We start from the raw sequence: 71,674 nt of genomic DNA, 5'->3' as shown, positions 1-71,674 counted from the left end.
ACAGCCAGGACGAGGGAGAACAGGACTGCTTTGCAGAGGTTCAGTCGTCCCCACCTCCTTCACCCTTTCTCTCTGCGATTCTGGCTGCTTTCCAGCCTGTGGCCTACGAGGATGAGGAGGAAGCCTGGCGCTGCCATGTCAATCAGATGCTGTCTGAGACAGATGGCTCCTGTGCAGTTTACACTTTTCATGTGTTCTCCAGGCTGTTTCAGGTCAGTTCCCCCCAGGATACTCCGTCATTCTGTCAGTGGGCTTGTCAGATTCATCTAGTAGAACGTTCATCTCATGCAAATCCAGGCTGCCTGTTCTAAAGTGACCGACTATTGCAAATGTATTTTCAGAGCTTGGGCATTATGCTAGTTGCATACTAAGATTGTGACTGGGAGATGCTTCATATTGCTGAGCAAGCACTTACAATTGCTGATGAATAAATGCATGTTATTACTGCTGCCCTGGCATCTTTATAGCTGATGCTCTTTGTAAATATAGCAACTATCTCTGCCTTGGTTTATCCACTGTGGGGAAAATATGGGCAGAAGCATATTTATAGGGGATGCAGACCTGTGCCGCCACCATGGTTGTGGCTTGATGCGCTGAATAAAATACCCCAGGCAGAAGTAGGGTATCCGTTTAGGGTAACAGGTTAGCAGTTAAAATCAATGGGGTAACAGAGATTAGCCAACAAATTGTTGCATTCACCTTTTCTCTTATAAAGGCTGCTTCCTCTATTTAATGCATCCAGTGTACATTGTAAGTTATGAACACAGGGACATGGTGTTTAATATACAGGAGAAGATGTGTCACTCTGTATAATGTGTGAAAAAATATATTATGTGTAATTTATGTAAAGCTCAAGAGTGTGCCCCATAATGCTCGTCCAGGTAGCTCTTCTACCCAGGGTAATGGCTGGGCTCTGTGGAGGTGCGCAGTGTAACAGGGTGAAGGCCGGGTCCTCAGCGCCTGCCATTGGGCAAGAGGTAAGGACAGGGCGTCTTTGCAGTCAGCAACTTCTGCAACACCCCAAGCTGTGCCTCTGAATGATGTGCAAGTTAGGGGGGCGCATTTTATATCACTGACTAACACAAAGCAGAGTGCAAACCGCAAAAAAATAGGCGCATTGAACACTTTGTTTTCCTTAGGAATGCATGCAGTTTTGCAGTAACCCAGCAGCCAATGATGTATCATTTCTGATTATAATGTGTACAGATATTCAAGTACTTGTGCCCCTGTATGGCCAGATTTGTTCAGTGACCTATCTATGCTGCCAGTTCGTGTATAGGCTCTCCTAGCAGATGTCTACACCTGGCACCTTCCTAATAGGTATCTGTCTGGGCACCTAAAAAAACTCATTGGGTCCTTATTGCAGCCTGCTATGATCTGTTGGCACGGGAGCCAAACTATCAGACGTTCCTGATTTGGCCCAGACTGTATGTGGCCATATCAGGAAAAAGCTGCATATTTGTCAACCTTGCCAAACAAGTTGATCTTATAGAGTATGGCCAGCTTTAGGGTAAGGACACACAGGGAGATTTTTCAGCTGCGGCTAAATCTGGGCTACCACAGGTGTCAAATCTCCACTGAATGCTTTCCCACTGGCAATAAAGTGAATTGGCAGTGGGAAAGCATACACAGCACTGGAGTTTCCTACACAGGACTATTCCGGGAGTCTTTCCCACCGCTGATCACTATAGCCACTGCATTCAGACTTAACAGCGGCCAACAAATCTCCCCCATCACCCTTAAGGTGGCCATACAGGGGCAGATTTCAGCTGCCAATTTGGCAGCTTACCTGCCCATGTAGGGGCACCCCTGACTGACCAACTGACCGATATCTGGCCTAATATTGGGCAGATCTTGATCGAGATGGTTTGATTTTCCCATTTTCCCCATTACCTGCCCATGTAGGGGCACCCCTGACTGACCAACTGACCGATATCTGGCCTAATATTGGGCAGATCTTGATCGAGATGGTTTGATTTTCCCATTGGATCGGGTACCACATGGGCTCGTTGATGCTGTCCTTGCTTCTACAGCGCCCATGCCTGCCGTTGTAATTTGATTGTTTGACCCTAGGGCCAAATGATCAAATTAGCCTGATATCACCCACCTTTAGGTGAACATATAGGGAGAAAATCCGCTCATTTGGCCACCTCTCCAATGAAGGGAACCTTACCGTGTATGGCCCCCCTTTAGACTGGAAATCTCTGTATTTAGTGCTTCCATGTCTTCATTCTCTGTATTCCTAAATGAATTCAGTCACTCTGCAAGGGTTGCTATCTTCTTCTATCTACATAATCCCATTGGAAGAACGTGAAACCTACACATTAATGGAATCACCCAGTATGTTTACAACAGTTTAGTACTTACTGAGATCAAGATAAGTAATCAAATGTAAATTTTTCCTTCTGTTTAGATCCAGACATGCACACAGCTGCCGCATAGCAGCATAAATTGGTTTAACTGCAGACTTCATGGCAGCATTAAAAGCAGCACAGTCTGCAGAATGTACCTAATGTTACTTCCTAATGTTCCAGGTGTTTGTGCTTGTAAAAGGCCACAGCACTGCATATGAAAGGAACTTATCTGGATTTTAAAAACAGTCAACAGTCCGTTTGGTATTCTGCAACCAATCTGTTTGGCACCCTCAGTTTGCATTTCTTTTTGCATTCAGTTTGCAAACATGCACTGCTTCTCTGGACTTTCTCCTTAGCAACCACACCCCCTAAACACCAATGGCCACATGCCATGTAAAATCCAAACTGCTTTGACTTGGCATTTCCACCAAAAAGGAATAAACTGCCAGCTGTATTTCTCTATAGAATACACAGTGAGTGCTACACAGCTCAGTGGGGCCTTTTCTGCTTGACTGCCTATGATACTACAACTCCCAGCACCCTCTACTAAACTAACGCATAGTGCTAGGAGTTGTGGCTTATTCCCTGGGCCCTTGTTTGATCAGTTATAAATTCCCTGCATACACTTTTAATAACGTAAGGAATATGCACTTTCAGAGAAACAACAGCCGGATATACATTAGAACAGTGAGGTATTTGTCCTGAGCCCCCAGCTTTCCAGGGGCCCATTAGCAGAAATATATTAATAACATCTTAGAGATATTTAAAGTATATGCATAATGTTGAGCAGGTCACACATGCATCAGTTATCTTATTACTACAGATCTTATCAGTCTTATTTTTGTATGTAGTCTGTATTTTCAGTATATAGACCCATTTATTATACAGTGCCGCTTAATGAGTTGGCACTTACATCTTTAATGCAGCCACCAAGCTGTTTATGAACTACATCCCACTGGCAGCTGAAGGTAAAGGGGATGTTGGAAGTTGTAACTTGGTTGGGTATTCCTATATATGAGTCCTCATCTCGTAGGAAAGAACCGCACTCTCAGGGCTTAAACAGCAAAAAATAAATTTATTGAAGAACAAAACCTGACGTTTCGGCTGTGGCTACAGCCTTTCTCTTCGAGAAATATATAGATATATATAGTTATAAATAACTTTTTTGAAAGTGCACCCAGGCCACCTAAGTTACTCTAATCGTGAGTGCCGGCTTTCCTGTGTTATATATATATATATATATATATAATAGAAAGCGTGCTGCGCACACAGGGGCTTGATACAAAAGAGAAAAAAGTTTTTATTGAAAAAATTCCAATGTTTCGAGCACGACCAGTGCTCTTCCTCAGGGACAAAGCCTCAGCTTTCTTTCACTGACTTGGGGGCAGCACTTTTTTTTAGCTCACTAGCGCACATCCATTTGTATCAATCATATTTAGTGTATGAGACATGGGTGGCACTTCAGTTGGACTCCATGTGCTACCATGAACCTTCAGTATTTATGCTAAGTTCCCTTAGACTGTCTGGGCCCATCTTTGGGCAGCTGTTGAGATGTTAAGCTTAGGGGTTGTCGCAAATTATCCAGCAGAAAATGAGGTTGGCCTGTCATATAAGCTAATGCTACAGGGCTGATTAATTCTGATGCTAATTGCACTGGTTTCTGAGCTGCCATGTATTGTGAATCTGAATTAGTACTTATCTGCCTTGTATCATGATTTTAAAATTCTATATATACTGGATATTGTGAGTGGGTCCCTAAGCTCAGGTAAGTGCCAGCAGCACAGAGCATGGGCAGTGAATTGGCAGAAAAGAAGATGATGGGCTACTGGGGGCACAGATCTTCCCTGCTAAAGGGCTATGATAGCCTTGGGCTGGTACAGAAACCCAGAACAGCATGTACAGCATGTCTAGCCTACTTCTGCAGTTAAGCTTTAGTTCTCCTTTAAACATAACCTGATTGCAGAGAGGATTGTTAATAGGTTTATGGCCAGAGATCAGTTTCCAGTGCCTCACTCATGTGCGTTGTTATAACTATCACCAATTGGGATTTTCTCACCTCAGCACAAACAAATGGAGTAATAATGGGCACAGTGAGGGCTGCTTGATGGTCCTTGTCCTGACTTGGTATTCACGTGGCAAAACTCAAGTTTGCATGTTTGAATGAGTAAAGACCATGGCAGACAAAATTTCCAATAGCATAAGTGTCCCCATATGCTATTGGTCAAACCATATCGAGTGTAGAATATTCTGGCAAATGCTCAGCCAGTGGGGAAATTATTAAATGGGAAGGAAACCTATGAACATAATGTAACTATTTGCAACCTCCACTGATTTTTCTGTAGGTCTTCTTGTCCTTTAAATGTCTCCCTCTATGGATTGCACACATATTCATTTTCGTTTCTGTGCAGTTTGAAATCTCTACCTTTATTGACATGAAGCCGTGTCTGTTCTTTCTATAGACCATTCAGAGGAAGTTTGGGGCACTGACCAACGATTCCGTCAGCTTCCTCGGAGAAAGCCTGCATCGCATTGGTACCAAATTTAAAAGCTCCCTTGAGGTGATGATGGCGTGCTCTCAGTGCCCAACAGTCTTTGTGGATGCAGAAACGGTAAAATTACCATTAGGAAACTGAGAAAATATCATGCCTGATGCACATTTCCCCTTTGTTTCTCGTATCCCAGTAAATGGCTAGTTTTCTCTGTTATATCTGTACTGTTGTATCCCCTTTCTTAGTCCCTCAATTTGACCTGTTTTGTGTTGCAGCTGATGTCCTGTGGCTTATTAGAAACCCTGAAATTTAGTGTACTGGAGCTTCAGGAGCATCTGGATACTTACAATGCCAAGCGGGAGGCTGCTGAGCAGGTACGGGATACCTTAAACTGGGTTTGAACCATTTTCTCAGGGGGCCCTGGGAATGACTTTTATTTAGTTTAGATTCAATTATGCACTTTTATTGTTGACTGTGGGAAGAAATGTCACCATTTAGAGGTCCCCATACTGTTTAGTGTGACCTTCCAAAATCTGGGCTGGGTTATTATGCAATCAGTACATTATCATTATCCCAAAGACACTGGCTTTAATTGTTCTCAAACTAATACAACTTAAAGCTGGGGGTCCCCCTTAACTTGTGGTATGTTATAGAATGGACAATTCTGGGCAAATTTTCAATTGGCCTTCTTTATTTTTTTTTTCCATAGTTTTTTAATTATTTGCCCTGACCCTGGCAGCCAAAAAAAATATTGCTCTGGGAGGCTATAGTTTTATTGTTATTTTTTTATATTATGTTTCTGTTCAGGCCCTCTCCTGTTCATGTTCCATTTTCTCATACAAACCACTCCCTGGTTGCTAAGGTAATTTGGACCCTAGCAACCAGACAGCTGCTAAAACGCCAATCTGAAGTGCTTCTAAACAAAAAATTTAAATAATTAAAAAAACTACAAATAAAAAATGATGACCAATTGCAAACTGTCTCAGAATATTACTCTCTATATCATACTAAAAGTTAACTCAAAGGTGAACAACCTTTGTAAACTCTGTACTCAGTGGAATGTTTTGCAAGCTGATTAGAGGTTTGAAGTAGGGGGCTAGGATAACTGGAGCCAACTTTGTCCAACATTTGTCCCCCTGCTTTCTGAGGATTCATTGGGAGCTGTAGTTCCACAGCACCTGATAGGACATAGTTTGTACATTATGAGACTAAATGTGAAAAGATATCTGTTATACGTAAAATAGTATGTGACCTGTACTGCTTGCAATGGACATTTGTGATGAAGGGCCCCTCTATGGGGCTTGTAGGAGCAGCAACACATACACATTCTGCCTACCCTGAGGCTGTGGATGCACAGAACATTACAGTAACTGACTGGCTTAGTCCCCAGTGTCACCACTCAATTTAAGTGGAAGGGAGGGTTAGGTTAGAACTGGCAAATGTGTTCCATATTACAGAATGCCCCCTAGGGTGCTTTTATATAGAATTCTTTGTTCTCGATTTCTACGTAACAGTTTTATACAGAGACCATCCCTTTCCATTTAGCCAATGAGCAATTGATATATGAGCCTTCTGTTTCCCATGGCTCCCTTGGGGCAGTGCAGGGCCCTTCCTTTCTCTGATACTGCCATTTGAATACAGTAATGTCTGTCAGTTGTGTAGCTCCCCAGCTTGTCTAACGGCAGTGCTCCGAGTGAGAAGAAAAAGTTATTTAAAACCAATATTTCCCATCTTGCCTGCATTATCAGTGCCGGAGAATTAAATGGCAAAAGCGGCAGTACTGTGTTGGTACGGAGGTAGTTAAGTCTGATTGGATTGCTGGCAGGCACACTGCGCAGCAGGAAACCGTATGGGAATGATATCTGAGAGGTAAAGGCTATAGGGCTGCATAGCGTCTGCCTTTACTTCTGCACTCTATTTATTCATTAGCAGCCGCTGTCAAGGCAGAGAAGAAAATGAAGCCCACGTCACTAATTGAATCTGGCACTGTATTCCTTGGAGACGTCACCCTCCCTCTGTAATGCAGACCTCCCTAGTTAATTCACTAAGTAAGTGGCCTTTATTAAATTGGCCCGATGAGGAAAACACATTCCTCTTATTCTCATTTGCTGTGTAGCTTCAAGGTTAGCTAGAGGCCATACAAATTACTTCTGGCCAACGACTCTATGAATAGCTACACCGGCCCGTCATTAAAGCTTTTGTTCTTAATTACCTTCGCTCTGGCTACTTCAGGAATGAAGTAGTCATTTAGAATTAGTCCACAACTGCTGTGCACTACTGTTCCTATTTTTCCCAGACAGCCTTTGGGTGGATAAATCTTGTACTGCCTCATGTACCACAGGTACCACATCAGATAGGGCCATGTCAGGAGACTGTCACCTTTGGAACCCTCGCTTTTACTCTTGGGTACCATCATAATCTGCGTCAAATGTGTCACTAAGTATCCCCATTATGTCTCCTTTTTTAGTGGCTGGATAACTGCAAAAGGACCTTTGGTTTAGGGGAGAGTGCTCATACAGCAAACACAGATGCACAGGTAGGTGCCCATTATAAATGCTGTGTTATACAGAGGAGCCTGTTGCACCTTCACCGACTCATAGACAGTCCCCGAAGTGAGTGTACCTATGGACCCATGTCTGTCTCAGCTGATAAATGACATTATCCAGATACCCACAGAGAGGGATGTAGTGTAAGTCTAATGGTTTTAATAAAGTCAGGCTCATTTTACAATGTGCAAATAGACATCTGGACAGTAACAAATAGTATCCAATCAGTGATTACCTTTTTCCAGCCAGCTGCAGGTAAAAAAAACTAAAAACAAACATCTGATTGTTTTCTGTGTGTTGCTATCCATGTTTAAATTTGTCCAGTGTTTATAAATAAGACCTGTATGTCTTGGGTAGAAATCATATAACTCGCACACATTGGAACCGGAGATATCTCTTGAGCCAGGAATTAAGTGCTTTCCAGTTTGTAGTGATGGTTTAAACATTCTTTAACTCCTTTAGCTCAAGCGCAGTGGGAAACTGCATTACTGACTGGTTGTACCTCTTACTGTTCTTTATTATTTATTATCCTGTCAATCAGTTGGAAGCCACTTAACACTGTGTCTATGAGCCAGGAATATCAGCCCATAGGCCTCACAGCTCACAGTCATTGGAGGAACGCAAGTGTGACATTCCTAAATAAGGATATTGTGTACAGAATATTGTAGAGCCTGCGTCATGGGCTGAGAATGGGCAAAGTGATGCCGTGCCATTACAAATGAGCCAAAATAGGAGCCCATTATGAAAAGCCAGTCCAGAGAGAGCTACATATAAATATGGAGTTAGGAAATAATGTAGGGGTTCTTGACAGTTGACATTTTACAGTCAACCCTTGTAAAATGTACTTACCAAACTACAATTAAAGGTACAGGTATCTGCAGATATGATTATATGTATAAATATACTGTTTAATGGACATATGACAACATTCTTTCAACTGTATATGCCATCTGCTATCTATATACAATTTGCCAGCTGAGCAAACCCAGGCTGTTGCATTGATAATAAAGAAAATGGCTTATCAGGCTGTGACATTTCAGCTGTAGAATTCCCCAGCACCCATTATAGCTGGATTGCAGCTCTGTGCTAAAGGCTTCAGTGCTTACCCCTTAGCAGGTCCTGGACTAAAGGCCCGTAGCCCCTCAGAATGCTGCCCTAAGAAAAGGTGCTGTTAATGTACTGGTCACTTGTTTGCCTGTAGTTTAAAGACCCCCATTACATACATTCTCACTAACTCTCGGTCTCTCTCTTTCTTTGTGTTTTTTGTGACCTGCTCACCTTCTTGCTTAGCAAATGGAAATACTAGCAGTAAGTCACGGTTCTTGATTTATCAAATACTAAACGTGTCAGGTTAAAATCTGACTTTCATCTGTCTTGTCCATTTGTTGAGCCAGCAGCGTTACGCCATTGTACGGCTACAGTGTGCCGTCGATCTGCTTAAGTCAAGGAAAGCCAGCCCTGTGATCTTTAGCTGTTCCTGAAATACCACTGCTAGCATTGCGCGGCACTGCTGAGAATGCTGGGAGTTTTACTTCAGTGACACCTATAGGGTCATGGGCGGGTTTACTTGACATACACTATGCCTATGGAATATTTACTGTCACTATTACTAAGGATCTATTATCCGAGCTATCAGTCTCTCCTTTGATCCCATGCAATAAATGGGTTCCTATGTGACTCTCTAGTTACTTAAACCACATTCTAGTGATGTCAGAACTTGATCTGGTGAACTTATTCCCAAAGAGTGCAGATTTATAAAGGAGAACTAAGCACTAAAATGTGTGTATTGAGGAATCTGCATTTTACCACCTAGTACAACCGCCTTGTTTTAAAACAAAAAACTTAAAGAAAAAATAAAGAAGAACTTGCCTAAAAATGCTGTGTTTTATATACTGAACTAGCCCAGAGGTTCAGCTGCCCTTTAGCAGTAATGATCCAGGCTTTAAAATTGTTTAGAGGACCTCACTGTCTTCTAATCTTGTTAGACCACTATGTGAGTGTCACTGGCACTGCACATGCTCAGTTTGCTCTGGGCTGCTGTCATGAAGCTAAGCTTGGGAGACATTGGAAATCCTTAAACATTGGAAGAAAGTAGAGGTCTTTGTCACAGAAGCTAATGCCACAGGGCTGATTGTTAATCCATTCTGATGCAGACTGCACAGGTTTCTATGCTGCTATGTAATGTCCATCTAAATGAATTTCTAATCAGCCTTGGATCGTGAATTGTAGATATCTATATATACTGTATATTGTGAGTCAGTCCCTAAGCTCAAGTAGCTTAATTGCAGTCCAGAGCATTCTGGCTGGGGAGATACTGGTGGCACCCCCAGAAGCACAAATCTTCCCATCTAAAGGGCTGTAATGTACCTGGGTTGGTACAGGTGCCCAAAATATAATGTGCAGTATTTCTAGCCTAATTGTATTAGTTCTCATTTAAAGCTTAAAAGAAAAAAAATGCATATCTCCTGGAGATACCCAACTGATCTGCCCTGGCCATGACCAGATTCAGCCCACTTCATGAACACCCACTTTTGGGAAAATCTGGCTCCCAAACCAGGACTGCCTGACTAGGGACCATCGGGAGGTGTGGAAGTGTCCCCCTTGCATCCAATACAAAACTATTTTAGTGCTTATTTCTCCTTTCGCGGGAAGACCTGTAGATTCTTGCTTGTTACTAATGCTAATATCTGCCATCCAATCAGTTCTAATGAGCTGCTTATTCTGGAATAGAGGTTGTTAGCAGGGCCATTTCCATGCATTTCATTTGTTTAACAAGACTCCTAGCACCTCCTTAGTACATAGAAGCCTGTCTTAACTTTCTTTGCACTAAACCAGTAACACCAATGATTCTGCAAATCCTGTGCTGGTCCAATTGCCTGTGAGCGATCACCTGGTTGCCGCAGGCTGTGCTGGAATTGAAGCCTATGGTCTTTTTCTATTCGCAGGAGCTTGAGTTATGTCGGAGGCTGTACAAGCTGCATTTCCAGCTTCTGCTGCTCTTCCAGGCCTACTGCAAACTCATCAATCAAGTGGACTCAATAAAGCGAGAGGATGAGGTATATTCTCACATTCCTACTGAAATTCTGTCAGATCATAGGCATTGCTTTTCAGCTTGTTAGCGATATCCAACTCACCAACATCCAGATACTGAGAACTTTCAAAGCGGATCCTCACATGATATATTTTTGTCTTCACTTCTATGGGGTTCCCACCATGCTCCTTAGAACAGCACAATTCTGCCAAAATATTCAACTCAAAATGATTCTCGTGCAAAAGGAAAGGAAGAATAATTAGGCCCCAGGGAAGGAATTGCCATGATTATGTGTAAATGCTGTCTGTAATCATATTTTAGGTAATAAACATGTCTGAGGAGCTTTCTCAGTTGGAGTCTTGCCTGAAGGAAGCCGAGTCCTCTTCAGATGTTGGCATAGAAGACTGTTATATTTCGGAGTTTTGCCAAGGAAGTGAAGCAGCTGTTCATTCTGTGATAGAAAGCTTGAGAGGAAAAGATTATGCATCAGCCATAGCACAGGTCAAGGCTTTCAGGTGGGTGTGGATATGCCTTGAATATGTTTTCAGCCTTCGCTGGCCATTCTGACAGTGGGCATTTCTCTTTTTCCATTCCAAGTTTGAGCTAAGGCTAGACAGGAGATAGGGCAGCCTCTGAAACACTGGAGAACCACAGTTCTGGAATGCAGTTAAAGAGATTGGCTCAAAGGGAGATAATAAAAGGGGAAAGAATAAAATGAGTTAAAGGAAAAGTAACGCTAAAAATTTTTAACTAAAAAATCTATTCTACCCTCCCCCAGTAATTGCCCTATCCTGAAAACTATTTGTTATTTATAATGCTTTAGAAGAAAATACCTGTAAAAAACTTGGCTTCCGGTCATTTCAACAAAGGCGATATGGCCATGCAGGAGAAAGTATCGGGTGAAGTTTAACTATGTGGTGATCGATTGATCGAGTCTAGCCTGACTCCTTCCTATACAGAAGGAAGGCTAGACTCGATCAGTCGATCGCCGCATAGTGAACGCTTCCCCTGAAACTTTCCCTGCGTCGCTATATCGCCTTTGTTGAAATGACCGGAAGCCAAGTTTACATGTATTTTCTTCTAAAGCATTATAAATAAATAGTTTTCAGGATAGGGCAATTATTGGGGGAGGGTAGAATAGATTTTTTAGTTAAAAATAATTTTTAGTGTTACTTTTCCTTTAAGAGCAAACAGAGTGAAAAGGAAATGCAGTGACTGGGGGGCACATGAGAACAGTAAATTAGTATTGAAAATGGCACAAGAATTGAGGAGAAAGTGTGGAGATGTTGTGAATGGCTCAAAAGGGAAAGGCAATGATAAGTGAATCTGTCCCATCTCGTTTTGGCTAAAATATTTCAAAAATGATCAAAATTCATTGAAGGCGTGTTTTTTTTGTGGAGACTTTTTCCATTCTACACTGCACTTTTATTGTAGCCATTGAGTGTTTTTTCACAGCAAAACCTGGTGCAAAATTTCACTCATCACTAGACAAAAAGAGAGTGGGAAAGCGTTAATGATGACAAGCGAACAGGGGAAAAAGAGCTTCCAAGAAAGGAGATAAATAGGAACAAAGAAAGGAAGGTTTTGTGTGGTTAATATGGGATCACTTAGCTTATGCTTCATACTCCAAATTTAACCTGCAATCCTAAGCAAAACCTGGAAATCCTATTATGGCCATGTTTTTGTTTCTGCAATGTATTTTATGCCTATATTGTTTCTATATTTAGACTTGTATCACTGACAAATGGAAAGCAGATGTGTTATTAGATCAGTCAAATCTAATGAGCCTGGCGCTTACCATTACTTATAATGGCACTGGGCTTTCCCAGCTCTTTAGAAGCAATGAAATTGCTGTAGGGATAACTAGATACATGGCCTTTGTGTTATAGTCTCTTTATTATTAAGTGCATTTGTCCATCTGTACCAACACATCAGCAAGGAATGAGATGGCCTAATAAGTCTGTAGCACCTCATCAGCTTGGCATATTTTGTTTGGTTGCTTTATTTTATTGCACATTCATTTCTTATTCCGGAGTTGTTCTCATACTCATCCTCTTCTTTGCTCTTTAGGTCTGTCTGGCCAAACGATATATTTGGAAGCTCAGATGATGATCCAGTCCAAACATTGATGCATATTTACTTCCGCCATCAGTCACTAGGCCAGACTGGAAGCTTTGCTATCATTGGCTGTAAGCATGACATGTCCAAAGCAAGCTCCAAACTGATGGAACTCAATCTAGAAATCAGGCTTTCCCTGCGAGTCGTGCAGTCCTACCAACTTCTATCCAAAGCCGACCCCTTGGCCGACATGACGAGCAGTGAGTGTTGAACAGCTGCTTTCATGTTGATGTCAAAAAAGTGAAGCACTGGATGTCCCAGAATATCATCAAGCACCTTTCATAATTACTGTATATCCTTTAGATGAATCCGTATTTTTTTTAAACTGCATAGAACTTCATTAAGAGGAACCATCACAAACTCAAACCATGAGTTGTGCGAGCAAGCGGCTGAGGAAAGTGAGATTCCGCGTGTCAGACGATGGATGTTAACGTCTGAAGATTTGTTTTTCGTTTCCTTTTGTCCCTTGCTAACCACCCAGAAGCAAAAGGGCTAACCCCGTGTAAATAGCAGAGCCTTTGCAATATGGACGATTTAGTGAGGCACAACGTTGTATGGTCACTGATGCTGTGTCTTGCCTAAAGGATTTCTTGGAGTCCTGGTCAAACCAGTCCCCCCCAGGTCAGACAAATGTACATTGTTAATGACTTTCCTAAAAGGCAAAAGAAGACTCTAAAGACTGCGGGGCAACCACTGAACTTCTTGTTTGTGTCCCTAAACCTCATCTCCTCCAGTCTGTGCAGATGGGTGGCAGTTGGAGTGTGTGTTTGACAGATGCGTTTCTCAAGGTCTGAGTGTACATAAGGTCTCCGCGCATGCCTCAAAGAGTACTGCAATATTATTTTTGGAGAAATTTTTATTTTATTAGATCTAACACCTCATAGTGTGTAAATGTTAGGACATTCAAATTATTTTAAACTGGGAAGTTTCCCAGTTTTTCTAAAAAAACAAAACAAAAACAGAACAAAAAAAAAACAAAAACAAAAAAATAATAATATATCTTAACTTTATTAGAATGCTGCTCAGTTCTCTGACCAGTGCTTATGGTATAAATATTAATTACTAACCAAAAAGTAGCTGCCTGCAGAGACTTTAAAATGTATATTTAGATATATGCTGCCCAACAGCAGCTCTCCCTAGTGGAACAGATAACTTATTTTATTCTGTATATATTCTAGAATCTCAATACGGTGTTCTACCAGTATTTTCTTGTAAATCTGTGCAATGCACTGTTATAGGATGATAGATGTACAAAGCAAACCCTTTTATCGACTAATGCTTCTAAATGGCATGGAGAGGCTCGATGGTGGACATTGTGAGTATGTATTGTATGGCCTAGTTTTATAGGAGGCTTAGATAAAGGCAAGAAACAATATCAATGCATCTATGTTTCATTATGTTGTAATTAGGGTGGTCTTGATAAACAGGCGAAGCTACCAAAAAACCCAGCCTTGGCAAAAGAGCTTACTGTAAAAAAACAAAATGAAATTCTGTAGCACAAAATAAACAGGTTTCTCTATACACCAACAGCATTTTTGTATAATAAATGAATGTAGTCCCAACATGGTTCCTGCCCTGTAAGGAATATCCTCCAATTTTTTTACACCTTTTATCCACTGTGATTAAAAAAGGAAGAAAACAAATGCTACATCTATCTCTCTTGATTATGGATGTTTTGGTATTGCCACCATTGGGATCTATGCAGGGGCAGAGTTGTGTTGAATACATAACCCTACAAAAGTAGGTGCCTTGTGTGTGGCGAACATACACCCTAATCTAGATGCTGCGGTATTTTGTTCTGCCAGCCATGATTGGGTAATTCAGAAGCCCCAGGGCAGTAGTGTGCAACTGCCACACTTTAGGCTAAAGCCCACTGAGAAAAGATTTGGGGGGAGAATGCCTATGTTGTTTCCATAGATATTCCTGGAAGCCCAGCATGAAGCTCAATGAGATTTTGGGGTTGAACACTTATTTGCTGCCCTTGGAACTTTGACTGAATGGCTGATATAGTGATACCTACATAATGATTAAACCTTCTATAGTGTGTCCTTGAGTAAAGTTATGTATCATTGGGGGGAACTTCACCTGGAAACCCTAGGGGGATCATGGGAAATAAAGACAGAATCTGCCCCTTTCACCTGCAGTAACTTCTTTATATTAATACCCTGAATATAACATGTTTCTTTGGTCATGTAGGGGCCGTGGTGTTTTCAATTCCAACCATACAGGATTTATTTTGTGGTGCTTTTTTGTTTTATTTACATTATCCTTCCATCCCCTATTCTATTTTTGTAATAAAAACACATTGCTGTCTGTTTCATTCTATGAGTATCCATCAAGCACTTATACAGTGCTGCCACCAAAAACAGGCTCATGGTTCCCCGTCTGAAGAACAACCTCTAAAGTAAAGGCAGAAGATCTGAAATAACCGATATAGAGACCTAGGCTGACAGTCTGACCCGAGCTTTATATTGTGCCTGTGTGGGCCTTTTGGTTATTAAAAATGCCAGGGCCTTGTGTTGACTCTTAGTCTGGACCTGCTCAGTCTCTTTCTCTCTCACTTGTAATTGTACAAGTAGAGGTGCACTATTAATGGGCCCTATGGGAAATTGAAAATAGAGGCAGTTGTTACATATTATTTGTAAGCCCTGAGATACTGCAGCACTGTAATATGGGAGATCCTTGCCTTGCCACATGGAAATTGAATCCCACCGCCTCTAGTGATTGGCCTTTCTGCTCCAGAAACTGAAACAGCAGCTCCTTCCAGTGCTTGATCCAATAGAATATGCGCTATACATTATAATGCTTTATTACACGTATACCTTTTTAGAACGAAGGACATATCCTTTCCATATTCATACATTATAAGCCTTGGTACTGGGCAGCCAATATATCTTACAAGCAGAGAGCTGCACTAACTGCCACATTCTTTAGTGGCAATGCACCCTTAGCAGGCACTTCCTATTCTAATAAATAGTGTTCAGCCCACTCACTGGCGCATAATGTATAGCTATAAATCACATGAACGACAAGAATATAATTCTTCAGCTATCGCACAGTGAGCTGTTCATAATAATTCATCATAGAGCACAGGCTTTTGTATTGGATTCCACTCAGAGTCCAAATCACTCCGCCTCCCCTGGCTATGGGCAGAGGTGGGGAATAATGGTTTAACTAGACTGCTATGTAGAATTATAAGCTCTCCCTTGGATAGTTGTCTATTAATAGCCTTCCCCTGGCTGAGGGGTTCTCCCCAAACCATACACTGTCCCATAAGGACATTTCTGATCCCTTAAACCAGGCATGGGCAAGTAGTGCATATAGATGTTAAACTACAACTCCCAGAATTCCAAAGGCTGGCAGTGGGTGCTGGTAGTTGCAGTTACAGGGCTGGCAGGTCACCAGTTGCCCATGCCTGATATAGAGGGTGACATTGAATTATAATGATCTGAGTTAATGCACATTTATCAAAAGACTGTACCTGGCACAGCAGCTGTACTAGAGCTTTGCTGTTTAAAGAGACCCACTGATATTCTCCTTATTTTCAATGATGTTTTATAGTGCTGAGGTATTGTGCAGTACTGCCCCAGTGGAGCTTACAATCTAAGGTCCTTACCACATTCAAACTAGGAAGCCAGTTACCCTTCCTGTATGTTCTTGAAATGTGGGCACAAACCAAAATACCCAGTAGAAACCCACACAGATACAAGAAGAACATAGGACCCTGTCACCCTTATACAGTGGAAATAGCACAAATCATCTTATTCTACCTCTGCTGCCACCACAGAGATCAAAGTGACCAAAACCCGCACGTGCCCTTTACTGTCACACAGGTAAAGCTGCTCAGTTTGAGCCCTGCAGCATGTTCTAGTGTGGGGCAGACTTGCTGCAATGGATTCAAATCCAACTATGTATTTATTAAAGTCACAAATTATTCTAAAAGTCAGTAGCTCCCAGCTTAGTGGGTAGCAATTCTAACGTCAGCGACAGGGTTCTGTGTTAGACCATCTTGGGCCCTATATGCAAGCAGCTTGGATATGCTGCATGGTTTCCCTTCCACCCTCCAAAACCATACAGGCAGGTTCATTGGTTTCTGATCAAACTGACATAAGAGTGAACGGGATAGGGACCTTTGAGAAAAAGCTCCCCTGGGGCAGGGAGTAATGTATAATGTCTAAAGCACTGTAGAATAACCCTGCACTATATAAACAGAGATAATTACCCATCAGTATCAGGGCCAATCCCAGCAAGCAGCGTGAGCGTAAACTAATCCTATTCAGCCAGGCCCGGACTGGCAACTTATGGGTTCTGGCAAATGCCATAGACAGTAACTATTTAGTGGGGTGTGTTGGGGCCTTTGTGTACATGAAATGCCAGGGCTTATTTGGAATCCCAGACCTGGTTCAGTGACATCTCTAAGTTGTTTGTGCAGTTCTGTCTTCCACACACAAAGTCACCTTTATACCAACTTTTAGTGTAATGTAGATCATGATAAAGGAAAGTCATACATGTTACAGCCCTGATTTGTCTAACACTAACATGGCAGTGGGCACAGGCTAATCCCCATCATGTGGCTCATTGGTGCCCTAATTGTACAGCAGCCATATACACAATCCTGGAACTGAATCCATAAACAGACTTAAGCCACATTTCCTGAATTCCTGATTGTTTATTCAGTACAAGAAAGCGAGCACTGCAGTGTTGCATGGACAGTTCTTTCCCAGTCTCCTCCAAAAAGAAAAACATAAATAAAGCACTTTCCTGGCTAAATTAATGAATGAAAGCTGGCTAGAAATGTACGAATACACACAAAACTAAATGATATACTTGAAGCTAAAGGTGCTGTCACACGAGAGCCGTTTGCCTTTGCATCTCCCACACAAATCCTGGCGGTGAGGCCTCTTGGGGTCTACGTGGCGCAGTTTTACTGGACACATGCATCTGGTCTGCTTGCAGCTCTAGGGGGGAATGTAAGGACAGTCAGTTGTATATTTTTAGGCATATGTAATAATTCATAAGTGGAGCAACACTGGCAGCCAATCACAGTGAGTGCAGTTCTGCCACTACTGCCTATAGTTCAACATTAGGACATTAGAACATCCTTTCTACCCAAACATGGCAGTGGCTACATTTCTTGCAGGGCTTTGAGGGGCGACTTCTTTGGGCTCAGAAGTTCCATATCCAGTGTCGCACTGGGAACCCAGGGGCCCACTTTCCAAACTATTTTTTCTCACCCAACCTATTTATTCTCCTAGTGTCTTGTTTACATGATAGCATCTATCCTTCCATCTATTTCTCCTCTTTCTTCCCACTCAAATACAGAATGACCATGAAACAGGCCAAATCGGCAGGAGGGCCCACTGACACCTGGGCCCACCGGGAGTTTTCCTGGTATCCTGGTGGGCCAGTCTGACACTATCCATATCTGTGTTGTGCAAGAACTGGAGGTCTGACAACTCCCAGTACCTTCCTAAAGGTAGAAGTTGCAGTGCAAACCCAGCTGAAGGGCCATAGGTTGAACTGCCTGTTATGCGCTGGGCCCTGGTAATACATTAGAATGGGGGCCCTAGCATGTACTGCCAGCAGGGTGGGCTTCTATAAGGATACCCCCTGCAATGAAGTCTATGATTGCTTTATTCCTTCTCTCATTGGTCACATGACAAGCCTGAGCATATGCTGCTGGGAGTTCTAGTGCGACTGCAGGTTGGGTTTCTTGGGGTCACTATAGCAGCACATATAGGGGCCCCCTTACCTGACACATGATGTCTTCCACACGGTAGGGATTATAGGATTTCTGACATGTCCTACAGAACTGCTTGAAGTACACCTGCCATGAGAAATAGGAGCCATGTGTCAGCCTTTGTACTAATTGGTACACTCGGTAACATGCAGCCCGCACAGGTAACTTACCTTATTTGTGCCCTGCACACACCACACGTAGGCGCTCTCCCATCGGATGTTGCAGTCCTTACAGTGGTAATAACCATATTTCTGTTCTAGAAACTAGCACAAACACGCCATTAATCACATTGCACAGATACAGCAGCCCATTTAAATGTAAAGGCTAAATATTATATATGTGTGTGCCCTGAGAGAGACCAAGTTTTGCTTATAATGATTGCTTTTTGTGCAAATCTGCCCAGAAGCCAATGCTACACCAACCCCTGCTGAACTTGCACCACATTCCTAGTTATCCCTTGGGTGCATTAGATCTTGCCAGTAAACATGCAGCATGGTATAGGGTTAAGAGATAATACAGAACATGCATGGGCTCAGTATAGTTGGCTGGTTCATTCTACATGGGGTGCTGTGGGAATGGCACACCCCTAAATACAAAGGCACAGAACACAGGTTTCCCTATGAAAAGTTTGCTCCACCCACAATATCCTGTGTAGCAACCAATTAGCAGGTAACATTTAGTGGGTAACTGTTTCAAAGCAAACATCTGATTGTTGCTAACGGTTACTAGACATGGAGCAGACTGTGCCTGTTGTTACATTACACATTATAATTGGATGGTTAACAGTCTGTGCCCTGTTGAACAAGTTAGCTCTGCTAGAGACACACAATGCATTTAGTGGGCTGCAGGCATTAGGGGCATAATATATCTTTGTGCAATTAATATGAGAAGCCCTTGATTAAGAACAGTGGGGTTCACTTACTATCACTGCCTGAATCTGCGCTAGTGCAATAACCACAGCAGCCAGCTGTTAGACCTACTGAGAAGGAGCAGGGCTCTTGACTGAGTAGCTTAGAGATGGGCAATCTGCAGTCTCAAAATATTGCTGAACTACAATTTCCAGTAATAGTGTTTAATATTGGTGGGTTGTTGAGAGGTGAAGCCCTGCAGATGTTGCTGAACTACATGTAACAAGGTAGCACTACATACCTGGAACTTGGGCCTTGTCTGACCAGGGGCAGCTTCCTCCTTGTCTGCTTTGTCCATCTTAGTCTCACTGATGCCCCCATCCCCTTGCTTTCCTTCTGGTCTCCCACCTTCTCCTCTGGAGTCTTTGCTTCTCATTGCCTCACCCTCAGCTTTCTCTGCCAGATTTTCCCCTCTATCCTGAAATGGAGCCAGCCTTCCAGCAGCCACTGGCGAATACACAGCAACAGTCCTGGGGAATCTCACAGTCTTTGTGGGGGAGGCAGGACTCCCTTGCTCTGATGGAGTCTGTTGAGGCTTTCTAAAGGCCCCAGGTCTCCTTCTGAGTAACGTTCTGGGCCCCAAGGAGCACTGGACTGATGCATCCTGCCTTGGATTTACCTGCACCCCCACATCCCTTGTATTTGCTTTGCGCAGCCTCGGTGTGAGGTTAGGGTTCACCTGAGACAAGATGGCCTTCAGCTGAGCCCTCTGATAGTTGTCATAGTAGTCCCCAGTGTCTCCGTAACTGGCCAAATAGTTCTTCTGTCGCCAGCTCATCCCTTTATTCTTAGGGGTCAGGTACCTATACGAATAAGGATTGTAAGCTGGGTACATGTAGCTATCCATTGCTTCCTCTGAGAAGCTAGCCATAATGTCTGGCTAACAGCAACTCCCAGCTGCCTGCTTAAGTAGGGGCTGGTCTGATTAATCATCAAGGTGTGAGTGGGATTTGCCTGCCCCTCATGGACTGGATCTGAGCTTCTCTAGGAAGAAAACAGCTATGGACCCTGGTATGTAGTGCTTTCTGGAAGGGCAATTGATACCCATACAGAATGGGGGAAATAATCAGGCAGGGTGGGTATAACTTCTTATACTGAGCTGTGACTTTACAAATGAGTAATGGGGTAAATGAACTTTAAGAATAGCCTCTGACAACCCTGACTATAGGGTTAAAGTAGGGCAATCTAATCTGTGATGCTTAACTGATACATCCAACAGAGGATGCTGGGAAATGTAGTTCCTGGAGAGCTGAAAGCCCTACTTTGAATCTGTGCTCAGCACATATCCTTACTGATCATTGCCCCCACTGTGTTGTGTACATGTGGGAAACATGAGATATATGTATATATACTGCTATGCACAAAAACAAATCTTCACTACTTTCCAATTCCTCTGGAACCTGCTACACTTATGTACATGTATGAACTCCCTGCAGCCCCACCTTATGTGTGTTCCACCATTCCTAAGTGTTCATATTATAGCGTGTATGTGTGTATGTGGGGGTGGGGTGGGGGGTATTGGATATGCACTGTGCAGGGTTGCTCTGAAATCTTAGCAGCCCCACTGTGTAAAAATACTTATGGAATAGCACAAAGGGCCCCAGTAATGCTAGTGCAGTCCTGTGTATATATTATGGTACAACTTCCTGTACTTCAACTACTGGGTTACTAACAAGTACCTTTAATAAGAGGAGGATATGAATGAAATCTAGGCAGTCTTGCATTGTCTCTGCATTTATGTACTATGACTATAACATCAGTTGCTAATTGTGCAGAATGTAGAGGACTATAATCACTCCAACAGCCCCACCCCAGAAAAAATACAGAGACTGTTTGCAACTTATATTTTTTTACACCTAAAAAAAGTTTCAGGATCTCTTATACAGAAACCTGATATCTAGAAAGCTCTTATTATAATTACTTTCAAAAATGATAATGTAATAATAAAACTGTACCTTGTACTTGATGGTAACTAAGCTGCATGAATCCTTGTAGACTGTAAGCTCTTTTGGGCAGGGCTCTCTTCACCTCTTGTATCGGTTATTGATTGCTTTATATGTTACTCTGTATGTCCAATGTATGAAACCCACTTATTGTACAGCGCTGCGGAATATGTTGGCGTTTTATAAATAAATGTTAATAATAATCCATATTGGTGGCAGAACACTACTAATGGGTTAATTTAATATTTAAATGATTTTCTAGCAGACTCGAGGTATGCTGATCCAAATTACGGAAAGATCCCTTATTGGAAACCCCCAGATATGTGGCTTTCTGGATAATAGATTTCCTACCTGTAATGTTTTGCATTAGTCTTACTGCAGGAGACCAATCGGAGGTAGCTGTCAGCTGGTTACTATGGGTTACTACTTAAGGGTAAAACTGCACCTGATTTGGGACTAGTCCCACACCAACCAGGCATACAGGGGTGGCAGTGGTAAGATAATTAGTACATGTAATATTAATTGGCATTGCCACCTGAAAAACTACACAGACAAAATGCAGGCCATTTGGATGTGTTTGTTTGCAACCTATTAAAGGAACAGTAACACCAAAAAATTAAAGAGTTTTAAAGTAAATGAAATATAATGTACTGTTGCCCTGCACTGGTAAAAGTTATGTGTTTGCTTCAGGAACACTACTATAGCTTATATAAATAAGCTGCTGTGTAGCCATGGGGGCAGACATTCAAGCTAGAAAAAAGGAGAAAAGGCACAGGTTACATAGCAGATAACAGATAAGCTCTGTAGAATACAATAGTGTTTTATCTGTTATCTGCTATGTGCCTGTGCCTTTTCTCCTTTGAATGGCTGCCTCCATGGCTACACAGCTGCATTGTTTATATAAACCATAGTAGTGTTTCTGAGGCAAACACACCAGTTGTACCAGGGCAGGGCAGCAGTACATTGGAATTTCTTTTATACACTTGAATTTCTTGGTGTTACTGTTCCTTTAATAAGGCAACAAATGACAGTATAAAACTGATAATGTGAATAAGGCACGTGGGCTGCGGCATGTAGGCTAGTATGTATGAGGTTGATCCTTGCGTGTGTGGCTCATTGGGAAGCACCTCAGTGGCCCCATATGCATTAGTCGCACATTAGTTTTCGTCCCAGCAAACACTTGTGCTTAGTTCACTGACCACACAGCTCTCTTTGACCTTAATAATGATTTTTATTTGCTCAGTATTTGCCCCTTTCCCACAATTCCCTTGTTCTGTTCATGACAAACAAAAACAGCTACAAAATAATCCAAAGCTACTGGATGCCAAACTCATGCGTCAGTGGCCCATAATGCACCAGAGCAGCACAGCCATGAACTTTATGGCTTTTATTTTCCTTTGTTTCTTATATGTGCAAAATGTAAATGCAAATAAAAAGACAAACCCCAACCCCCCATATGGAGACCCAATGGTCAGTGTCACACATGGTGGGATTTGTAAGAATTTGGTCTCCAGAACCAGGCCCTTGTTAAGCCGGTCATACACAGGCGGATTTGTCCTGTTCTGTTCCAGCAGCTTCTCTGCCCGTGTATTGCCCTTTCTGATGGCTGAAAATCACCCAGATATCAATCAGGCAGAATGATGCTGCCCTCTCCCGAACCGACAAGCACAGGCAAATTATTGGGTTGCCCAGTTTGGCCTGGTTGTAGGTGGCCATATTGGACAAAGATCTGCCAAATGTGTATAGGCAGCTAAAGAGATGTGGGGGCCACAGGCAACATAGAAAGTCATATACCAACACGTAATCTTCCAGCTTCTGTCTACTAACAACTCCCAGCACTCCTTGAACCAAAATTGGAATCAATATAATTTTTTATAACTGTCAGGCACAGAATTGCAACTGCCCTCTGAAAAACTATACAAACTAAATAACAAAGGCCAACTGAAAAGTTTCTCATACAAGGTAAACATCCTCTGTAAAACACTGTGAAACCAGTTCCCATTCCCACAATTGCAGTGATGAACCATGGAGGGGGTCTAATATTAAACCATTCAAGTGTTCAGCACTATTAGGGATACCCATAGGCAGAATGTATTTCCGGCACGGGGTCTATTTATTGGACAAATACATGTTTCCCACACCTTGTGTCTCAACCCTTTTTCCTTGTAGATTGTAAGCTCTTTTGGGCAGGGCTCTCTTCACCTCTTGTATCGGTTATTGATTGCGTTATATGTTACTCTGTATGTCCAATGTATGAAACCCACTTATTGTAGAGCGATGCGGAATATGTTGGCGCTAATAATAATAATAATGTTTCCCCCTGTCCCCCAGCAGCTTCAAGAGGCATTAACCATTGTGTGGGAAGATGCATATACTGTAGCACAACCAGCAGGAACCTTTTGCTGCTTGTGCAACCAGTTCTATGTTCTTGCATGGAGTTTCCATTATAGCCTCCCTTTGGCCAACTCCAGTTCTGTTCAAGAAACCTCAGATAAAGTCCCTATAACCACCTTATAGTGCAATTGTTGGCCCATGAAAGTATCCCATGAGTCAATTTGTATCTGCAGATATTTAGAGGGCAATGCAACAGGGATTTAAATGACACCAAAGCAGATTAGGGAGGAGGGCAGGGTTCAAACAGTTATAGCAATTAGGAAGAGCAGAATACAAAAATATAAGACCACATGTATGTGTAAATATAAAGGAAATTCATGATAGTCTCCTTTCATAACAGCAAATGTCCTGCAGGTTTGGGGTTAGGAGAGGGAACCGAAGTATAAGCTGGGCAGAGTCTGTGTGTCTTCTACCCTGGGTCTTTGTGGGCTTTCTCCAGATGATCCAGTTTATTCCCACTCTCCAAAAACAAACAGACAGGTTCATTGGCTCCTGATAAAACCGACCCTAGTGTGTGTGTGTGTGTAATAGGAAAGTTAGATTGTAAGCTCCACTGGTGCTGGGACTAATATGAATGATGAAATCCATGGATGATATGTTGGTGCTATATATATATAAATAAATGATATACTTTGCAGTACATTTTCATCTCCCTCAACGGCCTCGCTCTCACAAACATAATCAGTTTAGATGCAATTCATTCACATAAACAAAATTCATAATGTTCGGTTTCCACTGTGTCAGTCTCTCCAGTTCCTTCCAAACAAATTGATATAGATATTTGGCACAGTTCACATATATTAATTAATACACAATTGCAGGGATAATCAACCTACAGCCCACCAAAGCTACAATTCCCAGCAGCCCCCTACACCTATCTGGTGGGCAGCAGGCTGGATATTCCAACACTGTGGCGTAAACAAGTGTCACTCATCAACGTATGTAGAAACTAGTGGGGGCTCTGCCCCAGCTCAGTATTAACAGAACTCGGTTCTCCTGATTCTACTGCCCCATAAGACATTTCAGGGGGTTCTTCTTCCTTAAGCTTTTTGAAGGAAATGTTAGTATCCTCATCCAGAGATTCTGTCTTATGTAAAACATCTCTCCTGTACAGTTTGTAGACTAAGACATAGATTCCGGCTTCTGAGGCCTGGAATAAGGCGTAGAGCAATGGGAACATGTACATGCTGCCAATGAGGTGAGGGGGGAAGGCCAACTTCAGCAGAGCTGTACAGAGCTGGACATTCTGGCATCCTGTCTCCAAAGACACTGTTCTCCTGCCCTTTGGGGACAGACCAAATAATGTAGCCAGGCCATATCCTAATCCATAGCCTATTAATGGCATTATTAGGGCAACGATATACACCGCGGGCGGGATTGTAGCCAGCAGCTGAGGTCCAAGCATTGCTCCCGTGAGAATGAAGAGGATAACCAAGGTCACTAGCAGAGACCAGAGAGAAACCTAAAAAAGAAGGAAATAATGAAGTGAACCCCAGCTTGTAAACCCCTCTACCTAGGAATAACAAATACCCCCACCTTCCACTGATCCCCAACCAGTGGCAACCATGTTGCTCACCAGCTCATTGGATGTTCCTCCCAATGGACTCAAATAAGTGCTTATATTTGAATTTCAGACTTGGAGGCAATTTTTGGAAGCATAAAAACCAGGTGTATTGACAACAGAGCCTCATGTAGCCTGCCAGTCCCGATATGGGCTACAAACAGCCAATCACAGTCTTTATTTGGCACCCCCGGGAACTTTTTTCATGCTTGTGTTGCTCCCCAACTTCTTTTTACATTTTAAAATTGCTCACAATAAAAAAGGTTGGGGACCCCTGCTCTATGTTATGGGGTGATAGTATATAATTTATGAGCTGATGTCTAATACCCGCACAAACTCCTGCAGTAGATGGAACACAAGTGCCCAAGTCCTTTGGCTAGCCCTAATTCAGGCCCAGGGTTAACTTTGTGTGTCAGTTTGCAGTTTTTGAATGATTTGCCTTGCTTTTCTGCCAAATCCTGAAATGTTATGTGTATGCTGGGGTCAGTGCCCCTGATTACTTGATCCCAGGGCAATGTATTTATGGTTCTTCTTATTGTCCAGTAGTTAATTATGAATATATAGCTGACGGGCTCTTTTGAAGGAGGCTAAGCCTCCCCAAATCTTCATCATCTCTGCCTGCGAATTGCAGGGTATTAGTGGAGAGTGCCATTCTGGAAGCTGAGAATATTTATAAGAGTGCTATACAGAGATAGAAGGGATCAGGACAAGTGAACAGCAGAAATATCAATCTTACAGGCTTTGTATGCTGTTTTGTGCCTGAAAGCTATCAATCAGGGTAACAGCATCTCCATCCTAGCAGCAAAAACAGATTGAACACAAATCCCTAAAAATCCCGGTCAGTGCTGAATGGAGGGAATTCAGCTGCTAATTGTTAACTGAGAATTTTGTTTTATTGAAGTGGAAATACATAGGCATAGCAAACACTGCTGTGCCATTAGCTTCAGGGTTCTTACCTTTAGCAGAATATCTGCGATCCTGCTGTAGCGGTAACGTATGATGACACCCAGACCAATAGGCAGGAGGGTACTGCAGAGCATGAGGGCCACTGCACCCAGGGGCAAAAACTGCACCAGAGTGGTATTGATCCATGGGCGACTGTAAAACCACAGGCAGAGGGGCATCAGCAGAAGGGCTAACAGGGTAGACGATGTGGTCATGATGATACTGAAAAGAAAGACACAGTGGTAAATAAATAAGTCAAGTCAAGTCTGATTTAGTTCCCAGTTTCTTTCTAAAGGAGAAAAACAAGTATTTTTTAACACCCAAATACCAGTCAGATCAGACATTGGATCAACCCACTATAATTTTCCTAAATGCATCTAACAATTCCTTCAAACAATCCACTATATGTGCCGGTATAAGCTCGCAAGAGAGGGCATTCCTTAACTTAAAGCTCATGTGGCTCAATCTATAATGCCATTTTTTAGCTGGTGAAGAAATGCCCAAACCTGTCCCAAAGAACTGCCCAAAGGCCATCCTTCTATCCTATCAGAGCACAACTGATCATCCAAAATGAAAACGGCACCTATCACTGCACCTTGTAAGTGGGTACATCCAGAGATCTGCCCATTATCCATGTATGACCAATTGAGCAGTCCCTGTTTGGCCCACAATCTGATCATTCAGATACCTTGATGGTTGGCCACTATGTGGCCTTCTTAAATAGAACTGATTTGCCCCTTGTTCTTATAAATCTGATAAACCCATAAGCAGTTATCAGCTTTGCTTTGTTTCTAGAAATGCTTCTATCAATCCAAGGCAAATAGATACACAGTCAATTTTGCCTTTACCAGCTCAGAACAGAGGAACATGGCCTAGGTTAGACTCACATACAGGGGGTTATTTGAAATACCTCAAATTCATTTTCCCCATTAAATAAAAGCACTATGAAATAAACCTGTTCTGGTCATAAATATTTACTTTTTTATGGCTTTGTAGACTTTCAGTTCAGTTTATCCATGTGCGGCTGCTTTATAATAGATGAATAAATGTGCCTTCCACGGCTCTGGTGTCAATTTCCTGTGGGGTTCTTACAATAACAATACAATAGGAAGGCCGGAACTGCTTCCTGGGTTTTTCTTTCAGATTGAGAAAAGAGTAGAAAAGGGAAATTTGATTCTGATTAGGAATAGCAAATATATAAAATATCCATTTGTGAATGGAAGTGATCCAGAGATTGTGGCAGATTGTGGAGCTGCACAGTTCAGCCCTCACATAAAGGAATATTATATGTAACATCTGTGTGTATACAAAATATATCATCTTTTCATGCACCAATGACATTGTCCCCACCGTCACGTGAATGAATGAAAGTAATATATTGCAGACCAGACATATATTCAGGGGAGGGGGTGGAGCTAAGCAATGAGATCGTTACAAACCTGATATATATATATTCTGCAGTGCTGTATAAGGGTATCCATCTATACATCATAAATACAAATGACATCCAAATACTGAATTATACAGATGGCAATGGGAGCCCTGCTCATTATAGATTCTAATGTAAATGTTTCCTTTTGCAGTCATATTAGTGTAAATCAGTTCCATTATGCTTGGCTGGTAAGGATTAGATCCAGCAATGAAATATAAGATGGGATGGGGAAAACGACTAATAATTAGGAATAATTTACAGTGTTTGTAGCAGGGTCAACCCCCCTTAAAAACATAAAAACACCCAATGTGCACTGATGAGGAAAAGCACTGAACCTGTTAATATATGACGTCAAACAGTGAAATCGTATTTAATGGTATTATGTAGGTTTATATTGCACTGTTCTGGTGTCAAATCAAAGCCTCCTTTGCTCACTGTCTCTATGCACCACAAATGTTTGTGCCTTGCAACCTGTGGTCCCCCATGTCCTGACTGCATCAGTTCCAGCCAATAGGAATGACTTCTTTTCTCGAAATTATAAGGATAATTATATATCACAAACATGTGGAGCTTTGCAGCAGGAGTAAAGGGAATGCTGTACTACATTGTGGGGGAAAAACAGGGAACTGCAAACATATTTTGCACTTGGACCGATTAGTATATGAGGGCTGTTAAATCAAATTAGCTTTTTGCAAATGACTTAAATAGGAGGAAATAATAACTCAATTACCTATACAAGCAAGCAATTACCTATACCTAAGCAAGGCATATTTAACCTTTTGTCTATACATTGTTTTAATTCAGTGAATATAAAAAACTATTGATATGCGAATTCATTGCAGGACCAAACCTGTATAAAGAAATTTTTTTGGGGGGTTGTCTCTACAAAACAAGAGCAAGGCTTATAATAATACTGAGTAGCATCCACCTAGACTCCTTCATTACTCTATCAGCGATAGACGGGTGTCACTAGCAAGGGCTGGGCTCTCTCATAACAAAGGATTTCTATTGCTTAGTAACAAAATAGAGTCACAGAGATCCTATAGTCTGGGCTCAGTACAGGGGACCATGCCCTATAGTCTGGGCTCAGTACAGGGGACCATGCCCTATAGTCTGGGCTCAGAACAGGGGACCATGCCCTATAGTCTGGGCTCAGTACAGGGGACCATGCCCTATAGTCTGGGCTCAGTACAGGGGACCATGCCCTATAGTCTGGGCTCAGTACAGGGGAGGATGCCCTATAGTCTGGGCTCAGTACAGGGGACCATGCCCTATAGTCTGGGCTCAGTACAGTGGACCATGCCCTATAGTCTGGGCTCAGTACAGGGGACCATGCCCTATAGTCTGGGCTCAGTACAGTGGACCATGCCCTATAGTCTGGGCTCAGTACAGGGGACCATGCCCTATAATCTGGGTTTTCTGATCATTGGAAGACTATACTTGGGCACATTAGCTAGAAAAAAAAGGCTCTGAAGGTATTCATAGACTAAAAACAATTCCCATTCATGTTGTGGGATCTGTTCTATGAAATGCTTGGGACCTGGGGTTTTGCAGATAAGCGGGTGTTCCATTTACACCTAAATCTACTGCAATACATTAAAAAAACAAATACAATTCTTTTGCTAATTATTACTGATCCTGAGAAACCTCCCATCCAGTACAAGACATTGTTTTGTTAACTAATATTCTATGGGAAAAGTCACTGCTGGATTTCAGAGCTTTCTGGATAGCAGGGCTCTCATCCTCTGACGGAAAGGATCTACTTATAACACAACTGCAGTAATCGTGTCCATGACATTTACCATGGGCAGTGGGTGGAAGGCACCAAGCCCTCGTAATGAATTGCTCTCACCATGCAGCCACCCAGTATCCCTGTATGATTGTAGCTTGATGTTGGGATAGTAACAATGAGTGCCTGTTGCATAAATACAATTTATTTGAAGGGAGAGACTATGTTATTTCAGTGATTCTGCACTTAACCAACAGATTATTTTAGATTTCCTATTCCCTTTTGCAGTCTAACAATTGGTTGGACTCACCCCCCCCCCCGGTTGGCTACACACATATCTGTAATCAAGCTAGAACTCAGAGTATCTCTCAAATAGCAAATAAGTGAATGTTATTCATTTGTATAATAAAGGATAGATTAAATACAGAGATATTTGTCCCTTCAGCTGTTCTTGACCTACAACTCCCAGGGTGCTTCTGGAAATAAGTCGTGGGAGTTGTAGTTCAAGTGTGGCTGGGAGACGCAGGCCCTGCAGTTATGTCCTATAGCCATTCTTCTCTAACCTGTCCTCATCCTTTACAAGCTCCATTAGGCATAATTATAAGACAGTTGTACCTGGCCCAAACATTACAGTACCCCAAGATCTGCCTCTGTGTCCATTTACTCCCCATAAGTGGGTGATGCTATAATATTTACCTGAGGTTCATATCTCCATTCACCAGTAAGGACATGATGTTAGAGAGGTTTCCTCCAGGGCAGCATCCACAGAGCAGGACTGCGATGGCAGCGACTTCATCGAGGGAGAAGATGAGAGCCAAGAGGAATGCCACCAAGGGCATGAGAACAAACTGGCTAATCAAGGCAATGAGTACCCCAATGGGTCTTCTCACATGATCCCCTATTTGACTGATTTCCACTGTACAGCCCAGTCCCAGCATAGTCACACACAGGGCCACACCAACAAACACGCTGAGCCCATGGTTCAATGGGCTGTCCCAGAAAGGAACCGATGTAGACAGGGGCAGCTCTGAAGAACTCCGCATGGCTTCTTGCAATAACGCAGCTATGGTGCTGAAATTATTCCATTGGTCCCAAACACTAACTTTATCATCGCTCTCCAGAGAACCTTGAGTGAAATTATCTTCCAGGCCCCCATAAGTAGAAGCTGTTATCGCATCCAATGGGGCTGCACTTGAGTTTTCCATCCCTACTATCAGCTGCTATTTTGATAGACTCTACTTGTCTGTGTATGAACTGCTACTGAGACTGAGGAGGAGGAGGCAGGCAGTCCCTATCTCATCCTCAGGCAGCAGCCAGACAGTAATCAGGGAGCCAGAAGCCAAGGTACAGCTCAGCCTCCTACTATCACATCCCCTGCAGCCGCTCAGCAGCACCCTGCTCACCACACCCCTAGCCACCCTCACTCCCATTGAGAATTATTTCTCTTATTGCGCTTTCCCTTTCCACTTATCTCTCCTGGTTTTTAGTAATGGAGCAATACATGTATGTGACAGGTGTGTGACTGTTATTGGAAAAACACAAAATACCTCCTTTAAATAAACAGGGATAATAAAACCTTGGAGCTGGACCTGTATGAAAGCCCCCAGGCTGCCCCAGAGTGCCATTATATCAGCACAGATTTATAATATTTATTATCAGGGTACATTATCTACTATATAAATGGAATTTCTACTTCTCCAAAATTTCCCAGTTTATAGCACTTTTCCAGTTTAAAGCACTTTTCTTTTTTAACATTTAAAGATATGTATCTCCCATACTGACACAATAGAGTTTTATTTATCTTGTTTTATGATTGTTCCGGCTGTTTCATTTCCTAGATTTGCTGATCTGAAGATCATGTTATAGTTGTGCTTGATTTGCCTAGTGCATATACTTTAATTATTTACTAGTTGCTGTTCTAACAGAGCTTACAATCTAATTCCCCTATTACAGGAATACACAAGCACATACAATTACCAGCAATATCAGGAGAGGATTGCCCTGCCTGTGAGGGTGGGAGGAAGGCAGAGTGCCCGGAGGCAGCTCACACAAACATGGGGAGAACACGCTAACCCCACACACATAGTGCCCTGAATAGACTGGAACCAGTGACTCCAGTTCGACCAGTAAAAATCAATAAAGGATCATTAGAGCGACCAGCTGTGAATTTGAAAAACCATCTTCTCATACAATGAAACTACTGTCCAAAATGTAAAGCCAATGCAAAAATGATCAAAAACCCCACCACCTACTTCTGACTCCTGCACTTTGTGGGCTGGCACAGGAGTCCCCACATCTGATTGGTGGCCCAGGGCAGCTATTGCCTCATTTCCACCTGTGGATTTCAAGCACATTGGAGATAGGGGAAACTTTGAATTGTGCCAGTAATATCCATCCCATAGCAATAAAAGGCACACATGTCTGCTGTTGTCCACATACATTGGTATGTTGGAGACAACTGATCCCATTTTATAATGACTTTATTAGCTGCTCAGTAGCTGATGGAATGCCCCCAACCATGGTGTTAGTCTAATAGAAAAATGAATGCAAAGTGGCATGGCCTGGGTGTGGGCAGCACACAGTGTCACACTATCATGTCTCTGTAGCTCTATCATGGCACCACAATAATTAAGGCTCATAGTTGCAGTTTTCCAGGTAAAGCCTATAGAATTACGTTTCTTTGGACTTTTACTTTAGTGGGTACAATGCTACATGCAATTGTGCCTTGTCTCTATAACATCTAGTGCCTAATGCGGCACAGTATGCAGTGCCAGGGCACCCACTATTTTATGCCAACTATTTACTGCCTGCCATTTCCAATTGTGTGGCAATGCAGCTGTGATTGGGCAAGATGGCAATGGACATTATCAAAACTGCACCTTTAATTACATTTATTTATTTATCAGAATTGGTTGATTATAAGTAAAATATGCATCTCCCCTCAAGGAGAAAACCTATTTGTTCTTTTTCTTTCACTTTTTTTTTAGCTGCCCCAAACCTTCAATCCATCATGTTTAGCTAACGTAGACTTGAAATCAATCAGAGATAAGGGATTGTCTCCTGTGACTCACAAGCTGTCGCTCTGGTACAGCACTGCCATTAAACATGATGCATTTACTCTCACAATGAAGATTAAATAGCCAGCTATACATATAAAGCAACTGCACTATGAAATAGAATCTATAATGCACAATCTGACCTGGCCCTGGCTTAAAGATGATGGGGGCCCTTACAATACAGGAAAGCATCTATACTTTTTCATTCAGGGAGGGCCCTGGCTTTGCACTCTTCACTCGCCAAGCATGCTTTTGCCTATTCTTTTAAAAAAAATCTGTGTTTGTTATTTCTTGCACTAAACAGTGAAACAGAGAAACTGTATCTTCTTCCACTTTCCAGCTTCCTAAAGCTGGCCATACACGCACCGATAATATCGTACTAAACCTCTTTTCGTACGATATTTGGTGCGTGTATGGCAAGTCGGCGAGTCGGACGATATCGCAGGAGGCTCCTGATATCGGACGACTCGCCGATCGGCCAGGTTTAGGGCTCTGGCACACGGGGGAGATTAGTCACCCGCGACAAAACTCCCTGTTCGCGGACGACTAATCTCCCTGAGTTGCCTACCCCTGCCATCCCACCGGCGAACATGTAAGTTGCTGGCGGGATGGCAGACGCAGCGGGGCGATTTCTCGTGAAAAAGACTCGTGAAATCGCGCCGCCGCGTCTGCCATCCCGCCGGCGACTTACATGTTCGCCAGTGGGATGGCAGGGTTAGGCAACTCGGGGAGATTAGTCGCCTGCGAACAGGGAGTTTTGTCGCGGGCGACTAATCTCCCCCGTGTGCCAGAGCCCTTAAAGATTTTGATTGGGCGCCATAGAAGGCGTCTGAGCAAAATCTGCCATCAGGGCTGAATCGGCAGAAGGAGGTAGAAATCCTATTGTTTCTACCTCCTTATCTGCCGTTTCAGCCCTGAAGGTTAGTGGTGGATTTAAGTATCTCAAATCGCCACGTGTGTAGCCACCTTAATTCTTGCAAGTGATTGTGGGAGGAAGAGAAGGTAGTTTTTGCAGCTCATAACAGACTCCTGCTTATCTGTAAACCAGAGACAGACATAACAAAGGAATCAAAGGAGGGACCATACAGCTGAAGAGCAGCTCGTTTGGTGGCTGACCTGATTGTTTGGCCCTTGGCCCAATGATCAGATGATAAGGGCGAAACCACACAGACCTACTTAGTAGCAGCTACTTGTCATAGCTACTAAACACCAGAAAATACCCTGCCATAGACCAGGGCTGTCCAACTGGCGGCCCGCGACCCCCCTCTGTGTGGCCCCCCACCTGTCTGGCTGCTTTGATGGCTTACCTTTGTGTATTACCTTTAAATGGTATCAGTACTGAGATTAACTGCCCCCCTGCATTGCTCACACCTCAGATTCAGGCTGTAATCCCCCTGTATTGTTTAATCATGTAATCCCCTGTACTGTTCACACCTTTTAATGCCTTCATTGTTTTCCCCGTGCAGTGTTCACACCTCAGGCTCAGGCTGTAATCACCCACATTGTTCCCCTGTTCACACCTCAGACATTCCCTCTGACACATCCAGCATTGTGTCACTGTATGCTGCCTGTGTGTGCAATAGGGCAGGCATAGTATGGCACACATAGGCAGGGGTGGGCAGGAATAGTATGGCACACATAGGCAGGGGAGGGAAAGCATAGTATGGCACACATAGGCAGGGGAGGGCAGGAGTAATATGGCACACATAGGCAGGGGAGGGCAAGCATAGTATGGCACACATAGGCAGGGGAGGGCAAGCATAGTATGGCACACATAGGCAGGGGAGGGCAAGCATAGTATGGCACACATAGGCAGGGGAGGGCAAGCATAGTATGGCACACATAGAAAGGGGAGGGCAAGCATAGTATGGCACACATAGGCAGGGGTGGGCAGGAATAGTATGGCACACATAGGCAGGGGAGGGCAAGCATAGTATGGCACACATAGGCAGGGGAGGGCAAGCATAGTATGGCACACATAGGCAGGGGAGGGCAAGCATAGTATGGCACACATAGGCAGGGGAGGGCAAGCATAGTATGGCACACATAGAAAGGGGAGGGCAAGCATAGTATGGCACACATAGGCAGGGGAGGGCAGGAATAGTATGGCACACATAGGCAGGGGAGGGCAAGCATAGTATGGCACACATAGAAAGGGGAGGGCAAGCATAGTATGGCACACATAGGCAGGGGAGGGCAGGCAGTACTCTGCCTGCTCTATGCCTCCCCTATGCTGCCTGTGTGTGCCATACTCTGCATTCCCTATGCTGCCTGTGTGTGCCATACTCTGCCTTTTCTATGCTGCCTGTGTGTGCCATACTCTCCCTGCCCTATGCTGCCTGTGGAAGGTGAAGCTGGCAGGGGTTTGTTCCTGGAGTTTGGCATTTGGAAATAGTCATTATATGGTCCCCAAGGGGTATAATTATATGCTGGGGGGTTGCTGTGCTATCCACAGAAGAGGAGGAGGCATATCGATTTAAGTGTATGACATAATATAATTCTTTCATATATAAATGAAGGGTGATATCCCTTCAGTGAGCACCAACCATTGGGTTTTTGCTGTGTTGCCACCATTAATGTGGGGATGGTCTTAAAAGCTCTTGTGATAGCATGGGTGTAGTTTGGAGTGGGTGTGGTTTAAAAAAGGGGAGTGGTCAAAACTGGCTTCCATTATCGGCCCTCCACCATGTAGGCAAGAAAAATTCCGGCCCTCGGTACCACAGAAGTTGGACAGCACTGCCATAGACAATGCTGAGAATTGCCTCTGCTAAAACACATGTAGAGACAATTATCAGTAAATGATCAGCATTGTCTGTTTCTGTAGCAACCACAAGTAGCTTAGGGGCAGGCCAAGCCTAGCAGCAGCTGTGACAAGTAGCTGCTACTACTGTAGTAGCTCTGTGTGTCTTCGCCCTTAGGGCAGTGGCAGAAGGGGAGATTAGTCGCCCCGCGACAAATCTTCATTGTCGCAGGCGACTAATCTCCCCGCCGATGGGATGGCCTATGCATAGCGATGATTTGCTGAAGTCGCCCGAAGTTGCCTTGAGAGGAAACTTTGGGTGACTTCGGCAAAGCGATGTGTATGCCATCCCACGGTGGGGAGATTAGTCGTCTGCAACAACTAAGATTTGTCGCGGGTGGGTGGGATGGCATACGCATCGCTTTGGTTTCCCAAAGTGCCCCGAAGTTGTCTTATGAGGAAACTTTGGGCAACTTCGGAAAAACAAAGAGATGCACGTGCCATCCCACTGGTGAGTTACATTCTTGCGAAGGGATACTATGTCAGGGAGATAAGTCACCTGCAATAGTGAAGATTTATTGCCGGCAACTAATCTCCCCGCGTGCCACTGCCCTAAAGGCAGTCGGGAGGGGACTGCACCAACAAGCCGATGCGGTCCTCCCCTTCTCAGGATTTTTAAACCTGCCCAATAGATTCCTTGATGATTTTTGGTCAGTAGCGCTTTATAAATAAAGTAAATAAAAGATATCTGTCAGGGAGGAAGTAAAGGTAGGCACATACAGAAAGGATAAGCTACCAACACTAAGTAGCCCAAATGGCTAGCTTAACTTGGCTGCTTACGGGAGGAGATAGTTTGTGCTCCATCATTGCTTTATAATACCACATTCATTGATGGTGCTTCCCTAGGCACACCCACCCCAGCATGTGCATAATTTTAACTGCCCATCCTCTGCCAAATTCCACAATGTGTGTCTAGTGATGGCTGAGACTTTGGAAAAATTATTTTTATTTTCTCTATAGGCAAAAAATGTGGCCCTGCTCACCAGTCAGAAACAATCACATGACTTCTAAATGCTTGTACCTTTTCTTTGTGTCAGTCAGAACGTGCTCTCTGTAGATGCGATGCATGCACTGCGCCATCTAGTGAAGGGTTATTGAACTGCATTAACAGTTTAAAACACAACCCTCTATCACTTCTGAATGCACATGAAGCACAAGAAAATGTAATGTGTCATCTAAAAGAACACAATGAATTGCGAATGCCATAAAATGCAAGCTGAATGCTCATGAGTACAACAAGGCAGAATATAATGGAATCAATTAGCTGATGCATTTAGGTGCGCTCAAACCTGGGTCCCAAACGTGCAGCAAATGCATAAGAAAAAATGCATGTAAGGAGCCTTACAGGAGACTAATGGAATCATTTTACAAGTAATTTAGATATTTTGGATCAGGGCTGGAAATACTGTAGGTGTCGGCAGAAGAGGCAAGTGCATAGGGCGCAACAGAGAGGGGTTGCTGGGAATGTACCCCATTTGCCTGCCTTCCCCTAGTTTCACCATCATAAAGTCTGCACTCCTAGCGCACCGGTGTGGGTGAGATTCTGTTCCCGCGGGGGGTACATACGATGGTGCGCACACACGTACATCAAGTTGGAAAGTGAACAGGAGAGAAGCAGGTGGGAACACTTGCCTTGGGCGCCCTAACTTCTAACATTTCCAGTGAGTAAGCAAACGTATGGCACCCTGATTGAACTTGTCAGTCCTCTGAAAACTGTGGGCACAGTGGTAGGTACAGCATAACAAGTGGCACCAAATGGCACCCATAAAATACTATACATTCAGTACTTGTTTAATAGACAGTGGCTGTGCATAGCTGGCTTAGGCTGTAGCTCATATTCATTGTCAATTATAAATCAAATTACCTCTGTTTAGTGTTGCTATGTACAGTGTGTAGGGTAGGCCATACGGATGCAGCCTGCACAGTTATAATAGGTGCTTGCAGAAGGTCCCCACCTGAATTTATACAGGAGTTAGATGCCTCTTGTTTAATGGTTTATCTAAATTTGCCAATAGATACCATTAAAGCACAGTGCTGGTTATTCTGACACATTGCTTATGGGCTGGCGTGCATAGGATTATGTCATTGAAAGCAATGGGTCAGTTGTGCCAACCCGGCCTGTCAGTTCTGTTCCGCATGAGAAAACAGACAGAGCGTTGGGATGTGATCTGAAATTATTTGCATTTGATTGTTGCTCCTGCCGCATACACACAGGGTTCTGCTCCTTGTCATTACTGGTTCTGTTCTGATGGGAAAGTGACATTTTGTGCAGCCGGCCCAGTCTAAGCAGCTACTGCTTGAAAAGTCAGAGCCATTCGCTGTTCAGCTGGTTTACATGTTCCAATATCTGTCTGTGTATAATTCTCAATACATGTGTTCTGGGTAATGAGCCACACAGGTATCCTTCCATGATATCACTGGGTTTATTGATTGGACACCAGTCTATCTGCCAGTGTATGGTGCATCCCTGACATGCAGCTCCTGTCATTACAATCATTTCAAAAAGACCAACAGAAAGGTAAAATAGAAAATATTTTAATTACCATTTTACTGTTATATAGATGTAAAATCTTGTTCCGGCCCAGGTCGGGTGAATGACTAACAGCAGACATACAGGGCTGAATGGGTAGATCTACATTGGGAACATCCAGTCCACCTTTAGGTGTTTGCTATGTGCTATGCCAAATATTCAAGAATTGCGTTATTTTTTTGATATACTATATATTTATTTGCCAAGCCAAGGTAGGGCCTGGCTTGCTGTCATTATAGAACCAAAGGGAAAGCTCAGTTACAAACCTTATATTTATTATATAACTGTTCAGGCAGCTCCTGTAAGGTGGGCAGAAAGGCTACTCGGCACTGGTTGATACTGGCACAGTAGGACTGCAACACTCTACATTACAGATGTACAACCTGTGATCCTTCAAAGCTCAGGGGATGATGTTTTTTCATTGCCGAGAAGGACGAAATATACGCAGTGTCTGTCCCTTAACTGTTCCATTTTTAAAATGCAGATACAGAATTTGGTAATAAATTAATAGTTATGGACTAACACAGTGCTGAGAGACGTGGTGTGAATGTTTGTTGCTTGGATATACAGTATCCATGAGTCAAATAGGTACCAGGGATGCTCAGAATATGTCCCTGGCATTATGCCACAGAGATAAATAAAGCAGTAGCTGGAAGGGCTGCATAATATCAGGCATAGTAATAACCCACACCCTTTGTGCACTGGTGGATATAATATCAGAGATTTGGAAGGGATAGAAAGTCAGAGAGAGAAAGAGAGAGAGATTCCACCATGTTGTCAGAAGGAAAAATACTGTTGAATGGGTGAAGGCAGCTAATGTGACTTATACATCAGACTGCTACAGCCAACTGTGCTGCCAAGAAGCCCTCCAGCAAACAAAAAGTATAGGTACAAATAGAAGGTTTTTGGGTACTGCTTTAGTCTATAGATGGGGTATTGCAAAAACACAGATGCTGGAGAATTAGAAATATATTTCCTAATCTCATATACAGTGCCTTATTTCCATATGTGTTACATATTGAACACACATACATTCTTGGTATTGACTTGCCCAAAATACGAGCTGATTACAACTAAAATGGAAGAGGAGATATAATAAGTGTGAATCATTGTCAGAGGTGTATAAAGAAAATAGGGAAAAAGTGAGAGGTATCAGTCATCATAGGAACATCAGGACCAGAACTCAAGCATAAATTGATTGACCCAAATGGAGAAGACGTTTAGTCTCAAACATGTCTCATTATGAAGATAAGATGGTAAGAACTGAATGGAGATTAGTGGTGCATTAGCCTGGGACTCCGCAAGGTATGAAGTCTGACGTCCCTTCTTTGTATTCACTAAGCCCAAAAAGGAAATGAAAACTGAAAGTGCATCACTGATACAATCATGCCAATCTCTAGCTGCCCAAAGATGCATTAAAGAACTTTATGTTCTGTTCCCTTCTAATTTGCGTGCAGTACTGAGATGGAATGATTAGGATCTCTACAGAGGGAAATGTAATTTCCACCTTGGGGACAGGCTCTACTGTACCTCTCTGCGCTGCGGGATGAATACAGAGCAGGGCATGACGTTATGTCTAGGGAATGAAGGAAAGTGCTGGGAGGCGGATGGATTAGTCTTATACTGAGACTGGGATCTACTTTATCTCTAGCACCCTTCAGAGGTTCTGCAAGGCAATGGTGGGCCCAGGGCAAAGATCCCATCTGTGGGCTGTGTGTTAGAAATCCCATAACCTGACTAAACAGAACATTAAGGTTCCTTGGGCAAATTACCTTTTTGCCCACTTATTCACATGACCATGGTTTACTGCCAAGAGTTGCAGATGAAGGACATTTGGTGAGCCAAAGGCAGACCATACCTCTTATAATTTATTTATTTCATTTTCAATTGTTATCACACACAGGCACCATTGTGTTTGTTTGATGTGTTGGTGTCATTGTGCCGGACGTAACCCCCCAGTGTGCCTGTAATTATGCTGGAATTATGGATAGACTTTTTGGGTGATTACCCAGGATCACCGCATTTAATGTGTTTAACATGCTGGGATGGGACAGGAGAGATCAATGAGCAATGAAGCGGCCTGTGTGTCAACCCCTGTAAGTTCTTAAGCTGGCCATACATGGGCTGATCATTTCTACTGGGTCCTGTAACAAGTCAGCAACTCATCAGCCCATGTATGGGGCCTTTAGGAGGTCCTGTATGATTGGTTTCATTTGGGCGAGTTTAAAAATTCCCATCAGGCAATGACTGCATAAGCGAATTGATGCAGTCTTCTCTTGGCAGGTTGACAATTATGATCTGTAGTTGGTTTCAGACATCCAACCAAATTATCTGCTTTTTGCCCTCTGTATTGGTGGCCAAATCAGGTTAAGATCCACTAGTTTGGCCCATAACATGTATGCCCAGCTTTCCACATTTCCTGGGTAGAAACTCTCATAAAATTACAGCTGCTGGTGGCTCTGTGCATCCAAATCAATTCTGTGCCAGGGTTTCTAATTGTATTTGTAGCAGCAGATCACTAAGTCTAGCATTAAGTCATGGAGGAGCACCCTGGCCTTTAGCCCCACCTTATCACAAGCACAGCAAAAGATGGCTGTTGATCAGACATGTGTGCCAGAGTATCCCGGGATCTCCCAAAGAGCCCCATCCCCACCAAAGCCAATTAAAGAAATCGCTCCCTACGGCAATATCAGAACTGTAGCAGAGCAGAGTGACAATCACATCACTGTTTCCATATATCAGTTATTATGAGTTGGGGGGGTTACAAGGTATAATTTTTTCTTGTCAGATGACCAGAAACCTCCCTTTAACATATTGCCCTTAGAAGAAGTAAAGGTGAAACCACTGAGGGACAGGATGGGGGTGTCAGTATGTTGGCAAAAATGCACGATTTAACCAGCTCCCAAGCAGTTACCCTAAGAGTTCACAATGTGCCTCTATGGAATGTTTTGGGGGGGGAGAGATTTGTAATCCAACACAACCCTTCATTTCTAAAAATATTGTTGATGAGACAACCAAATGCACAACAAGATGGCAGAGAGAACTGATACAGCAACACAGGAAGTGCCCAGTTTTCTGGGTGAAGGTAAGGAGTCCATAAAACACAGTTTCTCTTGCACATTCAAAGTCTGACTTCTAAAGTATCATTGTATTTGCATGAAAAAGTGTCATCTCCACAACTGGGATTTGCATTATCTTCTGGTTACATTTAGTTGCCCTCTAAAGCTGGCCTTACACGTAGCAATTTTGATTTTTCGTGCAACCAATGGTCCCACCCTCCACTGACGTTCAGGGCTGAATTGTCAGATATGGAGATAGAAACAATAGGATTTCTACCTCCTTCTGTCGATTCAGCCCTGAACGTAGATTTTGCTCAGGTGCCTTCTATGGCGCCCAATCAAAATCTTTTAACTGGCCCGATCCTCAGCCTTTTGTGATATCGGTCGCCTCGCCGACATGCCATACACGCACTGAATATCATACGAAAGGAGGTTTAGTACAATATTATCGGTGCGTAGCTTTACTCTCTCTGCTGAGAAGGCATATGCCTAGATTTAATTCATTATTTATAACAGGTACCAGTGAATTAAATATCACATTATAGTATGAAATGGCACCTAGCACAGCGCCTTTATACCTTATAGGGAATTCACTCACGTAGAAGAAAGAAAACCATGCAAGAGATGCATTTGTTAAGAAAATCTGTATTTTTACAATTTATACATTTTTTTATTAACACACATACAAAACTTTAAATAACTTTGGAGCAGGATATTATACAGGACACACCTGCTTGTTTACATACAAATGACAATTTAGGCGTTGGCACAAAAATAATCCACATTCAAAACCCTTTTTTAATACACAAACATAAATAAATCATAGGCACTATTTATCATATCCACGCTTCTCCCCGCGACGCCTCGACGCACAGTAACACCCTGTTCCTGGTATATGAAAGGACAACAGGTAGGTATGTTTCTCAATAAAAATACATAGAGGTACCTCTTTGTGACAATGTCTGTATATCGGATGTTACCATGGCAAACTGAAAATGCTGATGAGTGTGACTCAAGCCCCGCCCACACTCTAGGCTTCTGATTGGAGCCCGAGTACCAAGTCTCTCTGTATAGCAAACATGATATACTGGATATGAAATACACCAGAATAAAACTGCAATATTATAATGTGTGTAGCTTTAATAGCTGGTTAAACCTAAAATGTCATCATAATGGGTAGATTTCCATTGGCAGTCCTAATTTACTAAACATATGTGTAAATAAAATCTCAAGGTGCTGTGTATTACAGTGAGGGAACAACATGCAAGAGAGGGCTGCTCTAAAGTAAAGGGGTGCTGGCACCAGAATAAAATGTGTTAACGTTTGCCTGAATATGTGTAATATTTATATTATTTTTATGGAAAAATAAACAAAGTTCTTTCTGGAAAAGTTTGTGACTTGCATGGAGGAATCCATTTCCTGGTAGTCATGTGACTATTCTTTTTCCTTTGTGGCACAGAACAAAAATCCTGTGTTGCTTTACGGCAGGGCATACACATTATGGCACTAATCAGGGCCCCCCTCCCACAGGAACGTTTACCCCTGAAAAGCTACTTACTTTTAGTGCATTGCTGTTTCAATGCCTGGCACGGAGTTAAAGGGCCAGTACCACCAAAAAGTGAAAATATTTTATTCACGACTATATCTTCTATCTGCCCACTAACTGCAAATAGACAGATATCTTGGGAACACCAGCCCAATTTATATGAGAAAGTCTTTCACCCCATAGGAAAAGGATGAATGATATTAGTCTGTTTATCTCCCCTTATGCACTAAAATATTGTCTAATTTCGATGTAAATCTGTGATATGCTATGTATTTGTGGGACCTACAGTCCTGTAACTTGGCTGGCAGCCCCCCTTGGCTATGTTATTCATTTAAACTATATTTCTTGGTATAACTTACCCTTTAACAATAAAAGAGGAGGGGGCTTGGGCTGAGGCAATGTAAGCAGATGCAAAGAATGTTTACATTTAAATCTCAACCAATGATTATACAAGAACAGCATCGTTTTAAAGCATATAGAAATACTTACTTAATTTCTGTCCATTGCAACAATATAATGGTTTGACAAAGGCAAATGACTGGATCCCTATCCCTACAGGAGGAACTCACCATGAGATCCCATACCTCTCCCTGTGACTGTATGGTCAGGACTAGAGCTGTGTATGGACAAAGATGGGACATGCCGGTAGAGGATGAAGTGTACAGACACTTTCTTAGATTTCACACAAACAGTGCCAGTGTTTTCCCTTTGTTGCCTGTGAGTAGTACATTGTAGGCCCTCCTGCTGCTGGTACAAAGCCTGCACTGTGCTTAGTCTTCACCATGGGCTGGGGGAACAGGCTACAAAACCTATGGAAACAGCCCCTTCAGCCAAGCAGCACCAAGGCATCCCCAGGTAACAAGAGGCTGGGGGCTTGAAAGGACACTGACAATATTCCTATTCAAATACAGTGTCAGAATCACCAACTACAATATGACACTGCTGAGTCTGAGGGTGGATCTGCTAAAGCATATGCCTATTCTCTCAGCCCTATTTGCATTGCACTTAAGGTTGGAAAAAAAACCCCAAAAACTATATATATGTTCCCTTATCAAAACTATGGGAAACCAATCAGAAGATCAGAATTACAATGCACTCTTGGCGAGCAGTTATTCGAGGAAACAGACTGAATGATTCCAACCCAAGGACTAGAAAAGACCCCAATCCCCTAGGTTCAGGTGAAACCTAGTGACTGTGAAGTGGGGTTAACTAATCCCATGATACACAGAGTCAGGTTACAGGTGATTGAGTAGCCTAATGGCCTGGCAGAGGAGAATTAGCACATATTTCACAAACAAGTGGTATGTCCAGCTTATGGTTGTGAATCCTATTACCAGAAATAACTGAAAGTACAACCTAGAGTCTGGGGAAATGTACTTAAGGGTTTTAATAACTATAAAAAAAAAAATTTAACAAGCTTTTAGCATGGTTGAAAAAAATGCACAGTATAAGATCTGAGCATTGTCCTGTGAATGCGGATAAAGGAGCCCTTCGTCAGGCATGTTAGTCTGAACTCAGCAGTAAACAGTCAGACATTTGTGTAGAAATAGCCCTATCCATAGCACTAACACAGGTACAACAGGCACCTAAGGCTTTCCCTGAAGCCTTCTGCCCAATGATTGCCACTGATTCTGGATTCTTTGCCCACCAGCTCTTGCGAAAATCATGGAGGCACCAAAACTTCAGAAATCCAAAGGAACAGAAATCCCACAAAGTGTCTCCTGTCCCCCTCCCAGAGAAATGTGCCTAACATACCCTGTGTCTGACAGAGTAGAGGTCTGATTGACAAGGGCTAGCAATAGAATATCTTGTGAATATCTGTGAATGTGAGAGACATAAACATAGGGAGAATGTGCAGGAACCCTTTGTAAGTCTGTAAACAGCTCAAGTAGAATTGCATGTGCTGGCATTGGTAAGGTTACATATGGACTATGTAAGGCAAAATACAAAATTGCAACAAGAGGAAACAAGAACTACAATAAAAAAACACTGTAAAATATTAAAAGGTTAAAAAAACCCTTTCCAATAAGCACCTTCACTGCCAATGATCCTGCTCTGCATCACTTGCTGTAGAAACCCCTATGTTTCTACTATTAAGCTAAGATTGTCTGGCAAGGTGTGGGGCGCCTGTGCTTTACCTGCCACTGGGGCACTAATGCTATTGCAGTCATGGCTAGCAGGGAAGGGGCTACATGCTCAGTGTCCTCCAGCAATGAATAGAAGCAATCTAAACCATATTATATAAATACAAGTGCATAGTTTTCTGGTCATATATCTGCCTCAGAGCTGTGTTGTACTTGGCACGAGCCTGCCTACAGAACTTCTCCATCTAAGGCAACACGCAGCCTTCCATAGCACCGTGTCACTGCACAGAGATCCCAAGCCAGGAGTCATCCCTCCAATGTCAGGTCTTCAAGATTGTTCAAGCCCTTTGGCAAACAAGTAAAGTTCACATATACTGTGAATACAGCCATGAAGATTTTTGTTGGATGAAGCCCTTGGCTCTCCTTATCATAGAACAGTGCAAAAATGGTCAGCCGCAAGGCTCAAGTTGTTCTAGCCAGTTACAATGTACTGCACCTTAATTACAATACACATACTATGTTAGTGGGAATAATAAATAGATGAAGAAAAAGGAGTAACTTTTTTGCTGATACAAATATTGCAATAAGAAAATAAAAATCCTAATTAAAATACAGTGAAGCAGTTATAGCAGGCAGGAAACCAATTATAACATATAAAAAAAAAAACCCCAAAAAACTAAACCAAAGAGAACGTTTGTCATTTGCTTTCATTACAGAATGAAGACGGGTCAGTGATTGTAGCACTGCACAAACTGCAGTCAAGTTTTAGCGATAATTGTAATAAACGCAGAGTAAAAAAATAAAACAAAGGTATATTTCTAGGACATTGTTCTTTGGCAAAGTAGCAAAGGACTGCTTTACTTACTAAAGAAGCCAAGGTGTGCGGTAAACCCAAGAGAAAAGTGGTACTGGAACTCAGAATAAAAATAAAATAAATAAAAATAAAAGGGATTTCCTCCCTGTGACTGCATGGCTATAACATGAGTGATGGTAAATGTCCATAAAGTGCTCCTGTTTTGTAGCCTCTGCCTCTTGTGCTAATTATGGACAGAGGGCCCTGGGATGGGTTTGCAAAATCCCCAACTGGCCCATCGGAGTGGGCTCCACAGCTGCTATCTTGGCAGGGAGTCCATTGAACAACAAAGCACAAGGATTTTGCAGTTCAGTAGCAGCCTTCCTTCCAACTGTCATCTTTCATGTTACCATAGGATTTAGGAGCTGGCAATGATCTGCAACACAAACAGGGCAACAACAAGAAGCTTTGAGTGTCCAGCTAATAACAATCTCCTCATTGGGAAATTAACTTCCCAGCATGCACGCAGTTATGTTCCCAAACTAATTTTTGGGTATGTCTGTGACGGTTTCTAGTCATCCAGGTCATTTAAAGTGGTGCGTAAAGTTTGTGAACCCTTTTAAATTTTCTATATTTTTATATGAATGTGACCTAAACAAGTTTTAAACAAGTTCTAAAAAGTAGAAGAAAAAAACCTACTGAAACAAAATAAACAAAAATTATGTAAATTATGTATTTTTTGGAAAAAAAAATGACCCAATAACATATCTGTGTGTGGCAAACGTTAGTGTATTGTGCTCTCAGTATTTGGTGTGACCCCCTTGTGCTGCTATAACTGCAACTAAACGTTAGCGGTAACTGTTGATCAGTCCTGCACATCCACTTGGAGGAATTTTATCCCATTCCTCCATACAGAACAGCTTCAGCTCTTGGATGTTGGTGGGTTTCCTCACATGAACCGCTCACTTTAGGTCTTTCCACAACATTTCAGTTGAATTAAGGTCAGGACTTTGACTTGGCCATTCCAGAACATTCACTTTATTCTTTATTAACCAATCTTTGGTAGAACGACTTGTATGTTTAGAATCTTTGTATAGCTACATGGCCCACTGTCTCTTAAGATTCAGTTCAAGGACATTCTTGACATTTTCCTTTAGAATTCTCTGGTATAGGTCAGAATTTATTGTTCCATCAATGATGGTAAGCCAACCAGGCCCAGATGCAGCAAAACAGGCCCAAACCAGAACACTCCCACCATCACGTTTCCCAGATGGGATAAGGTTCTTATGCTGGAATGCAGTTTTTTATCTCTTTCTCCAAATGTGACGCTTCTCATTTAAGCCAAAAAGTTCTATTTTGACTTCATCCGTCGACAAACCATTCTTCTAGTATCCTTCTGGTCTGTCCACATGATCTTTAGCAAACAGTAGATGATCAGCAATATTTTGGGGGGCTTTCTCCTTGTTACCCTGCCATACCCACCATTGCTGTTCAGTGTTCTCCTTCCTGATGGTGGAATCAAAAACATCAGTATTCCCAATGCGATACAGGCCTTCAGCTGCTTAGAAGTTACCCTGGGTTCCTTTGTAACCTTTTGGATTTTAGAAGCCTTGCCATTCTAAAAAACAATTCTGGGAAGGATAACAATGGTCTTGAATTTCCTCCATTTATACACAATCTGTCTGACTGTTAAGCCCAAATTCTTTATAGTCTTGTAATCTTTTCCAGCTTCATGGGCATCATCAACTCTTCCTGAGGTCCTCAGACACCTCCTTTGTTCAAGCCATGATACGCATCCACAAATGTGTTGTATGTGTGATCAGGCTTTGCTGGATCCCTGTTCTTTAAATAAAACAGAGTCTTTCACTCACACCTGATTGTCATCACAGTGACTGAAAACCCCAGACTCCGATTTCACCTTCAAATTATATGAAAATCCTAAGGCTGATTGCCAAACATTGCGTATTCTCAGCAAGCTGACAAACACATGCTGAGAATACGCCCCACTACTGTAAAATCCTCATACCTCAGGCTGATATTGGCTTGCCAAGAATACACCACGTCTGACATTAGCCTTAGGATTCACTTACTTTTGCCACACGCAGATATGTTATTGGATAATTTTTTCAATAAACACATGACCAAGTAAATTAACTTTTGTTTAATTTTATGATTGTAATCACCGGGTCGGTGCTCCTTAAAAGGAGACACCTACAACAGCTTTTGTGTATATTGTGCCTGAGCGGTAGAGTGAAAGGCCAAACTTTAACAAAAAACCCACTTACCTCCGCACCGGCTGTGCAAGTTTGCTGCGAGGCACTGGTATGTTTCCCCCTGAAGGTGTGCTTGGTCTGGGTAAGCCACTTCTTATTGCAGAGCCAGTCCTTCCAGGGCTAGCAGAGCCAGAGGGCTGGCCAGTAGGAGGTACAGGAGAAGGGTTGCTTTGCATAACAGTGGCAGCTTCTTGTGGGATCTGGGAGCCATGATTTGTTAGAGCTTTCATTGGCTGTCGCAATGCTAATGGAGATGGTGCTGTGGGAGAGCGGAATTTACATGGCGATGGTACTGTTAGGAACATAAAGCACAAGAGGTTTACTATAAGTCCTATTTATTTTGATGCTTTAGTCTCAGGAAACACTGCGTAATCTGCATCATTAGATCATCCAAAAGAAAGGCCCTTTTTTAAAGGATTAAGTAAACCTTTAAAATAAGTGAATGTAATATTGATGAGTGTGCCATTTTAAGCAGTTTTGCAATTTACATTCATTCATTATTTCTTTTTTAATTCTAAGCTATTAAAGGAACAGTAACACCAAGGAATGAAAGTGTTTTAAAGTAATTAAAATATAATGTGCCTTTGCTCTGCACTGGTAAAAGCTGTGTTTGTTACAGAAACCCTACTATAGTTTGTATAAATAAGCTGCTGTGTAGCCATGGGGGCAGCCATTTAAGGGCTCTGGCACACGGGGAGATTAGTCGCCCGCAACAAATCTCCCCGAAATGCCATCCCACCGGCGAAAATGTAAATCGCCGGTGGGATGGCATACGCGGCGGCGCGATTTCAGTGAAAGGAAGTTGTCTGGAGAAAGAAAAAAAAGGGCTGATCTAATGTCCTTCTGGTGAGGAAAGACATGAGAAATTTCAGATAACTTTTCTCACATCTCTCCTAACCAGAAGTACATCATACCAGCCCTTTTTTTCTGACAACTTCCTTGACAGGATCAGTCAAAAACTGACCAGCAGGTGGTGCTATTGTGCCAAAATTAATTTTTATTGACAGTACTTTATCCCTTACTAGCTTGGGGAGAAAAGGAATGTAAATTGCAATTGTGCTTAGAATAGCACTTACATCAATTTAACATTCACTTATTTTAAAGGTTTAGTTTTCCTTTAAAGCTCAACAGGTTTAACACGACCAGCTATGTCTTTCTAATATTCTGGTTATTAATGTATGCAGGGTATATGTATCCGGTCAAGCCACCTGCTTGTTAAAGTGTAAAAGGAAAATATATTTTGCTGTTCTGCGTTAACTTATTAAATACCAAAGTGTGAGTATGTACATATGTCACATGTAAAGTAGGCACTCTGGTATAAATAAATTGCCTGGGTGCATGACCATATCAAGCAGGGATCCAATAGATCAATGGAGCTGCACTCACAGGTCGTATGCTAACAAAAGATGTATATAGACAAGTGAGACTGACGTTTCGGCTGCTCCCACAGCCTCTCTCAGTGTATGTATTGTGAAGTTGTGTGAAGTTTATTTTAATACAAGGCTTTTTAAACGCAATAACATTTGAACAAACAAACTCACAGACATGGTGACACCCATGCACTCTTGTACATAGATACATAATTGCCCAATATAATGTCCCTCAAGCTCTTGTGATGGTCTGTGCACCATTCTGAATGTAAATTCCCAAAAAGTCTTGATATTATGGAAAATATAGGATGGGCTAAAACTCCTGTGGCCCTGCGTTTTGCTATGTGGCATTATTCTGAGTCATTAAGGCAATGTTTCCATGAGGAGGCTTTGATCTCTCATATAAGGTGATATGTGCACAAGAGGTAGGTCAGAGTGCTCCTGGGCTGGGTTGATTATTACCTTTATTAAGGGCTGCAGGTGGAACAACCTGTTTTGCTTTCTGAGCTGCACGTGGTATGTGCATTTGCCTTTTTGATGCTGCTGAAACACAAAGTAGAGTTAACTCTGCTGTAAAGGGGCAGCTTGAAGGTTTGGGGTATTGCACAGTGAAAGAGACCCAAATGGAGAAGACCAGGGTGGGATGCATAAGCGTGAATAAGTTATTTTTATTGTTGCTCAGTGAGGGAGACGTGGCAGCCCAAGAAAAGTGCCATAAAGCCTGCAGGAACATAGAATGTGTTCAGCACAGTGAAGCAGCAATTGCCAGGGAAGGAAATAAGCCGAGAAACACATTCCTCTTAGAAATACTGACAAGCTGGTGGAGTGCAAGGGTGTCACCAAGTCACATAAGTCCAAGAGTGTCAGCATTTGCTTTCTTCACATGGAAGTGACAATGCCAGCTTGTCATATTGATTCTGCAGTTTTCTGGTGATACACTGACTAATGTTGACATTTGAGGCTCTCTTATTTAACAGCTGTAGCAGCTATTTAATAGTGATAATAAGCCTGCAGAGGGGAACTACGCAATACACACTAGGAAATGACTGGAGAGAGCTGAACTGAAAACCGTATATGTGGCTGCCCCACTATAGAGCCACTTGATCAGCACTGTAGCCTTTCCAACTTTGTACAACAGCAGGACTTGTTTGTTGACCATGAACAAGCAGCTGTCAGCAGCCACACACTGGGGGTCATTTATAAACACTGGACACATTTGCATCTGTGCAGTAACTCATGGCAACCAATCAGATGATTGCTTCCAGTGTTCAACCTGCAGCTTGTTGGAAAAATCTAACCACTGATTGGTTGCTGTGGGTTACTGCCCAGGTGCAAATTTACCCATTTAAATGAGCCCCACTAACTGCTGAATCTGCTTCATAGTAACGATATGGATATTTCTTATGCACACTTTTGCACTGTTTCCATACAGCAGCATTCCAGAGACACTGCTGTGCTCACAGCCCTGTGGCTAAGTTTTATTTTATACTCATGAAATTTATCGAGTTTAAATTCAGATCAAATAAATCAGCAGTCTGATGGTAAGCTGGTTACAAATGTGGCCATAAAAACACAGCTACAATTGTGTAAAAGAATACGATTCTGTGTATATTTGGTGGCCTGTTGATCCCAACAGCATCCACTGAAATCAGAAAATCTTATCTGCTGATGTACTATAGTGACTAATATAAAGTTTAGTTGCAGATGAAAAGGAACAGTAAAACCTAAAAATTTAAGTGTTTTAAAGGAATGGCAATATAATGTACGTGCATTGGGCAAACAGGTTATTGATTCCTGGAATAACATATGTGCTTCAAATGACGCAGGCCAGTGATCTACAAATCAGTGATTCCAAACAAGTAATATGCATGCATATGAAGTAGTCACCAATACAAATAAGCGACTTGTGAGACAAAGGTGCAAGGTTTCCCTTGATACTCCAGCATCCATGCAGCTCATAACAATGCCAACCTAAGCAAATCAGTACTCTGCCCGTGCCAATCTATTGTACTTACTGGAAGAGCTTGGTGCGCGGGATGCTCCTCCATTTGGCACCTGTAGGTTGGATTCAAAGCTTCTGCTGTTTTTCACTGGCTCTACTGTCTGAATCCCTGTCACTCGGGAGAGGTTTGGAAGACTGCGTCTCAGTTTATCTGCACAGAAACAATAAGCTTTGCATTTTAGTAATTTTTGCTAACAATGCTCAACTAATTATACATGATAGAAACTACGGTCAGACCCTCAACCTCGGTTTCTTATGCCCGCCCCCGCTACAGGAGTGTTCAAGCTGGCAGTGAATATCTGAATGCATATGAGAACCTGAAGCCACGGAGAATGTCTGGTTTATTGTGTATCTGACAAACCTACCTGAAACATTTCCATATTCAAACGGAAACATGAGCAGATAGGGTGCATTTAAAATCATCACGCTTAAAGGGGCATTCACCATTAAGTTTTAGTATGTTATAGAATTTCCAATACTTTTCAAAGGGACTTAATTTTTTATAAGAATAGATTTTGAATTATTTGCCTTCCTTTTTTCACTCTTTCCAGCTTTCAAATGGGGGTCACTGACCCTGGCAGTAAAAAAAAGCTATTATTTTATTATATTTTGGTATCTCATTCAAACCACTGCCTGGTTGCTAGGGTTAGTGGCACCATAGCAACCAGACAGCTGCTAAAATTCCAAACTGGAGAGCTGCTAAAACAGAAAGCTAAATAATTCTGACACCACAAATGAATATTATGTGTATATTGTCTTAGAACAGCACCCGCTATCATAAAAGTAAACAACTTTAAGAATCAGTGAAATATAAATGCAATCAGTTTCAAACCATAACAGCCCTGCCTCTTATTTGTTTGTTTATAACTGTATAAAAATGTGAATTTTATAGTTTAAACAGTCGACCCGTAAAGGGCCACTATTTTTTGCCTTGGTAACTGTCCCATGGAAATGTCAAGAAATGAATATGTATGTTCCTCTAGCTTTTGATTCTTTCCAGCTTTCAAATGGGGGTCACAGACCCCAACATCTAAAAAATAAATGATCTCTGAGGCTACAATGTTATTGTTATTGCTACTTTGGATTACTCGTTTTTCTGTTTAGGCGCTATTCTATTTATATTTAATCTCTCAATTCAGATCAATGCCTGGTTGCTCGGTTAAATTGAAACCTAGCAACCAGGTAGCTTCATTGTTTACAAAAATAAAAACAATGAAACATGACTGATTGATGAACAGAGAGATAAAAAAAAATAAAAAGTAACTATAACATTGTAGCTTTACAGAGCGATAGTTTTTTTGCTGCTGGGGTCAGTGACCCCCTATTTATAAGCTGGCAGAAGAGAAAGGCAAATAATTTTCAAGTTGCTACGGATAGGTGATTCTATAACATGCTTCCCCTTTGTGTGCTGCACAAGTTTGTTTGCGATTTATCTGAAGAATAAGCCTTGTAATGATTATTAATTAGCCATTTAATCTAAAAATTTTATTTATCATCAAAAAGTATTTTCTTTTCTAATTAGGTATCATGATGCAACCATTTTCTCAGCTGTGCATACACCATTAATGCATGGTTAAACTCACACACACCTTCATTTTTTACCACGTTAGTCTGCATTTCAGACGAATGGCCCTGAAGGGAATGTCGAGGCTGTTGCAAACGGCTTATCATAGGCTGTGGGGAGACTCCTCTGTATTCCATGCTTCGTGCAGGGGATCTTGAGCGTGGAGAATTTCTTGGCGAATGCCTAGGGGAAGGGCGAGGTGACTGACGTGGAGAAGGGGAGAATCTATTCACTGAAAGGTGCATTGGCTGTTGAACCCCATCTTCTTCATCTTCCAAACTATGAGCATCAAGTTCCTGGTCACTAAACGTCCCTCTTCTCATAGAGTGGCACGATGAGCCAGAACTACGGCGCGACGCAGTGGCTGCATACTCTTGCCGGAGACCTTGTGTGTTAGAGAAATAAAATAAACAAAATATTTAATTATAGGATAAAAGTGATGAAACGTTGCTATTAACGTTGTCTCTAAATAACAAATACTCACTCTCTTCTTGCATTCTCGCTAAAATCTGGACGTCTGTGACATCATTGAGCTTATAACCTGACCCTACAGAATCCTCGTCCATCTCAGAAGTGCTCAGCTCACTGTCTATGGAGTCCTGAGGACTTACAGGAGGCAGGTTTTTATCAGCGGAATTTTTATAGTGTCCTATAAAGGGGAAAAGGCAGGAAGATTCCCTTGAGTTATTTGTTGTAAATGGTTTGCCTGAAAGTAATAAGAAAAACATTAAGAGCTGTTGGCCACATGGGGCATTTGAGCAAAACGACTTGACAACTGTAGCAACCAAAACCCCAGATACCTGCTACTTCTAGTAAATATGAACCACAAATAATTAATCCTTTTTGAAGAAATTGGGTTTATTAAATGTTTAACCTTTTTTTAGTAGACTTAAAGTGTAGATATCCAAACTATGGAAAGACCCCTTATCCAGAATGCTTGGGACCTAGAGTTTTTCAGATAACAGGTCCAATACCAATATATATAAACCAACACCAATAATGTGTGTGATTCTCATAAATAAGGCAGAGAATATTCTTTAACATTCTCATTCTGCTTACTCTCCATAATTTAAAGGCATAACTCATTTGTGAGACCAGAGAAGTGGAATGAATGGGAAAGCAAATTGTAATGAAGTTCTCTCCAGTGTTGTGTAGACTTCACATCATTCCTCTATATGTCTGTATATAGAAGTTACTCTTAGGGGGATAAAGAAGACCTTCATGTTCAAACTGTGGTATACCGTATGTTTCTTGTCTTGTACCAGTTTGTGACACATCTCTTGCTCACAGTGTTCAGGTCTAGGGATGCATACAATCAGGATATCGCTGAATCCTAGCAATTTGCAACACACAGATGATGCAGTTTAATAAGCTGCACTCCAATCTGCACATGCAAATCAGGTTGCCAACTCAATTTTGGGCCAAAGCTTTTGTGCAGGATTATGGCTGAACCAAAAAAATGGTGGATTTGGTGCATCCAAAACTGTATTTGTGTTCTTAAAAATGTTCCCTAAACTTAATGCCAGTGGCAAAATGCACTCACCTGTGCTACTAGGCAGTACCAGTTGCCTTACTATCGGAGGTCTCATAAGGGTGGATGATGGGGAATTGAATCCACTACTGTATGGGCTCCCAGTTGCATTTGGACTGTAAGAACCAGCATAGCTGTTTGTGTTATAGGGACTGCTGTACATACTCTGCCGCTTGTTGGCTAAGAAAACAAAAAATAAATAAAAACAAAATAAAACAAAAAATGTTTGCTTGCCTATTAAACTAAAATGGAATAAACTATATATAAAACTCTAAAAGTTAGGATAATGTAGCTAAATAACCATCACCATCCACACTGTCCCCACCCAATGCCCTTTGCACAACTGCATTTTAAAGTGCAGCTTCAGCCAGCAGGTTCCAAGCTGGATCATACTAAATTAAAATTAAAAGAAAAGCATTGGGGTCTAGTGAAATAGAGTGAAGTATTCATACTTTATAAGGCAACTCACCCTCCTCAGTTCAGGTGTGACCATTGGAGTTGGCTTGCAAAGTACTAACAAATACAGCTGTTGTGGTGGGAATCAGAGAATATCAATGGCGGGATGGGTTATGCGCTGTTATACGTCACGTGATGCTATCCTGCACAGGTGAGCTAATGAACCCACACAAATTTATGTTCTGAGGATTTACATCATAATAGATTTTTATAGCCCAGAATGATGCTGAAAAACCAAAATACTGTGCAATGGCTAACTAGTTTGGATAAAATAGCTCAAACCTGCATGTTAACATGTATGTATTAACATTCAACAATTCTGGGCTTATTCTTTGTACACATTCTTTACACAGCTCCAATGTTGCCACCAAATGTAAATGTAATGGTGCATTCTGTAGTGTGCATATTTCCCAACATGTGACAAGATTAAGGAGTCACGGAAGGAAATGAGGTAAAATGAAGGTAAAGTTTCCCCTTCGGTGTAAATTCCATATGTAAAATTTATGTCTGTGTCATTTATGTCTAATCATCTTTATAAATATGGCCTTTGGTGTGATTTATCATGCTTTGGAGAGCAGTGAAATGCATTTAATTTTGGTCTGTAGAATTTTCCTAGGAACAGGCAAGTGTCCCAGCTAAGTTGTTGGATACTATATTCACTGAACTGCCTGAACTTAAGCATAAAGGGTTCATTTACTGACACAAGCACGTGACAATGGGCAGAATCGCCCATAGCTTAAATGCTGTTTACAAAGGTTCTTGTGCCTATACATACTCCTTGTAACTTGTGTCTACATCCAAAGAGTCCGTTCAGCCTGATTTCATGAACTGCAAGTCACTGTGTGCACCATGCAAAGTACTGGATGCAGAAGTGTTAATTAGCATTTCGTTGTCATTTAGCACTTACACACCCAACTCACTTGCACCAACATAACTGCACGATAATGACGTTTTTCACACCAGTGCACCAGAAGTAACCCCAACATCAAAATATCAGCTCCTGGAATCTGTTTTCTTGTTATATGCAATCAAACTTAGGCTGAGGGCACATGGAGCATTTGCTCCGATGCTCCATTTTTTACATTTATTTCCTGTTATTCATATAGCACCAACATATTTACAGAAATTATCCATCATTCACATCAGTCCCTGCCCCAGAGGAGCGTACAATTTAAAGGACCCTATCACATTTACACACATTATAGTCAATTTAGTCTGAAGCCAATTATCCTGCCTGTATGTTTTGTGAGTAAGGGAGGAAACCCACACAGACACAGGGAGAACGTACAAACTCCTTGCAAACAGTGCCCTGGCTTGGATTGATCTCAGGACTCACTGAGCCACTGTGCTGCCCATACAGCCTGTGTTCTTTTGCAGGATGAGAGCAGCGGACGCAATGCCCCATGTGCCCTCAGCCTTTAGGTGACCATACACAGGCAGAGTTTCTCGTTATCAGATAAACGTTCATATCGTTAAACCATCGTTTTGATCATATGATATACCATCCATACAGTACTATTTTCTTTTATTTTAATATTTTTTATGGCCACAAGGTACTGCTACAGCACTTTTTAATTGGTTTAAGATAAAAAAATAAACAGTAGATTTGTCTTCTATTCATCTGAATTCAAACATGTATTGCTATAACATCCTAAAGTGCATGTATAAATCTCTGTGGGTAGGGCATGTTTTAGGTTATGTGTAACTGTCTGTACTTGCCTAACTAACTAGAGGGAAAGGCCCATCTATTGGCACCAGTACACAGCATGAAGACATGAAGAAAAGGTTCAATATATAGATGTTTAGTCTAACTTAAAAAAAAAAAAAAAAAAAAAAAAAAAAAAGGTCTGACAAAAAATAAAGGCATATTTCTAGACAGGTATGGGATCCATTATTCGGAAACCGATTATCCAGAAAGCTCTGAATTACTAGAAGGCCAACTGCAATAGACTCCATTTTAAGCATAGTTCTAATTTTAAAAAATGTTTTTTTTCTGTAATAATAAAAAAAGTACAGGTATCGGACCCCTTATCCGGAAACCCGTTATCCAGAAATCTCCAAATTATGGAATGCCCATCTCCCATAGACTCCATTTTAATCAAATAATTCAGAATTTTAAAACGGATTTCCTTTATCTATGTAGAAATAAAACAGAACCTTGTAATTGATTCCAAGTAAGATATAATTAATCCTTATTGGATGCAAAACAATCCTATTGGGTTTAATTAATGTTTTATTGATTTTTTAGTAGACTTAAGGTATTGAGATCCAAATTACGGAAAGACCCCTTATACGGAATACCCTTGGTCCCGAGCATTCTGGATAATGGGTCCCATACCTGTACTTGTACCTGATCTCAACTAAGATATAATTAATCCTTATTGGAGGCAAAACAATCCTATTGGTTTATTTAATGTTAAAATTATGTTTTAGTTTGCTTTAGGTATGGAGATCCAACTTAAGGATCCCTTATCTGGAAAACCCCAGGTCCCGATTTTAGATAATAAATCCCATACATGTATTTCTACATAACTATCTTAAATGGATAAAACTATATGGGCATGAAGCTTTGCATTTTACCACAAAGAGCTAAAACTATCCACAATGGTTTGGTTTTTAAGAGCACAAGTTTGTGAAGACGGTTACTGCATCTTACAGGAGACATATTGTGTGAAAAACAATATTGTGCCAATGAATTGCACTCTAATCTAAATATAGAAGGAATGTGCTTTAAAAAGTAGTGTTTCAGGCTGATGTAATCTCCAGAAACCCTAGTCCCGCCCACCAGTTACACTTCCTGCTGCCTCCTTTCCCAGGCTGTGCAGGGGAGCCGGCACACTGTAGGATAGGAACCAATCAGCAGCTAGGCTGCCCTGATAGGGAACTGAAGCCTGTCTTTGCTTGTGTAACTGCAGGGCTGTGATTGGCTATCACCCCCCCCCCTTACTGTGCCTCTGGCAGGGACTGTTAGGACACGCCCACCCCTCATTTGAAACACAGACAGGGCCCGAGAGGATATATAAGGAGCTCCAATAAAGAGGCCATATTCACAGATAATATTCATTTTTAGCCCAAATTTTAACCAGCACCAAATATAATTCATAACTGCCTACAGGAACAGAGGTTTCTTTGTTTATCCTGTATGTCTCCTTTAAAGCTGTGTGTGCCATGGGTCGAAGGGAAAATCAACAAAAGGTAACCCCAACTTGGCCAGACATAAAATCCATTTAATGACACAGCATTCCAATATGTCACCCTGATACTCACCAGACATGGTTTGTTCAAGCCTATGGATAATTGACTTTTTTGCACATTCCACATCAGGACTAGGACAGTCAAAAACTTGACGGCACCAAACCAGCGGACTCATCGATTTCTGAAAAGGTGTTAACTTTTTCTTTGGTGACGTATACAGCCTAAAATAAACAATAACACGGATCATTAGTGGCCTTCTTTATGCACAAACACAAAAAGAAACTAACAGCTGATTGAATCTATCTGAGCTGACCAGTTATCCATTGAACAAATATGATAAAACCATAGCAGAATCGTTTCTACTTTTCATTACTGGGTATGCAAGGTATTTTGTGTCCAAAACCTTTCAGCTTTAAAGATCCACTTGGCAGATATGCAGCCAAAGAAATGGCATAAACAGCAAAACATGACTACTTTTCTACACGTAAAGTTACTCAGAGCACAATTTACATTAAGTTTCCCCTAATTTTAAGAAAACCAGCAGTTTTTGATCTGCTAATTGAATTCATTTGAAACACCCAAGCCAACTCCTGTGTATTACTAATTTTGGGAGAAAAGTAACGTGTTTTAAGGCTGATGCCACACGTGGCGTAGGGCTGATTTTTTCGGCTAGCCCAAAAACGCTTAGCGAAAATTCAGCCCTACGCCTGCTACTTGTGCCTGCACCCGAATGAATGGAATACGCTCGGGTGCAGGCACATGTAGCCAATATACGCATGAAAACGCGAGACTTTGCATTCTCTCGCGTTTTTATGCGTATTTCGGCTACATGTGCCTGCACCCGAGCGTATTCCATTCATTTGGGTGCAGGCACAAGTAGCAGGCGTAGGGCTGAATTTTCGGCAAGCGTTTTTCCGATTGCCGAAAAAATCAGCCCTACGCCACGTGTGGCATCAGCCTTATGTTGCTTTGCATAGAACAGGAATTTAGCCAGCAAAGGAGAGACATCTGACGTTTCTCTGCCCATTTCTAAGCAGAGCAACATTACAAGCTGTTACATTACTCACAAAATGTATTTTTTAGGCAACGGTAGACAGTCAGCTGATATGAACAGCAGGTTACCAGTTCATTGTATTAGCACTTATAACTTGAAAACTACAAAAAAAAATCCATATAAATTGCGGAAGTGGTTAGAAGAGCTCTCTCTCTGGTGGATATTAGATCTTTTACCCTCTAGTCATATGAAAATCTTCATATTGTTAAAGGGGAACTGGTGCTATTTTACTAAAGTGTTGTGGGTGCCAAGTAATTATTTTCTGCAAATAAGTAATATTATAATTAACACAGTTTTGACATATTTTGACAAAAGATTTTTAGTCTAATATTTTTTTCTGTCAGCAGTGTAGTTCAATAAAAAACCAGACCACAGAGAGATTATCAGAATACAAAGTCTAAAGGGGTAATAAAATGCATTGAGTTACCCCAGGTGCAGTAACCAAGCAGCAGGTAGTATTTACTGGTCACCTGTTTAACAGCAAACATCTTGTTGGTTGCTATTGGTTACTGCTCCTGGGCAAACATAGTGCCTTTTATTACATATGGGGGGTAAGTATAAAAATAGGACCAACAAAGAAAAAGATTATGTAGCATTAAGCCATTATACATTTACCAGCTTACGGTTGGCATGCACGTAGCATATTGACCATTCAGTCCGAAAATAGTTCTGTGGAGAACACCTAATGATTAAGGTCTTTCAAATTTCAATAGGTTTTAATGGATTTTTTTTTGCCCCTCTGTATTTCATTTTCTTACTAAAATGAATGGGAAGTATCATGGGTCATACCAGACCCGAGGCATGCCTCCCCACATATCAATTATCGACTGAGGGACAAATTAGTTCAAACCCCTGTCCTTCCCTGAACATATCCAGTTACACCATGACACTCCCCTGATCCACTCAAACTCTGCCCCTGTTCCAAGGAGACTTTTGAGGGTTAAGATGCTGGATAATACTGTCACGGGAAAACATGTTTTGTTCTTTTTTAAACCCATCAGTAAATAGAGATTCTTCAGCAGAATCCTGCATTGAAATCAGTTTTTCAAAAGTGCAAACTGATTTTTTAATATCTAATTTTAAAATTTCACATGGGGCCATATTCTTCGTTTTCCAGGGTGCCACAGCCATGTGACCTTTTTAAATAGGACTTTGAACATAGAAAATGACATTCCTGTTTTTTTGGAACTTTTCAGAAATCCAGTAAATCCCATACATCATGTTTTTGGGTTGCCAGAAGACACTTTTTGACTGCTTTCACTGTATTAAAAACTGTTGCAGTTAGCAACTCCATTCTATAGAGTGCGTGTGTGTTGGGGGCAGATGCAGCTTTTGTTCACTATACAATTTTGCAGTGGATTCTAGTAACCTGATTCTTCAGTGAATACTGTGCTGATGTTGCAGTAGCTAGCATTCTCAATGTACTAATATTCCATGCTTGCAGCAATTACATGGTTTCAGCCAAGATGGTTCTGGACACAGGACTGCGGTGTCCGTGATGCCTGTACATGGTCACACTCTGGCATAATCATGAGCGCAGAATTTACCTTGAAAGGCACTTTCCTAAAGGCATACAACAGCATGAGTTAATTATTAAAAGATATAGGCTGGGACTGTCCCCTCAACACACGTACTGAAATAAATGTTTATCTTTCTCAGGGAGTACAATCACCTGCCATGGCCACATACTTGTATGGATTCTCCATTGCTGCTTTCCACTGTAGTCTGTGGGTAAAAAAAAAAAAAAAAAACAATGCAGCCACCAAAAATTGCTGGTTTTGGGGCTAGCACTCTATTAATATTTAAAGGGGTAGCTCACATTTAAGTTAACTTTCAGAATGTCCTATTCCTATCAAATTTGCAGTTGGTCTTCATTATTTATAATTTTTGAGTTATTTGCCTTTTGCCTACATCTTTCCAGTTCTTAAATGGGGATCGCTGACCCAGAATCCAAAAATCTTTGCTCTGTGAGGCTACAATTTTATTGTTATTGTTACTTTAGCTTAGAGAGCTGTTGAGTAGTAGAGTTCTGCCCATTATGTTAGACATCTGCTCACTCCAGCCCTTATAGATTACATTTTTGCCTAAATAACTATATTACAAATACTTATTTTGTGCAGTCTATTTTATTTCATTTTTATACTGAACTGTTCCTTTAAGGGTGAACTATCCCTTTAAGGGTGAACTATCCCTTTAAGGGTGAACTATCCCTTTAAGCAGTTTGTATTGAGCCGAGGTGTTAGTAAGCATAGCACAGCCCAGATTTTGGAGCTGGTTCCTACAGCTTTTTCAGAAATACATCAAACCGCAAACCATGGACAGGACCAAACTGCTGACTGCCCCAGTTGCCTTTTAATATATATTAGGCCCATGTTAAATGCAAGCAGTGAATTTTAAAGGAGACCATACAAATAAAGGCACTGCCTGTGATTCTGCCACTATTGCCCAAGTAGCACGTGTGGCACTATCCCCTTCTAGTTCAGTACTCATTCTGATATGGATTTGGAAGGGTGCAAAATCCCACTCACCCAGGACTATTTGGGTCTTGGAGGTAATTTAACAGTTTGCAATAAAAATTGTGGTGATAAAATATCACCACAATATGTCAATATGTGCATGAAAAAGACTTGTTTGAAGTCAGTAAAATCCCTCCGAGATCCTACAATCCATGTGCGGGCATGACTGCTGGCAGAGCAGCTGAGAAGAGCATGATTCTATCAAAGCAGTCTCCTACGTCATTAGCAGAGCTGCACAACTGGGGTTTAGCTTTTTTTTTTTTTTTAATGGAACAGTTACACCAAAAAATGAAAGTGTATAAAAGTAACTAAAATATAATGTGCTGCTGCCCTGCACTGGTAAAAGTTGTGTGTTTACTTCAGAAATTCTACTATAATTTATATAAATAAGCAGCTATGTAGCCATGGGGGCAGCCATTCAAAGGAGAAAAGGCACAGGCACATAGCAGATAACAGATAAAACACTATTGCATTCTACAGAGCTTATCTGTTATCTGCTATGTAACCTGTGCCTTTTCTCCTTTTTTGCAGCTTGAATGGCTGCCCCCGTGGCTACACAGCAGCTTATTATATAAATTATAGTAGTGTTACTGTAGCAAACACACCAGTTTTACCAGTGCAGGGCAACAGTGCATTATATTTTTATTACTTTAAAGCTCTTTTATTTTTTGGTGTTACTGTTCCTTTAACTACATTTATTAAACACAGCATTCTATTAACACTTACTGTATTTTCAGTCATTCAAATGTATTTTCCTTCCAACATGCTGCTGTGCTTATTATCATTACTGCTTACATTCAAGGAGGCTTTATTAAAAAAAAAAAAGACACTAAATTCTTGATGGACAGTTGCTTAGAATTACAATATTTTAGCCAAATGTTATCTTTGCAGATTTATTATGAGTATTAACGGAGACGTAAATGCAAAGTGCTTTGCAATGTCCAGCTGACAATATCTAAATCAGAGCTACCTAGCTATAATATAATAATGTCTAGAGCCATTCTGGACCATTTATACCTTAGTGTTGTGTACAGGATAATTAGGATTCGGGTGAATCTTTTATAAAGCATTTCAGGGTTCAGCCGAATCAAAAAAAAAGTGGATTTGGTGCATCCCTAGTAGTCTAACTGGCGGCCTGTAAGCTAAGCTAGTGACCCTTCAAGACATTCTAATGGCCCACAGCCAGCCTATGGCTGCATTGTATTCTATGAGGGACATAGTCTTTTTACTATATTCCAACCCCAAAAATGCAGTTAATATCGTTGTTTTGCAACAGATACTTCTGTATAATGAATAATGTACCCCATATTGCAAAATATATGGATATTATAAGTCACCAATGTGTTTCAGGGCCTGGAACACTGAGGTGACATCTAATACCCTTATATTTTACAGTAGGGGGTATATTTATTATAATACACAAGTTTCAGTGAGTCATTTGACAGAAATTACATCACTGGCCACTCACTATAACAGATGACCTATATAAGTACCATTTAAAAGGATATTATTTACAGGATAGTTAAGACCCTTGTATATTATGTATAATACACAAGAGACATGAATATCTTGTAAATTATATCCTTATAAATAGTGCTTAATGGTGTTATGATTTATAATTGGTGCTTAGTGATGTTTAGTGATGTCATTTGTCACATGACACACAGAAATGTGTGTATTATAATAATAATAATAATAATATCCTTATATTTTACAACAGGGGGTACATTTTTCACTATGTTTACTACAGGCAGCTTTTGCTCAATAAATAAGTTGTAGCTTCTAGAATAAACCAATAAGAGAATTAAAGTGTTCCGAAATGCTTGCTTAAAGGAACACAACCATATATTCAAGAAGATTTCTATTTCCCTTAATTTTTTTTGTAGCAAAAAATAAAAATAGGCTACTCTGCGAGAATTGCTTTTTTTTTTTAACATTATACATACATTTGAATTAAAGAACGAACAGGGGCTGCAAACTTCTTGTATGAATTTCAATGAAGCAGTGACCATGAGCAAAGAAAACTGAAGTCCAGTGAGAGGAACAGAAAATGGCCACTACATTTAAACATGTATTATGGGCATACACAACAGTAGATAGCGTACAGCACTGAATGCATGTTTTGCCTGTCTGCACATGAAAGTTACAGTATACCTACATGTATGCTACATATCCGTGGGACACTAAATCCATTTATGACCTCTATAGGCCTCAGTTCATATGGACGCTGCCTGCCTGGATTCCATTTCTAGGAGGCACGGGTGGGGAGATCAGGAATTTCTACACAGTTATATAAATGCTACATGGACCTTAAGTCTAAACATCTTCTCAATGTTGTAAATTATGACTGCAATACACTTTTCTCACATGTATAAAGGTCTCTGCGGAGAGACATTTTTATGCTAGCTCATAAATAACACATAGGCTAACATGCTAGGCACTATCTACAAAGCACTCTATTTCATTTAGCAACCAAAATGCTGATCTACACAAAATGTAAATGGGTTCTATAACTTGGTCATACACAAAGAACTGTACCGGAAAGGACAATGTTAATGGCTTTAAAAGACCATTAAAACCATTTTTGAAAAATGCAAAACTGGAAATGATCCAGAAATGACCAACATCAAAATTCCCATTAAAAATACATGAAACATAAAGCGTGTCAAAGATACAAGTACAGAGTCCAAGACTAGTTATTAGACGTATATATGGAAATCCTAAGGATTCTGGATCAAAGTACAACTGTTCATGTTAGGATCAAGTGATCAAGAACAGACAGCTGAAGCCAAATCAAGTCTAGCACAACAACCACATTACAGTTTTACTAGGACACAACATCCTGTTAAAATATACAGGTATGGGACCCATTATCCAGAATGCTCGGGACCAAGGGTATTCAGGATAAGGGGTATTTCTGTAATTTGGATCTCCAGACCTTAAGTCTACTAAAAAATCAGTAAACCATTAATCAAACCCAATAGGACTGTTTTGCCTCCACTAAGGCTTAATTATATCTTAGTTGGGATCAAGTACAGGTACTGTTTTATTATTACTGAGGAAATCAATCTTAAAAATCTGAATTATTTGATTAAAATGGTGTCTATGGGAGACGGGATTTCCGTAATTCGGAGCTGTCTGGATAATGGGTTTCTGGATAAGGGATCCCATACCTGTACTAACAACTGATATATTCAGCATCCTAGTATTATGGGGCTTAAATTGGGCAGTTCTCCTATAAGTTAACTTTTACTATGATACGTGCAGTTGTACATTTTCTATTTTTTTGTGGCTTTTCAATAATTTAGCTTTTTGTTGTCTCCTTTTTAACGTTTCAGGAGCTATCTGGTTGCTAAGGGTCAATTTATCCTAGCAACCAGGCATGGGTAATTCAAAGCAACAATAGAGTTTTGGCTGCCAGGGCCATTGACTGCTATATAAAATCTGAAAGGAGGAATAATTAAAAGAAAAAGACATTCTATAACATACTAAAAGTTAACTTAAAGTCTAATGTTCCATATTTCCCCATGAAATCCCCCTGCAGTGTGTAGCACTTTCATTAACATAGCTCTCCTAAGGTTGATGTCCCATGCAGAGATTAGTTGCCCACAATGAATCTCTACCACCGCGACAAATCTCTCCTTCGGTTTTCCGAAGGTCGTGCAAAGTTGCCTGCAGGAGGAAACTTAGTGAGATTACGAGAAACACATAGCTATTTAAATGTCTATTAAGTAAAATAGTCTGCATGATTGATTATATGCTAGATTATGCATCCATACTGTCTTGATATGACCGATAGCTCATAGGGCAAGCCTATGACTGAAAAACAGGGTTGCCACATCAATATCAATCATATTATTAAAAAAAAAGAGAAAACGAATGGCCCCCACAAAGAGGGGGTGGTTGCATGGGCCTCTGTTAGAGTTGCCTCCTTTCCCCCTCTTTAACTCCAGGCAGGGAATGACATCACCGGGCGGTGAAATGACATCACTGTGGTGGTGTAGTGACATCATGGGGGCGGAACAATGACATGGCAATCAACAATTTGTGGATCATCACATTAATCTCAAAGAGCCCTGCCCAATTTTCTCAATTTGGAAAAACGGCCAGGCAGTTTTGACCCAGACAGGTGGGCTGCATTTCATTCTATACTTCCATATGGGGAAATCCGCTGTAGGAGAAAGCACTGAGAAAATATCATGGAACCAGTCCAAGAACTGGTTCCATGACTGCTGAGCTTTCACCCCCTAGGGGGTAGTATGGGACCATTACAAAAGACTAATCACACAGATTATACCTGTCCCACAAAATACAGAAACTGCTAATTAAAATTGGTATTTTCTACTTAAATATCATAGGAGGGACACTGTAGTGATTGCCCACAACAACCCTCTGTGGATCTTCTACTAGAACCAACACAGCGGGAATCAACATACAGTAAAATAATGACTGGGAAGAGGCGCCAACATGAAGAGCACACACAGATGCCTGTCAATATTGAGAAAGCTGGCACACAGCAAGAAAGGGCAGCTGTATTCATGTTACCATTACCTACATGATGCACCCACAATCAATATGGCAGCAAGCACTGCCCCAAGGTACTGCATATCAACAGCAGGCCTGGACCAAGGCTGAGGGCACGGAGCATGTTACATGGAAAAACAAAATCAGTTTACTTTAAGATGAATATAAACACATTACTTAATAAATATTGGAACCATGCTAATAAACTGTGTTGGCTTAGAAATGCCAGGCTGAAGGGTAAGTGTCTCTATTTATTTATGTAAACTCCATGGAAGCGAAGAGTCAGCGGAGGCAATGCAAGACCCCGCAGCTGTTCTACAGAGGAGTCAGCTGTTCAGCTCAGCACAGGCTAAATGGATAAAGCTATACTCCACCCATACTTAGTGCAATTATTCTATATGGCAGGCCGTTCTTCTATAATCACTATTGTGTCTCCCTAAAGTAAGTCTGTACCTGCAACTGACAAATATATGACACTACAGGGAAACATCAACAGGAATGGAGCAAAAGCCTAAAATGTTTTGGTACCTATTTCTTGTATACAAGTTTAACCTGTTGCACATTGAGTGCAAAACCATTTTGCAAAATAAGCACATTTGGAAATTGTATGTATGTATATTTTTATTAATATGCCACAACTTATACAGCATTGCACACAGTGTTGACTTGCAGTAATGTCAGCGATTTGGAATATGGGATCTTTCTGTAATTTTGATCTCCATACCTTAAAGAGGTTGTTCACCTTTGAGATAACTTTTAGAATGATGAAGAGAGTAATATTCTGAGACAATTTGCAATTGGTCTTCATTTTTTTTTTATTTGTAGTTTTTTTAGTTCATTTTTTGTTTAGGAGCTCTCCAGTTTGGAGTTTCAGCAGCTATCTGGTTACTAGGATCCAAGTTACCATAGCAACCAGGGAGTGGTTTGGATGAGAGACTGGTATAGGAATAGAAGAGGGGCTGAATAGAAAAGAAAGTTACAAAAAGTAACAATAAGCCGAAAACAGCAATAACAGTTTTTTGGCTGACGGAGCCAGTGACCCCAATTTAAAAATGGGGGTCACTGGAGTTAGAAGAAGGCGGCAAATAATTCAAAAACTATAATAAATAATGTAGACCAATTGAAAAGTTGACTAGATCTGGCCATTCTATTACATACTAAAAGTTAACTTAAAGGTGAACCACCCCTTTAAGTCTGCTAAATATAATTTAAATGTTAAATAAATAAACCCAATAAGAATGCTTTGCCTCCAATAGGGATCAGGGATCAAGTACAAGGTACTGTTTAATTATTACAGAGAAAAGGAAAATCATTTTTAAAAATATAAATTAGTTGATAAAAAAGGACTTGTAATTAGGATCTTCTTGTAATTTGGAGCTTTTTGGATAATGGATCCTGTACCTATATAGCCTTATCAATACACTCACATATATAAACTATATACAAGTATAAGATCCATTATCCTAAAACCTGTTATCCAGAAATCTCTGAATTACGGGAAAACCATCTTAGATTCCACTTTAAGCAAATAATGTAATTTTTATTTTTTTTACTTATTTTTTTTTTTTCTGTAGTACCTTGTACTTGATCTCAACTAACATCCTTATTGGATGCAAAACAGTCCTATTGGGTTTATTTAACTGCTAAATTATTTTTCAGTAGACAAAGTATAGAGATCCAAATTCCAAAAAGACTCCTTATCTGGAATACCCCAAGTCCCGAGTAGTCAGGATAACAGGTCCCATACCTGTATACAAACTACTACACTAAACTAACTGTAATTCTTGAGTTCACTGTAGACTTGGATATTACACTTGTCCAAGAAGCCATATGAGCCAATCTTGGACATGTAAAGCCTACCTTACTGTAGTGCCAAAAAGAAAACTGCACCACCCACTGCACCATATGCTAAGACTTTGGATACGGGTGATCGTGCATAAGCAGTAGAGTAAAACTGCTTATGTGCCAGGTTTACTTGGAAATAAAAATATGCACTAGGGGTGCCTGGAGAAAGTAACTAAAATGCAGCGCTCAGATAGTTTTTCCCATGGGCCTGTGCAGTCTTCCTCAAACAGGAGTCCCAGGCAGGGGAAACAACTCTGCAATTTATTTCACTGGGGGTGCCTTACATTTTTACTGCCCCCCGTCCCCGGTGAAATTTGCTTTAAATATCCTTTAAAGGAATTTATAAATCTAGCATCACATCATAGTACAGCATGAAACAGTTTGGTAATTACCTGTGACCCAGGCTATTGTTATGGCAGTCAGACAAGTGCCTTCCTGCTGCAGGGATTGCTCTTTATGGGTACTTAATGTTACCAGCCAGAAAACAACTTTTCATTAGCATCCAGCCCACATAAAAGCATGCCAGTCTCTTTACGTCACCCCGTTCCTCTATACAAGAAAACAAAAATGACTGCCATGTCCCAGGCTGTTTTATAGGTGCTTGGGAAAGCTCTTGTGCCAGGGAAAGCTTCTGTGCCCGGGGAAAGCAGCTGTGCCCGCACATTATGGCAGCGTCTATGGGAAGAGACTATGGAATTGTGTGTTTTCTAGTGATATTGCTTCTAATCCGTAGAGAATATGAGGAAGAGGTTGGCATCAGGGTACCAATGGTATATCAATACTTACTGATAATACTCAGAACGGATGATTAAAAATAATGCTCATGCCAGCTCCTGTAAGTGCTGCTACTGCTGAGAGACGAGCCATCCGGGTAAGATCAATGCACTCTGCTAAATGCTGACTCCTGAGGAGTCCCTGTCCTTCTGACTGCTCTCCTACTGACAAGTACACAGGATTATATCAGCAGATGCCTCAGCTAACACTCACGCGCCTGGCCCATAGGTGCTACTAATGCCAAGCTGCTTGTGTTGTGAAAGCCTCGTAGTCCCCAACATATACTGGCGTTATCTTCAGCCATAGATTTATGCAAAGGATAATAACGTATATTACATAGGGCTGACTGCTGGCATCAATAGCAGAGTGCTAAGGAAGATCATGTTCATTACAGGGAAGGGCAAGGATGGCAACCTGCACATTACTCAGCAGTCACAAAATACCTCCCAGTATAAAAGGAGCAAAATCTGCCCTGAGAAGACCTTCTACAGTTACTAGACTACAACTCCCTGAGCCCCCACAGTATACAGACTCACAGCAAGTTTGATTCTTATTGTTGCACTTCTTATTGTACTTCACTCCCAGCCCTTTGCAATATTATTGGCAGCGGCAGTGGGAATACAGCTGGACATGCACAGGATACAGATCCCATTGGAATAAAAGAGAAATAAAGTTGTCAGGGAACACAGACTGGAATTCATGTAGTTCAGGGCCACCTAACCTGCTGCAACTTGTAAAGGGGCTCTCCAACCCAATAACTTTCTTTTGCTGTGTCATTCTATATATGATTAATACAAAATGTAAATGGCTGTAAACTTTTTTTTCTATACAAGGAAAAAACAGTATTTATCACTTTCTGTTCTCTGGTTCTGACTCTTGAAACAGCTGTTAAAGTGTTCAATTCCCTTTCAGGCCTGCTCATTAGCTTCTGCTACATGGTTTCATGAGTCAGGGACAGCAGCAGTACAGTATATAAACACAGAAGGCATTCAGTGCTAATTATATTTCAAAACAACTATAAAGGCATTAACCCTAACGAATGCATATTGGGCAGTGGCCCAGAATGGCCATTACTGTCACTATGAAGATAAAGCAGTTTTGGGGCAGATAAGACATTTATAGAGCTGGGTGGCAGCATTCGGGCCATGGTGGGAGTTGTAGTTCAGCAACAGTTGGGAGCTCCTGTCACAATGAAATAGAAGAATTACCAGCTCTCCTCTTCATCAAAGGGGACCATCCTCTCCAGTTCCTCCGGCCGAAGTGGCACTAGCTGCTCCAGCATGAGGCCGCTCTCCCCGTCCTTCCTCCTTTCCTCTATGGCTTCCTCCAGCAGCTCTTCCCATGTCGCCCCGTCCGCTAGCCCAGCCGGTCTCTCATACAGACCAGGCCCCGGGCTCAGGCTACGGCCGGCAAAAAGTTGGAAAGAGGCGGCTGGCGGAACGGCCTGTGCCCGGGGCTGCTGGCTGACAGGAGTGGCTGCCCGGGGAGAGCTCGGAGTGTGGTTGGAACGTAACCGGAGCTGTTCATTTTGCTTTTCGAGCTTTTTGACGAGCTCCTGCAGCTTCCGCACCTCCTGGTCTGCGCTCACATTGGAGTTAACGTCCTCCATATCCCTCCGCCGCTCCCGGTAGCGGCTCAGCCCCAGCAGGAACACATCGCCCGGTGCCTCACAGCAACTGCCACTCTGCGCCCTCAGACCGCGCCCACCAAGCGCCCTTAGCCAATCCCACAGCAGCCCTCATCAGAAGACACCAACTCGCAATAAAGGGACGTGGCATAGCACCTCAAGCCCCTCCCTAAAATGGAATCCCATTTGCTGCTCCGTAACTGCCAAGGGACTCCAAGCTGACATCTTTGATTTGGGCAAGTGGCATAGGGGCATTTGGGTGTGTTCGAAACGTTGCGTCACAGCGCAGACAGAAGTTAGGCGGCTCCCTAGGGATCCCCTCAACTTTATTAAAGCAACAGTAACACCAAAAAATATTTGGTGCTATTGGTAATAAGGTGCTGTTGGTAAATGTTTTGTGTTTGCTTCAGAAACACTACTGCGTTTTATATAAATAAGCTGTGGCACAGAGCCATACAAGCTGGAAAAAGGAGAAAAGGCACAGGCTACATAGCAGATGATGGATAAGCTTTGAAGAATACAATGGTGATCTACAGAGCTTATTTGTTATCTGCTATGTAACCTGTGCCTTTTCTCCTTTCTTAAACTTAAAATAACTACACCTGTGGCTACACAGCAGATTTGTTTATATAAACTATAGTAAAGATTATTGAAGCAAACGCACAACATTTACCAGTGCAGGCCAATAGTACATAATATATTAAATACTTCGATACACTTTCATTTTTTGGTGTTACAATTCTAGTGCTTTAACTGCTGAGCAGCCTTTGGAACAGTGCCATATTTGTAAGAAACATTGACACTAATGCTAGATTTACCCGCTCCAGTTATAGATGTTGGGGTGCCAGGGTATGTAGGAAGGATGGAGGTGGGCAAGCCCCAGTCTATGGGTAAAAATGTGCAATTCATGGATGGCCAAACAGCAACTTTCCAGCTGTTGATATACAACCTATATCCACTCTTAAGTACCCTAGGTAAGATTCCACCACCTATCTTGAAAGAGAATGGCAAATTGGTACTAGAATACATGTCCAGTCCTCTATATTATGACACTTAAAGGTTTAACCCTGTTTGCTGCACACCAACATCCAGACTGGCAAATAGTGAAGATGACTACATTGAGTAGCTGTGTAGTAGTTGTAGAAATGCTCTTGAAATCAGACTGGCAATCTGTGGGTTCTGGCAAATGCCAGAGGGGCTGCTGTAAGATGCCATAGACACTCACTATTTATTGGGCTGGGGGGGGGCTGTTTGGGCCTCTGGGTACTTCAAATGCCAGGCCTATTTTGACTCCCAGTCCAGGGATAATTGAAGTAATAGGATATTGGTGACATTTTTCTATACTGATATCGTCTTCAGCATCATTCTGACCAGTCACCTCTTAATGAAGCTTTGTGAAAAAGCTTTTCCAAAATCAATAGGAACTGCTAAACAGAGAACATTGCCTCTTCAATAGTTAATAAATAGAGTCCATCGTGTTTGGGAGATTACATGTTACCTTATAAGTGGTCACTCTCAGGCTTCTAAAATAAAAAATCTAAATAGTTGATATAAATCCTGAAAATGAGAACATCTACAGCATCCCAGAGATTGGAGCAGTTGTGCTGACATACCTCTCCAGAATAGATCATTAGGAAATTCACATGTCTGCTCCTCAGTTATATTTAGGCCTGCTAACAAAACTGGTGTAACCTAAACATAGGACACCCCCCCTAACTAAGTCCTGGCTTCTAGTAGTATTGCAAGACACTTGACAAGTAAAATTACCCTCTTGTTTATCCTCTATCTGAGAATGTTATCTTTAATAGTTGTGCTGCCTGGCAATAACCAAATTTAGCTGTGATAGTAATATAGAACGTAAGGAGAAGGAATCAAAACCACTGAT

The 71,674-nt window shown here is 41.6% G+C and overlaps 4 protein-coding genes across 16 annotated transcripts in view; 1 reads left to right on the top strand and 3 right to left on the bottom strand.

Moving 5' to 3' along the window:
- fryl (FRY like transcription coactivator) overlaps positions 1 to 14,855 on the top strand; it is a 184,778-nt gene extending 169,923 nt beyond the window's left edge. For 8 of the 10 annotated variants that reach the window (XM_012955689.3, XM_012955686.3, XM_002933447.5 and 5 more), the window contains 8 exons: positions 5 to 212; positions 4,814 to 4,963; positions 5,119 to 5,217; positions 7,311 to 7,379; positions 8,680 to 8,697; positions 10,335 to 10,445; positions 10,742 to 10,935; positions 12,491 to 14,855. In XM_012955689.3, the coding sequence (XP_012811143.1) occupies positions 5 to 212; positions 4,814 to 4,963; positions 5,119 to 5,217; positions 7,311 to 7,379; positions 8,680 to 8,697; positions 10,335 to 10,445; positions 10,742 to 10,935; positions 12,491 to 12,749 (1,108 nt within the window). In that variant the 3' untranslated portion in view covers positions 12,750 to 14,855. The remainder of the gene's footprint in view (positions 1 to 4; positions 213 to 4,813; positions 4,964 to 5,118; positions 5,218 to 7,310; positions 7,380 to 8,679; positions 8,698 to 10,334; positions 10,446 to 10,741; positions 10,936 to 12,490) is intronic. The other 2 variants (XM_012955684.3, XM_002933446.5) reach the window with 1 other exon arrangement.
- Positions 14,856 to 17,186: 2,331 nt separating this feature from the next.
- Positions 17,187 to 20,055, bottom strand: zar1 (zygote arrest 1). The gene is made up of 4 exons (NM_001016947.3): positions 19,428 to 20,055; positions 18,449 to 18,541; positions 18,291 to 18,365; positions 17,187 to 17,496 (listed from the first exon to the last, which is right to left on the bottom strand). Exons 1-4 carry the CDS (start codon positions 20,031 to 20,033, stop codon positions 17,353 to 17,355), a joined length of 918 nt encoding a protein of 305 aa, NP_001016947.2. The 5' UTR covers positions 20,034 to 20,055; the 3' UTR covers positions 17,187 to 17,352.
- Positions 20,056 to 23,379: 3,324 nt separating this feature from the next.
- On the bottom strand, positions 23,380 to 30,599 carry slc10a4 (solute carrier family 10 member 4). Its single transcript, XM_012955690.3, has 3 exons — positions 29,887 to 30,599; positions 26,041 to 26,251; positions 23,380 to 24,985 (listed from the first exon to the last, which is right to left on the bottom strand). The coding sequence occupies exons 1-3, from the start codon at positions 30,393 to 30,395 to the stop codon at positions 24,473 to 24,475; spliced, it is 1,233 nt and encodes a 410-aa protein (XP_012811144.2). The 5' UTR covers positions 30,396 to 30,599; the 3' UTR covers positions 23,380 to 24,472.
- A 10,663-nt stretch (positions 30,600 to 41,262) lies between these two features.
- Positions 41,263 to 69,904, bottom strand: slain2 (SLAIN motif family member 2). 4 transcript variants are annotated; one of them, XM_004911206.4, is made up of 9 exons: positions 69,371 to 69,903; positions 57,522 to 57,670; positions 53,811 to 53,978; positions 52,752 to 52,916; positions 52,293 to 52,652; positions 50,717 to 50,854; positions 49,164 to 49,244; positions 47,344 to 47,623; positions 41,263 to 45,494 (listed from the first exon to the last, which is right to left on the bottom strand). In XM_004911206.4, exons 1-9 carry the CDS (start codon positions 69,769 to 69,771, stop codon positions 45,428 to 45,430), a joined length of 1,809 nt encoding a protein of 602 aa, XP_004911263.2. In that variant the 5' UTR covers positions 69,772 to 69,903; the 3' UTR covers positions 41,263 to 45,427. The 4 variants fall into 4 exon arrangements, with proteins under 4 accessions (XP_004911263.2, XP_031751262.1, XP_004911265.2 ...); XM_031895402.1 differs by having other exon boundaries at positions 49,164 to 49,241; XM_004911208.4 differs by lacking the exon at positions 53,811 to 53,978 and having other exon boundaries at positions 69,371 to 69,904.
- Positions 69,905 to 71,674: the final 1,770 nt, after the last annotated feature.

This window comes from Xenopus tropicalis, chromosome 1 (genome assembly GCF_000004195.4).
Source record: "Xenopus tropicalis strain Nigerian chromosome 1, UCB_Xtro_10.0, whole genome shotgun sequence".
In the NCBI taxonomy this organism is placed as follows: Eukaryota; Metazoa; Chordata; class Amphibia; order Anura; family Pipidae; genus Xenopus; species Xenopus tropicalis.
The sequence above is the reverse complement of the archived record's forward strand: the minus strand, read 5'-3'. Positions and strand labels throughout refer to the sequence as shown.

What these genes read in the sequence shown, in the direction of transcription:
- zar1 (NM_001016947.3), bottom strand. Translation starts at nt 20,033, where the DNA reads ATGGATAGCTACATGTACCCAGCTTACAATCCTTATTCGTATAGGTAC. An exon ending in GTGTGCAGGGCACAAATAAG is followed by an intron (nt 18,366 to 18,448) that starts GTAAGTTACCTG and finishes TTCTCATGGCAG; the next exon opens with GTGTACTTCAAGCAGTTCTG. An exon ending in TGGAAGACATCATGTGTCAG is followed by an intron (nt 17,497 to 18,290) that starts GTAAGGGGGCCC and finishes ATTCCCCCCTAG; the next exon opens with AGCTGCAAGCAGACCAGATG.
- slc10a4 (XM_012955690.3), bottom strand. Translation starts at nt 30,395, where the DNA reads ATGGAAAACTCAAGTGCAGCCCCATTGGATGCGATAACAGCTTCTACT. An exon ending in AATGGAGATATGAACCTCAG is followed by an intron (nt 26,252 to 29,886) that starts GTAAATATTATA and finishes CTTTCTTTTCAG; the next exon opens with TATCATCATGACCACATCGT. An exon ending in TCGCAGATATTCTGCTAAAG is followed by an intron (nt 24,986 to 26,040) that starts GTAAGAACCCTG and finishes CTTCTTTTTTAG; the next exon opens with GTTTCTCTCTGGTCTCTGCT.
- slain2 (XM_004911206.4), bottom strand. Translation starts at nt 69,771, where the DNA reads ATGGAGGACGTTAACTCCAATGTGAGCGCAGACCAGGAGGTGCGGAAG. An exon ending in TTTGATGAAGAGGAGAGCTG is followed by an intron (nt 57,671 to 69,370) that starts GTAATTCTTCTA and finishes TGTTTATTTTAG; the next exon opens with GCTGTATACGTCACCAAAGA. An exon ending in AGCGAGAATGCAAGAAGAGA is followed by an intron (nt 52,653 to 52,751) that starts GTGAGTATTTGT and finishes CTAACACACAAG; the next exon opens with GTCTCCGGCAAGAGTATGCA.